The sequence below is a fragment of the Sciurus vulgaris genome (genome assembly GCF_902686455.1).
Source record: "Sciurus vulgaris genome assembly, chromosome: 11".
Lineage (NCBI taxonomy): Eukaryota > Metazoa > Chordata > Mammalia > Rodentia > Sciuridae > Sciurus > Sciurus vulgaris.
The window spans coordinates 55,404,974-55,477,062 of record NC_136472.1 but is presented as its reverse complement, the minus strand read 5'-3'; the positions used below and the strand labels follow the sequence as shown (position 1 = coordinate 55,477,062).

The 72,089-nt window shown below is 36.9% G+C and overlaps 3 protein-coding genes and 1 pseudogene across 7 annotated transcripts; 2 read left to right on the top strand and 2 right to left on the bottom strand.

Moving 5' to 3' along the window:
- Positions 1 to 3,305: 3,305 nt before the first annotated feature.
- Positions 3,306 to 3,997, bottom strand: LOC306641012 (dolichyl-diphosphooligosaccharide--protein glycosyltransferase subunit DAD1-like). Its single transcript, XM_079105780.1, has one exon. The coding sequence runs from the start codon at positions 3,921 to 3,923 to the stop codon at positions 3,582 to 3,584; it is 342 nt and encodes a 113-aa protein (XP_078961906.1). The 5' UTR covers positions 3,924 to 3,997; the 3' UTR covers positions 3,306 to 3,581.
- A 13,415-nt stretch (positions 3,998 to 17,412) lies between these two features.
- NUCB2 (nucleobindin 2) lies at positions 17,413 to 71,345 on the top strand (the record flags this gene model as incomplete). 4 transcript variants are annotated; one of them, XM_079103971.1, is made up of 16 exons in its annotated part: positions 17,535 to 17,549; positions 18,640 to 18,748; positions 21,752 to 21,899; positions 47,014 to 47,157; positions 47,945 to 48,052; positions 49,388 to 49,514; positions 52,705 to 52,808; positions 53,830 to 54,015; positions 54,388 to 54,478; positions 55,060 to 55,118; positions 55,212 to 55,304; positions 59,593 to 59,682; positions 60,919 to 61,089; positions 61,940 to 62,015; positions 65,029 to 65,315; positions 68,363 to 71,345. In XM_079103971.1, 13 exons carry the CDS (start codon positions 21,894 to 21,896, stop codon positions 65,040 to 65,042), a joined length of 1,269 nt encoding a protein of 422 aa, XP_078960097.1. In that variant the 3' UTR covers positions 65,043 to 65,315; positions 68,363 to 71,345. The 4 variants fall into 4 exon arrangements, with proteins under 4 accessions (XP_078960096.1, XP_078960098.1, XP_078960097.1 ...); XM_079103970.1 differs by lacking the exon at positions 18,640 to 18,748 and having other exon boundaries at positions 17,413 to 17,549; XM_079103972.1 differs by lacking the exons at positions 18,640 to 18,748; positions 21,752 to 21,899 and having other exon boundaries at positions 17,415 to 17,549.
- Positions 24,591 to 26,219, top strand: LOC306640084 (nuclear ubiquitous casein and cyclin-dependent kinase substrate 1). Its single transcript, XM_079103973.1, has one exon. The coding sequence runs from the start codon at positions 24,656 to 24,658 to the stop codon at positions 25,385 to 25,387; it is 732 nt and encodes a 243-aa protein (XP_078960099.1). The 5' UTR covers positions 24,591 to 24,655; the 3' UTR covers positions 25,388 to 26,219.
- On the bottom strand, positions 42,207 to 46,524 carry LOC306639347 (axin interactor, dorsalization-associated protein-like; annotated as a pseudogene). Its single transcript has one exon. The product of its transcript is annotated as an axin interactor, dorsalization-associated protein-like (transcript).
- Positions 71,346 to 72,089: the final 744 nt, after the last annotated feature.

The following is a 72,089-nucleotide window of genomic DNA, read 5'->3' as shown; positions in this document are numbered from 1 at the left end:
TAGCATATTATAAATCTTTTTTAGGTAGAGATAGTATAACTTTTTTTTTTTTTTTTTTTTTTTAGTACCAGGGATTGAACCCAGAGGCACTTAACCACTGAGCCACAGCCCTTTTATATTTTCAGACAGGTCTTGCTAAATTGCCTAGGGTCTCACTAAGTTAATGAGGTTGGCTTTGAACTTGCTATCCTCCTGCCTCCTGAGCTGCTGGGATTACAGATGTGTGCCACAGTGTCTAGTGAGATAATATGATTTTTTAGAGTAAGGAATTCTTGAAATTATGGACATTGTAACATAGATCTAGGTATGATTTACTGTTATTAATATTTATGTCCTATATGTTAGTTACTGTAATAGCAGGTAGAGGATACAATTTCTATTTTCTTTTTAAAGAAAAAAAAAGTCAACATAGTCAAATCCCTTTACCAAAATATTATGAAAAGAAAAAAGAACTCTAATAATATGAGGACCTAAGATAATTAGGTACCTTTCTTTTATTCACTCATTCATTTAGCAAATGTGTTTCGATTGCCTATTATATGTATCAGACACTGTGCTAGGCCCTAGTGATAAACTAAATATTCTCTATACCTTCATAGATCTTATGGTCTAGTGAGATAGACAAGCAATTAAGGAAAAAAGTGTGCATAAGCACACACACACACACACACACACACACACACACACACAATTAGAGCAATGAGAGGGAGGAGAGGGAAATTAGATTGAGTGGTTGGAGTGGGTTTTTTGAGGGAGTGGCATTTGAGTTCTAATGAATGAGAAGAAGTTACCAATGCAAAGTGTAGGGGAACAATGTTCTACTGAAATTGGCACAGCTTAGGTATGTGCCAATGTTTTCTAAGAACAGAAAAACAGTATGGCTAAAGTAGAGTGATTGAGAGGAAGGGTAGTAAGAAATGAGGCTGGATAGAAAGGTGACGTACCAGGAGCCATGACAGACATAGCAAGGAGTTTAAATTAGAAACTACTGTTTTTCAGTAGCACAGTGCCATATTTTAAAGGGTTGCCCCAACTGTTGTGTGGAAAATGGATTATAGGGGGCCAAAATTGTAGTTAGATATGAATTATAGGCTATCAGCAATATTCCATTAAGAAATAATGATGACTTGGTCTGAGGGGAGGGAGAGAGAGGGGGAAAGTAAGAGAGAAAAAGAGAGTGAGAGAGAGGTGTAGATAATATATTTTGGAGATAGAATCAGTAGAACCTGCTATGGTTTGAAGAAAAACAGAATCAGAACTAACTTGTAGAATTTCTGTTTGTGCATCCTATTTACTGAAATAAGAAGGACAAATAGGTTATCTGGGCAGCAGATGTTGAAATAGAATTAGCCGTGCAAAAGATTTGCTGGGCAGTAATACCTGTAAAAAGGAAAGGGGCAGAAGCAAAATTGTGCACAGGAAGTTGGTAGATAATGATGCAGACTTGACAAAGTCTCTGCCAGCCCAATGGACAAGCTCCAGAGCAAAAACTGCCAGTTAGAGTTCTGTATTAGACTAGATCCATGTACTATCACCTTGCTCATTTGTAAGTTGGAAGCCAGTCCGAGAAGAGTAGGAATTCAGCTACACCCCAAGAAGAGGATGACTTTGGTTCTAAAACTAAGGTGGACCCTGAAGCTGATAACAGCTGGATGATGTCAGCTAAGCACATTCCTCATAGCTTAGCACTCAGGCCTTTCCTTCCAGGGTTTGTTTTGCAGAGCTGGGGATCAAACCCAGGGCCTCACACTAGCTAAGCAAGGGCTCTACCATTGAGCCAAATCCCCAGGCCCCAGGCCTCCCCTGAGGGGATCCAGAAGCACATATCCATGTATCCTACAGAGAAATTTTCCTTGGTAGGAAAAAGCAAGAATTTAGGTTTATCAAAAGCACAGAGTGGGGGTTTGGGAGGATGATAGTTAATTAGGTCATTCATTCATTAAATGTTTATTGAACTTCCACAAAAGGCCATCCAAATGGAAATGTAGATAGTTGAAGAAGGTCTAAATTTCAGAAGAGATGTTTGTACCCAGGCTGGAAATATTTGATAATTATCATTTATATGGTATTTAAGATCATGGACTGGCTGGCATCACAAAATATAAGATGGTTCTTAACCTAGAGAAGTACCCATTATGGTTTTAATATTAGGTGGCCTCCAAAAACTCGTGTGTAAGACAATGCAAGAACATTGGGTTATGGGAGCCTTAAACCAATCAGTGAGTACAAACCTGAAGAATCTATGGGTGTGATAAGCTGCCGTCTCAGTAACTTTTATCCAAGGGACATCAAAAAGTGAACATTATTTCAGTCTCCTACTCCTAACAGGGGTAATTGAGTGGTAACTGAATGCAGGTAGGGTGTGGCTAGAGGAGGTGGGTCATCGAGGGCATGCCTTTGGGGTATATATTTTGTATCTGGCAAGGGGAGTATCTTTCTGTTTCCTGATCATCACATGAGTGGCTTCCCTCTGCCACACTCTTCCATCATGATGTTCTGCCTTACCTCAAGTACTGAAATGGAGCTGTCTGTGAATTGAGATCTCTGAAACTGTGAGACCCCAAATAAACTTTTCCTCTTCTAAAATTATTCTTGTTGGGTCTCTTAGTCACTGCAATGAAAAAGTTGACTGAAACAGTACCACTTCTCTAAGGATTGTTTGAAGACAATTTGGGTTGTTACATAGACTGGGAGTCCAAAGGGGACACTACTGGCATTTGGTGGGCAGGGTCTACAAAGGTATCCCTCCCAACCAAGAAGCCCCTCACATAAAGTATTAATAGTAACCCTGTGGAAAAAATGGTGATAGATAGACAAGAGGTCCCAGAACCAATCCATCTTTTATAAATAGGGTAATGGGGAAGAAACTGGCAAAGGAGACTATAAAGAAGTATCTAGAAGGGTAGAAAGAAAGTATAAGAGAGTGGTAACAGCTGCTAAAAGAGGAAAATGTTTTAAGGAGAGAGAAGTAAGCAGCAATCAATGCTGCTGAGTAGTTGAGTAAGGTGGACAGAAAATTATTAGTTTAAAGGTAACTTTAATAAGAGCAGTCTCAGAGGAGTGGAAGGCGAATTGGCATAAAATCCAAGATGGGGGAGTGAGTAGAGAAAGGAAAAATTTCAACAAACTTGAGCAACAAGCAGGGAAATAATTTGGAAGGTGATTGGGGTCAAAGAAAGGATTTTATTAACATCATTATGAAAGGATTTTATCAACATCATTATGAAAGTCTTAAGCATACAAAAAGTTGAAATAATTTTGCAGTAGAATCCCTGAGTTTGTTTTTTTTTTTTTTTTTTAAGGAGTAGTATGTAGTTTTTTAATGTGGAAGGTAAAAAGTTACAATTAACGAAAAGCAGAGGTCATGTTAACAAACAGTCATTACAAAGCTGGTCTGACACAAAGAGAAAGAACTTCTCTGGGCTCTCCACCTGCAGACCAAATCAGAGTCAAGAGTGAGTACAAACCTGAAGAATCTATGGGTGTGACAAGCTGCCGTCTCAGTAACTTTTATCCAAGGGACATCAAAAAGTGAACATTATTTCAGTCTCCTACTCCTCAATTAAGTAACTGGGAACAATTCAGTCCACAAAGTTCATGACAAGAAGGTGCAGAATAGTGCTGGCAAAGAGAAAATCAGCAAAGGCTCGCTCTGGGGAGATGCCTTGGAAATCTGCTTTGTTCTGTGGGTTGATCTGTGTTCTCAGGCATACCGCTAGGATGAAGTTCCCCACACAAGAGATGAAGCCCAAGAGAAAAGAGTTGAAGGGAAAAGTCCCCACGAGGAGAGAGTAACCGAACTGCAGAGCTCCGGTCAGCAGTATATACAGAAGATAAGTGACCAGCAACTTCAGCCGTTGTGGAGTGGAGCTTAAGTACTCTTCTGAGAGATGCGAGATGGCCAACACTACTGATACGGACATGACTAAAAGCAGGGAACTCCAGGTTCCTTGTCCTAAACTCCTGGAGAATCCGACGTGCTGAATTCTTTTTTAAAAAAATATTTTCTAGTTATCAATGGACCTTTATTTTATTTATTTATATGCAATGCTGAGAATTGAACCCAGTGCCTCACACATGCTAGGCAAGTGCTCTACCACTGAACCACAACCCCAGCCCAGAATCACTGAATACTATAATTAATATCTTACTGTACTAATTTTATCACTTTTTTTAAATTCATGAGGAAGGAATTTTAAAAGATAGATGATGCTGTATGCCTGGAGAATGATTCTATATCTAGGAAAAGATTAATCTTAAAGGAAATAAAAAAATAGGCAAATGAAATAATGAAGTTCATGAGGCAATGAGGATTGGAATTCAGGTACAGGTAAAGGGACTGCCTTTTGTTGTTACTAAAGGGAAGACAGAGGAAATGAGTTACAGAATCACATGACTTTGTAGATTTTATACTGGGAAGCTGTGACAAACATGGTGCTATTGTGTAACAGCTAGACCTCTTCCTCTCTTTTAATAGTACCCCAAATTTGACATATCCAGACTCAGGGGGTCTGTAGTGATTGGTCTAAGTCAATCATGACTACTTCCTTTCCTTTGCCAGACCCTAACTTCCCCATCACACCCCCATCGTAGTTTTGTAGTTAAGAGAATGGTCATACAACCTATTTCTAGTCACTGGAAGAGTTGTTTAAGCATTGTTTGAAGGACTGATATGGGGAGAGGTCATCAGTGAAAGGTTTTCCTTTGCTGACAAAAGGAAAAGAAACTTTTTTACAAAGAAGTTTTAGTTCTTTTGTGACCTTCTGTCCCTATTCCCTATCAAGTCTGTCTTCTGTTTTTGAATGTAGTCATGAGTCATGATGTCAGCCCTGAGAGGGTAAACTTGAAGATGAAAAGCCAGAGCTGAAGAATGGAAAGAGCTGTGATGAGCCAAAACCAATGCCAACAACTGCTTAACTCCAGGCTTTTTTTTTTTTTTTTTTTTTTTTGGTGGTACTAAAGATTGAACTCAGGGGAGCTCTACCTCTGGATTACATTCCCAGTCCTTTTTATTTATTTTTGAGACAGGAGCTTGTTAATTTGGCTAGGTTGGACTCGAACTCCTGCCTCAGCTTCCCTAATCGCTGGGATTATAGGGTGAGTGCCACCACACCTGGCTCTATACTTATTTTTTATCTTTGAAAAATAAACTCTAATTTATTGAAGCCTCTGTAATTAGGTTTTATGTCACTTTAGCTGAATAGAGAGACAGAATATGGGAGAGGCATGATATGGCTATCCTTTTCTTGTTGAACACCTCTTCCTAACCTGATTCTGGTTATAGATCCTATTCACCAGGCCACACAAGTGAGTTCCTGACCTAAACAAGACTGTCAGTGAATTAACCCATTAGCCTCTCATTAAATTCCCTTCTTCTGATCGGCACTTCCATGCTCAGTCAGTACAGTGTTAGCCATGAGAGCCAACATAGAGACACAACTCAAATGAATACATAAACATAAAATGGAAGATTATTAAGCCTTAAAAAGAAGAAAAACCGAGGGGTTTCAAGATGGCGGCCTAGAGGGTGGCTGCATTTCATGTTGCTCCAGGACTCAGGATTCAAAAGAGGAGATATTGAAATGCTTGGGACCAACTCAAAGCAGCCGGGTGACTCTCACCCACTGGGGAGGCATCCCGGTTGGGACGGTGGTCCCGGAACGCAGGAAACTTTGTGAAGTAGAACTGCCGGCGAGACGCCCCTCCCCCCGCTGGAGCAGTGAACTCGGACAGCTGGGAGCGCCGTAAAGGAGGCCGCTCGGCACAGCGCTGGGACTCAGAGCAACCACTGGGGCTCCGGCGGCTGCCCAGGGGAAGAGTGGCGAGGAGAGCTGTGTGGACTCAGGACACCGGGGCCTGCCCTGAGGAGGAGGAGGAGGAGCGTGGCCACTTGGATTCGGAGTGACTGCACCAGAGCTACAGGCGGTTGCCAGAGGAGAAGCCGCGCGGCGAGCTGTTTGGACTCAGAACGACGCTTCTGAACACCGGGGCTTGCCCTGAGGACGAGGAGGAGGAAGAGGAGCACGGCCGCTTGGATTCGGGTGACTACACCAGAGCTACAGGCGGTTGCCAGAGAAGGGGCTGCGTGGCGAGCTGTTTGGACTCTGACCACTTCTGAACCCCGGGGCCTGCCCGGAGGAGTAGGAGGAGGAGGAGGAGAAGCGCGGCAGGCCGTTTGGACTCGCAGTGACTGCATTAGCGCTCCAGGCGGCTGCTCAGAGGAGAAGGCGAGTGGTGAGTTGTTTGGTCTTAAAGTGACAGCTCCTGAACACAGGGGGGCTGCCTGGAGGAGAAGCGTGGTGGGACGCTTGGTCTTGAGTGGCCACACCAGAGCTCTGGGCGGTTGCCCAGAGGACCCGTGCAGCGGGTCACGTGGATTCAGAGCCACTCAGAGGGACCGCTCCTGAACACCCGGGGGGTTATCTGGAGAAGGAGGAGGAACGGGGAGGGTCACTTCGACTTGGAGTGATTGATTGCCCCGGGCTACGGGTGGTTGGTGGGAGGAGGAGGCACGCAGTGAGTTTCTTGGACTCCTAGTGACCGCACCGGAATACTGGGCGGCTGTCTGGAGGAAGAGGCCTGTGGCGGGTCTCTCGGACTCAGAGCGATTGTTCGGGGCCACAGGTGGCTGCTCAGAGGAGGGGCCACACAGCCAGGCGATTAGGTGCAGAGCAGGGTCCCAGGATCTAGGAGGCTTCTGGGTGGAAGAGCCGCACAGAGACAGGCTTAGAGCGGAGCGAAGGTTCCAGGCCTGTGGGCAAATTCTCTGAGGAGAGGCAGCCTAAGGAGATTCATCTGCGAAGGGTGAGGCTCCCAGGCCCAGGAGGTAGGGCCAGGCCCCTGGGAACTTTGCAGAGGAAGGCAGCCCAGCCCAGGCGGTAGCTGTAAATTGAGGGGAACCTCTAGGAGGGAACTGACCAGCGAGACCTCCCCACCGGGTGAGTCTTCCCTGCTGGGTGAGGTTTCCCCACAAGGACGGTAAAACCAGAGACTCAGGCCCAAACAGGCCTTGCCTCAGCCCACAGCCTAGGTCCCCTTTGGATGACCATTGGTCAACAAGTGGAGGCACCTCTGCCCACTAGCAGGGATTATACCCCACCTGAAGGCCACCACTCCTAGAGAGGCAGCTTCCTTGTGGAGCACCGCATTATCAACTTCCTCCAAGACTTCAGCCTACTGAAGACTAAGGGGGGATATATATAGAAATCTTCAGGGACATTGTAAGTCAATAGAGGAAATCTGCAATATCTCAGCGGTCCTCTGATACCTGAACAATATGAGAAAACAAGGAAAGAAAATGCTGCAAACAAATCTAGATGTTACATCAATAAAACCCAGTGACAGCATGGCAGAAGAAATGACAGAAAAGGAGTTCAGAATGTACATAATTAAAATGATCAGAGAAGCAAACGATGAGATGAAAGAGCAAATGCAAGCATTGAATGATCGCACCAATCGACAGTTAAAAGAGCAAATACAGGAAGCAAAAGATCATTTCAATAAAGAGTTAGAGATATTGAAAAAAAACCAAACAGAAATCCTTGACATGAAGGAAACAATAAACCAAATTAAGAACTCCATAGAAAGCATATCCAGTAGGATAGAACACCTGGAAGACAGAACCTCAGACATTGAAGACAAAATATTTAACCTTGAAAACAAAGTTGAACAAACAGAGAAGATGGTAAGAAATCATGAACAGAATCTCCAAGAACTATGGGATATCATGAAAAGGCCAAATTTAAGAATTATTGGGATTGAGGAAGGCTTAGAGAAACAAGCCAAAGGAATGAACAATTTATTCAATGAAATAATATCAGAAAATTTCCCAAATCTGAAGAATGAAATGGAAAATCAAGTTCAAGAGGCTTATAGGACTCCAAATACACAAAATTACAACAGACCCACACCAAGGCACATTATAATGAAAATACCTAACATACAAAATAAAGACAGAATTTTAAAGGCTGTGAGAGAAAAGAACCAAATTACATTCAGGGGGGAACCAATATGGATATCAGCAGATTTTTCAATCCAGACCCTAAAAGCTAGAAGGGCCTCGAACAACATTTTTCAAGCCCTGAAAGAAAATGGATGCCAACCAAGAATCTTCTACCCAGCAAAACTTACCTTCAAATTTGACAATGAAATAAAATCCTTCCATGATAAACAAAAGCTAAAAGAATTTACAAAAAGAAAGCCAGCATTACAGAATATTCTCAGCAAAATATTCCATGAGGAAGAGATGAAAAACAAAGAAGCAAATCAGCAAAGGGAGGAATTATCCTAAAGGAATCGTCAAATAAAGGAGGAAACAAGTTGTGTCAAACAAATAAATAAACAAAATTTTAAAAATGAACCAAATGACCGGGAAACCAAATCATTTCTCTATAATAACCCTGAATGTTAATGGCCTGAATTCATCAATCAAAAGACACAGACTGGCAGACTGGATTAAAAAGAAAGATCCAACAATATGTTGCCTGCAAGAGACTCACCTCATAGAAAAAGATACCCATAGACTAAAGGTGAAAGGATGAGGAAAAACATACCATGCACATGGACTCAGCAAAAAAGCTGGAGTATCCATCCTCATTTCAGATAATGTGGACTTCAAGCCAAAGTTAGTCAGAAGGGATAAAGAAGGTCATTTCATACTGCTTAAGGGAAGCATAAATCAGCAAGATATAACAATCATAAACATCTATGCCCCAAACAGTGGCTCATCTATGTATGTCAAACAAATCCTTCTCAATTTCAGAAACCAAATAGACCACAACACAATAATACTAGGTGATTTTAACACGCCTCTCTCACCACTGGACAGATCTTCCAGACAAAAATTGAACAAAGAAACTATAGATCTCAATAACACATTCAATAATTTAGACTTAACGGACATTTATAGAATATACCATCCAACCAAGAGTGAATACACTTTCTTCTCAGCAGCACATGGATCCTTCTCTAAAATAGACCATATATTATGCCACAAAGCTAATGTTAGCAAATACAAGAAGATAGAGACACTAGCATGTATTCTATCAGATCATAATGGATTGAAGTTAGAAATAAATGAAAGAGTAAAACACAGAAACTATTCCAACACCTGGAGATTAAACAATATGCTATTATATGATGAATGGATAACAGAAGATATTAGGAAGGAAATTAAAAAATTCTTAGAGGTAAATGAGAACAAAGAAACATCATATCAAAATCTCTGGGACACTATGAAAGCAGTACTTAGAGGGAAATTTATTTCATGGAGCGCATTTAATAAAAGAAGTAAAACTCAACAAATAAACAACCTAACACTACAGCTCAAAGCCCTAGAAAAAGAAGAACAGAACAGCACCAAAAGTAGTAGAAGACAGGAAATAGTTAAACTCAGAGCTGAAATCAATGAAATTGAAACAAAAGAAACAATACAAAAAATTGACAAAATAAATAGTTGGTTCTTTGAAAAAATAAACAAAATTGATAAACCTTTAGCCACACTAACAAAGAGAAGACGAGAGAAAACCCAAATCACTAAAATTCGGAATGAACAAGGAAATATCACAACAGACAGGATTGAAATACAAAACATAATTAGAACCTATTTTGAAAATCTATACTCCAACAAAATAGAAAATTTCGAAGACATCAACAGGTTTCTAGAGACATATGAATTGCCTAAACTGAACGAGGAGGACATAAACAATTTAAATAGACCAATTTCAAGTACTGAAATAGAAGAAGTCATCAAAAGCCTACCAACAAAGAAAAGTCCGGGACCAGATGGGTTCTCAGCCGAGTTCTACAAAACCTTTAAAGAAGAGCTCATTCCAATACTTCTCAAAGTATTCCATAAAATAGAAGAGGAGGGAATCCTCCCAAACTCATTCTATGAAGCCAATATCACACTGATACCTAAACCAGACAGAGACTCATCAAGGAAAGAAAATTTCAGACCAATATCCTTAATGAACATCGACGCAAAAATTCTCAACAAAATTTTAGCAAATCGCATACAAAAACATATTAAAAAGATAGTGCACCATGATCAAGTGGGTTTCATCCCAGGGATGCAAGGTTGGTTCAACATCAGGAAATCAATAAACGTAATTCACCATATTAATAGACTTAAAGTCAAGAATCACATGATTATTTCAATAGATGCAGAAAAAGCATTTGATAAAATACAGCACCCCTTCATGCTCAAAACACTAGAAAAAATAGGGATAGTGGGAACATTCCTTAACATTGTAAAGGCCATTTATGCTAAGCCCGTGGCTAATATCATTCTAAATGGTGAAAAACTGAAAGCATTCCCCCTAAAAACTGGAACAAGGCAGGGATGCCCTCTTTCACCACTTCTATTCAACATCGTTCTTGAGACTCTGGCCAGAGCAATTAGACAAACCAAAGAAATTAAAGGGATACGAATTGGAAAAGAAGAACTCAAACTATCCCTGTTTGCTGATGACATGATTATATATTTAGAGGAACCTGGAAATTCCACCAGAAAACTCTTAGAACTCATAAGTGATTTCAGTAAAGTAGCAGGTTACAAGATCAATGCCCATAAATCCAACGCATTTTTATACATAAGCGATGAATCTTCAGAAAGAGAAATTAGGAAAACCACCCCATTCCCAATAGCCTCGAAAAAAATAAAATACTTGGGAATCAATCTCACAAAAGAGGTGAAAGACCTCTACAATGAGAACTATACAACACTAAAGAAAGAAATTAAAGAACACCTTAGAAGATGGAAAGATCTTCCATGTTCTTGGATAGGAAGAATTAATATTGTCAAAATGGCCATACTACCTAAAGTGCTATACAAATTCAATGCAATTCCAATTAAAATCCCAATTGTGTACCTTACAGAAATAGAGCAAGCAATTATGAAATTCATCTGGAAGAATAAGAAACCCAGAATAGCTAAAGCAATCCTTAGCAGGAAGAGTGAAACAGGGGGTATTGCAATACCAGATCTTCAACTCTACTACAAAGCAATAGTAACAAAAACGGCATGGTATTGGTACCAAAATAGAAAGGTAGATCAATGGTACAGAATAGAGGACACGGACACAAACTCAAATAAATACAATTTTCTCATACTAGACAAAGGGGCCAAAAATATGCAATGGAGAAAAGATAGCCTCTTCAACAAATGGTGCTGGGAGAATTGGAAATCCATATGCAACAGAATGAAACTAAACCCATATCTCTCACCATGCACGAAACTAAACTCAAAATGGATTAAGGACCTCGGAATCAGACCAGAGACCCTGCAGATCATAGAAGAAAAAGTAGGTCCAAATCTTCACCTTGTTGGTCTAGGACCAGACTTCCTTAACAGGACTCCCATAGCACAAGAAATAAAAGCTAGAATCAAGCACTGGGATAGATTCAAACTAAAAAGCTTTCTCTCAGCAAAGGAAACTATCAGCAATGCGAAGAAAGAGCCTACAGAGTGGGAGAATATCTTTGCCAATCATACTTCAGATAGAGCACTAATCTCCAGAATCTATAAAGAACTCAAAAAACTCTACTCCAAGAATTCAAATAATCCAGTCAACAAATGGGCTAAGGAAATGAATAGACACCTCACAGAAGAAGATCTACAAGCAATCAACAAACATATGGAAAAATGTTCAACATCTCTAGTAATAAGAGAAATGCAAATCAAAACCACCCTAAGATTCCATCTCACCCCAATTAGAATGGCGATTATCAAGAATACGAGCAACAACAGGTGTTGGCAAGGATGTGGGGAGAAAAGTACACTCATACACTGCTGGTGGGGCTGCAAATTAGTGCAGCCACTCTGGAAAGCAGTGTGGAGATTCCTTAGAAAACTTGGAATGGACCCTCCATTTGACCCAGCTATCCCACTCCTTGGCCTATACCCAAAGGACTTAAAATCTGCATACTACAGAGATACAGCCACATCAATGTTCATAGCTGCTCAATTCACAATAGCCAGACTGTGGAACCAACCTAGATGCCCTTCAATTGATGAGTGGATAAAGAAACTATGGTATATATATACAATGGAATATTACTCAGCCATAAAGAATGATAAAATTATGGCATTTGCAGGCAAATGGATGAAATTGGAGAATATCATGCTAAGTGAGATAAGCCAATCTCAAAAAGCCAAAGGACGAATGATATCGCTAATAAGTGGAGGATGACACATAATGGGGGGGAGGGAAGGGTTAGTGTTAGGGTTAGAGTTAGGGTTAGGGAGGGGGGCAAGTATGGAGGAAGGAACTACTGTATAGAGGGTAAAGAGGGGTGGGAGGGGTGGGGGGAAGGGAAGAAATAACAGAGTGAATCAAACAACATTACTCTATGTAAATTGATGATTACACAAATGGTATGCCTTTACACCATGTACAAACAGAGAAACAACATGTATCCCATTTGTTTACAATAAAAAAAAAAAAATTCCCTTCTTCTACAAGCTTAAAATGGTTTCTGTTGCCTGAACTCAGTGGTTCTCAAATAGGGGAGATTTTACCCCTCAATGTCTGCAAATATTTTTTGTTGACACAGTTGGTGGTGGGTGTTAGAGGCATTTAGTGGGCAGAGACCAGGGATGCTGGTAGCATCTTAAAATGCTCAGGACCCCCAGTCCCCTTCACCCCAATAAAGACTTACTGGACCAAAATTGTCAAGAGTACTGCTATTTGAAAACCTGCTTTTAAAACAAGAGCGATTTAATTGGTAGATGGACGTTCTCAAACAAAGAGGACTTGTATCACCTGCTGAAAATGAGTGGGAAGGAAGGATGGGTAGTTTGAAGAGGTGTGAAAGAGTCATGGAGCATGTGGGAGAGGAAGGTGAGATAGAAAAGTTGGAAGATTGGTAGGCAGTGGTTAAGCCCTGTCTGAGGTCAGTAACCAAAAATTTAGAGATACAGGTTGAATGAGTTTTCTCGTGCGATACAGAGTAGCATTGGTACACATAAAGGGAAAGTGTGTGCTGGATTCTTCCAAGGCTGAATTTTTGTCAGATGAGAGCAACAGAGAGAAAGAAAGGCAAGGAAGTTGATATTTGTATGGGAATGATTTTATTAATGAATTAGAGAAATTAAGCTAGATAATGAGGGAATCAATGATAGGTGATAATTGATAATAAAACCTGAAGGGATTAAGTTGATTCAGGAACCAGCAGTATTGGTGTACTCTAGAACTGGTGAGAAATAGAATCACATCTTCCTAATGGGTTTACTAAATCCGAATTTGTACTTTAACAAGATCTTCAAGTGACTTGTATGTACATTAAAGACTTAGAAGTGGATTAGAGGATTTGATGAAAGTTAAGAATTTTTGCTCTGAAAATATAATTCTGGGTGAATTACCCAGACCAGAGGTTACTATTTTTTTTTTTTTTTCTGTAAAGGGTCAAGGAGTAAATAATTTGGGTTTTGAAAGCCATACAGAATTTTTCATAACTACTCAAATCTGCCATTGTAATATAAAAGTAGCCAGATATATAAACAAATACATAATGTGTGCAGCTCTTGAGCATGGCTGTGTTCCAATAAAATGATCTACAAAAACAGTCAGTGGGTTATCTTAATCCCAGGGCCATAGTTTGCTGACCTCTGTTTCCATATAGAATTTACCATTAAATTTTCTGGTTTCTTTCTTTTTTATTTGGTACTGGGAAATGAATGCAAGGGTGCTTTACCACTAAGCTACATCCTCAGTCCTTTTAATTTTATTTTGAGACAGGGTCTTGCTAAGTTGCTTAGGTCCTCATTAAGTTGCGGAGGCTGGCCTTGAAATTGCAGTCCTCCTTCTGTAGGCTCCAGAGTCTCTGGAATTACAATGTGCCCAATTGTGCATGTGATTTTTGTTTTTTGACCACTTATTGTCTCTTGGGAGTAAGTACTCTTCTGAACACAAACAACTTACCTTTGTAATGAATTAGCCAATTGATGTTCTGTGAGGTCCTAGACGAGGAATTGAGATGTGGACAAACTGAAGTATTAAAAAGCAGACTCTCCTTAACACCATTTTTTCTCCCTGGAATACCAAAAGAAGGCAGGATTTGCATTCACTGGTTCTCTGGGGTTGTTTCCCTTTTGTTTTCTCCTCGCCTCCGGCAAACTCATTTTTGAGTTTCTCAGCTAGCCAAAGGAAATCAAGGTATTCCTTGGACATCAAAGAATCAGTTGTTTAAATTGAGTTGAATAATATTTCCTTGAAGGCAGTGGCAGCAATAATCAGGGTTTCCAAGGTAACAGGGCGCAGGTGGGTGGGGGAGGGAAATATAATCTGTTCAGCATCTTCTTTCTAGCATCTTACAAACATCATTTGAGTCCTTACAGTTGGTTATTATGATCCTTAGGATATAGATGGAGAAATAGTCTTTCAGGCATTGTAGCACTTTATGCCAGGTACCCTCTGTTTTACAAATATAAATTCATTTAATCTTCAACATCTCTGGGCAGTGGAAACTATTACAACCTCTGTTTTCCTCTGTTTTATAGATGGGAAAGTTTTTCTATGAAAAGATTTTAAGTACCTTTATTAGAGGACATTAGCTAATATGAGTGGAACAGAATTTTAAATCTTGGAACACTGGCTTCATTTTTCACGTTACCTGTTGGTTCAAAGGTTCACTCATTTGATAATTGTTGAACAAATACTCTGCCAGAAAATGTACCAGGTCTAGAGTTAGGTAACTAACTCAAGACCAGGCATATGTGATAAGCAGTAGAGTCAGTATTAAGGTCTAATTCTGACTCCAAAACCTGTGTTCTTTTCCTTGTACTGTATAGTAAGTTTTTCAGTTCCTCCCAATAGGAGATTCTCCATTAGTGCTAAATCCTCAAGTTTTGGGTTTTACTTATTAAGTAGAGTGACATTTCTTTTTAAGTTCTTCGGATGATAGGTTGTTTCAGGGATCCCTATCAACACTCATATTTTTCTTTTTTTAAAAAATCTTTTTATTAGTTGTTGAACCTTTATTTATTTATTTGTATGCGGTGCTGAAAATCGAACTCAGTGCCTCACACGTGCTTGGCAAGCACTCTACCCCTGAGCCACAATCCTAGCCCCGTATTTTTCTTTAACTCATAATGATCTTTATTGGTATAAGAACTGTTGTTCTGGGCTGGGGCTGTAGCTCAGTGGTAGAACACCTTCCTCGTGGGTGTGAGGCACTGAGTTCGATCCTCAGCACCACATAAAAATGAAGATATTGTGTCCATCTGCAACTTAAGAGAAAAAAAGAACTGTTGTTCTCTGCTTTATATGCACATGGAATTCTGCAACATTTTCCTCAATTTTCTTTTAATCCTACATTTTGTTATTTAGTCATTATGTGTACGTTATTCCTCATCTTTTATTTTTCCTTTACTTCAGGACATTACTGAGAATAATGCCTTCATCTCAGTCACCAAGCTTGTGTTCATTATCCATTTCATTATATTATTGGATTAATCTAATCTTCCAATTTTCTAGGTTTTATTCATCTCCATTGGATTACTTTGAGTAATCCAGACAGATTATTATGGGTCTTTTAAAGCCTACTTTTAAAGGGTCTATTCCAAATTTTAATGCCTGAGTCAGGCACTTTGTGTATGTCCCTATACAAGATAACAGGTGATAAAAATATGTAAGATGTTTCCTGCTCTCAATATATTTAGTATTTTCAACAGTGTTGGGATGTGTTATCATCCCCTGATCTGATGCTAAAAATGATTAATAGTGATAAATAACCAATATGTAGGTAGTATTTCCCATGTTTTTCAAGCTTAAATTTAGTGCTCCTATACCATAACCTCCTGAATATTCTTTCTCAAGTGCCTTCTTTAATCTATCCATCAAAGTAGAATATAATTATTTTCCTTATATGTGCCTCTGCTGTTAACCCTTCAGCAGAGGCACAGACACAGAATTCTTGGACTTTCATAAGGTAGATAAAAGGTTGAGGTCTTGCTTTAAAAAAATGGACAAGTGTCCTATTCGCCTAAGTATGTGGTACTAAGTACTAAGTATGTGGGTGAGAGACGTTTGAAAGTCATGGAATCCAGAGACCTGAGTTATAGTCTTAGGTTAGCCATTAACTCTTGAATGGCTAACATTTATTGAACTTACATTGTGTACCAATCACTTTTCTATTCACTTGTTCTGCTTTTATTATCACCACTTTATAGACAAGGAAATGGAAGCACAGAACACCTAAATAACTTACCCCAGCTCACTGCTATTAGGGGCAAAATTTTGCAACAAAGGCAGTCTGGTCCCATGGTGATGCACCTAACCACTATCCTACATTACATTTTGATAACAGAAGCTTCCATTACAGAGTTGGCTTTCCTCTGTATCTGGTTCCACATCTATGAATTCAAAACTAACTGCAGATGAACAATATTAGGGAAAATATTATTGAACACATACATTTTTCTTGTTATTATTCCCTAAACAATACAATATAACAACTATTTACATAGCATTTATATCCTATTAGGTATTCTAAGTAATCAAGAGATGATTTAAAGTATGTGGGAGGATGTACATAGGTTATATGCAAATTCTACACCATTTTGGATAAAAGGTTTGAGTATCTGTGCATTTTGATATGGGGGTGGGTTTTAGAAAAAAATCCCTTGTAGATCCTGAGGCACGATTGTAGTAACTACTATGCCAAAGATTCTTTGCTTTTGGTGTTGTTATCTAATCATTTAAGCCCTAAGGTAGATGTAAAAGAACAGATGAAAAGAACAGAGGCTTAGAAAGGTGTTACCAATTGGCAAACTCAAGCTTCGAAAGTAGCCAGGTGGCTCTAAAAGCTTCTCTAACCCTCCAGTCACATACATTTTTGATACTCAGTTTCTCCATCTTTAAAATGAGAGATTTGTAGATTGCCTCTGTTCTACGGTGGAGGATGTAAAAAAAGACATTTCTACAGATGGACGTGAGAGAAGTTGGGGTAAAGGCAGTGAGGCCACAGTGACCTATGGCTCAGCAGAACGGGAGTGGTGAGCGGTTACAAATCTGAGGATTCTTGCTAAAAGGACGTTCGGAAGCCCCCCTTTCCCTACCCTGCCAGGTCTGTGGGTAAGAAAGGGCTTGACAGCCCTCCTACCAGTATGGGCACTGCAGGCTCAGGCCAGTGGCCAAGAAGGAGTCTATCCCTGGGGTTCTGTTGGGTTTCCCGGACAGGACCTCACCCGCCCGAGTCCTGCTCCGCAGGATTCTCCAGGAAAGCTAGGAAGGAAGGGGCGCGGCCTCCCTGCCCAGCGTAGCAGAGCGCCACGTCCCTCTTGGCTCAGCCTAGCTCAGGCTCCTTCGCCTAGGCTCTCCACACCGCCCGCCTCCCGCCTCGCTGGCGCGGCCTTGTCCCAACCCCAGCCAGTCGGCGTCCTCCGCGATCCCGAGCCGGACCAATCAGCGGTGGTGAGGGCGGGAGCTGTCGCCATGGCAGTGAGGAGGCGGGCGCGCGCGGTTGGTGGAGGGACATAGCAAAGCAGTGGGCCAGGGGCTAGACAGGCTGTTCAGCAAGCGGAGCCTTCCTGGCCGACACCCTGCAAGGTAAGGCCGGTGGCTGGAAGTGTATGCAGATTAGTACGTCTGGAGGCTGGGGCAGATCCCGAGATAAGACTCAGGTCTTTTGCCCTGCCAAAGCAGTGAGCATGGCGGGGCCCGCACAGTGGGCGGGCACAGGTGGGGAGGTAGCCCCCAACTTGATCTTGAAACTCTGGATCCCCTCCTCTGCTCCGCTCTCTGCAGAGCACCGAAGCTTTCTTTGGGGCCAATGTGGGAGGCCGACTGTCCAGGAGAGCAAGCGGGGGTAGGTGCAGGAGACTCGGGCGGGGTCCGGCGCAGTCTTGGCCCTTCAGTGGGCAAGGGAGATGCCCACTGGTGAGGAAGGGTATATCCACCAATTCCAACTGAGGCTCACCACCCGATTCACCGTGGAGCAAAGCTAGGCCTGTGAACCCTGCTCTTCTGCCGCTTCTATTAAGCCGGCATCCTTTTACACTCAGGAGAAAGTTCGTGCCAGTCGTACTATCAGCCCCCCCCCCCCCCCCCCCCCCCCCATTTTAAGAGACAAATGTAGGTGCGAGGTGATCCCTTTCAGTTTTAGGGGATGAGAAAGATGGTACTTTCTTGTTGCACCTGCTAAATGTTAACTTGGTGAGCAAATGTGGTTATTGTGGTTGGTGCTGGCAGCGGTCTTGGCAATTACTTTACAATATCAAAGAGAAAGAGGTGGAGGTGGAGAAAATGAGAATGAATATGAATTTTTATTCTGATTTTTGGGAGACAGACCTCTTGAAATGCTGTGTTCACTAAACTGCATTAGATAATGTATCTTTTGACAATCGAATTAGTAAGTGTTACCACCTAAGTCTTTTATTATGACTCTGTTAAATACATGGATGAATATGAACACTAAACCAAATTTTACCTTGCTTAAAGAAAGACGGGGGTAGGGGTCGGTTAAATGCAAATATTTCTGATATTTTTGTTTGAAGGAGACTGGGCTTTCTCTATAGGAAAGTTAAAAAAAAATTGACATAGTTGCTTGAAAGAATTGGCTAAAAGCCATATAAGATTAGTGGTATTTTGCTCAGATAACCTATCTTTTACTACCTACTTAAATTATTTGTTCCTTAAGGTATTCCCTGATGGATTCTGTTAAATAGCTGAACTCTTGTAATATCCAAATTCCTGTATCTTGTCTGTAATAGAAACTGCCTCAGGATTCATCCTGATTTAAGCCAAATGTGAGTTCTTGTTTTATAAAATTTGAACAAGTTTAACAAACATTAGACAAATAAATGTTTCAACAGATGCTCCGCAGTTAACAGGGTCAGAATTAAATCATGGAAATTTAGAATTAGAAGTGAAACCTCAAATAATAATATTCTTTTTATTAGGGTGAACATGGAAACAACTTTTTCTCATCTTGATCTTCAGACTCTCCCTGATCTGGTCCAAATTCTTAATGTGAATCATTTGTCTCCTTGTGGTTACTTGTGCTGTTCTTCTGCTATCCTGATTTTACCCATCTTCTAAGGGTGTGTTTACCTTTCTCTGCTTTCCCAAGATACTTATTGTTTACACAAAACATTTTATATATTTTTTCAGCATGCCTATTGTCCGTTGGTTTTTGCTCAGTAAATACCATTTGTGAAATGAAATCACAAGGCAATTAGGTAATTTGAAAAATACTAGCTTTTAATTATGGGCATTAATATAAGATATTTGGAACATGAGAAATTCCAGTTTATCTTTTTGTTTTAGGATATGTTGTCTATCTCTATACACATACTACACTAATTTTGTATTATTTTGAATAATACATATTAAGTGCATATTAAACTCTTCTAGTTTCTGAGGACCCTTTTGATGGTTGGGGTATACAAAATACCCTTTTGAGTTATTAGGTAGTTAGAAGAATCAAGTGTAAGATTTTGGAATATATTGAAAATAATCTTTAAAGTGGATAATTTTTTAAGTATTGTGAATAACTGAGTTGATTATATTTGGCATGATAGACAAATAGCTTTTTCAATACAGTTTATGTTTCAGAAAAAGAAAAAAAAATTTTTTAATATGTGAAATTAGTTTATAGACTTAAAAAAGAGACTCCAAGTAATTTAAAATAGCTTATTCAAGGAAAAACCTCAATAACTGTGATAATTTTCAATCTAAAAGTTTTTAAAAACCACAATATGGTGAAAAGTCTACTTAATTAGAATTTCTTGGCGAGAATCCAGTTCTTATTCTGCCAGATTATCTTAGGCAAGTCAGTTAACTTCCTCGTGCTTTTATAACCTTTTAAAAAATTATGTATTTTTTGGTTGTAGGTGGACACAATACCTTTATTTTATTTTTTTTATGTGGTGCTGAGGACTGAACCCAGGACCTCATGCTACATGAGTGCTCTACCACTGAGCCACAACCCCCAGGCCCTATAACCTTTTATAAAGGTAAAGAGGATTACCTCTAAAAACATTTCTGGACTCAGAAGTCTCTTATTCTAAAATTTGCAAGCAACCTAATGGAAATTAAGATAACAGTTCCATGCTTTTATTTTTGGCAGAATTTTTTGATGTATTTTAGTTGTCAGAAGTACAGTATATGTAAATATTGAGGACATTGTAATTTAAAAAATATGTTTATTGAGTGATACAAATGAGCAGCAGTATATATTCATAAGTTTATTTCTAATAATACTGCAACCCATTGCTAAGATTGGAAAAAAGGGAGATATATAATGGTTTCCTTGATTGATGTCCTTTTAATAGATATGGACATCAGAAACACTATCACTGCTGCCATGGAGAAACTCAGAAGCCATTTAGTTTTCCTCACGCCACCCCTTTTTACTGTCAGAATTGACACTGACATTAAGAAGCAGCAACCTAGGTTTCCTGACTAAGGGCAGTGCCTTTGAAAAAAAAACCTGGTTCTCTCATTCCAGCTTGGTTTTCATGGCAGGGTGGAAGAGACTATATTCCATTCCTGTTGGATGTGTTCCTTTTATTGGCTTTGTAGTGGCACTGGAGCTTTGGTTATAGTAGTGCTCAGAAAAAGCTCTAACGCAGCATTTCAAAAATGTTTTATAATTGTCAAGTTGGTCTTGCCTTTTAAATTCTACAATTTAGGTATTTACAGAACAGATTTTCATATATATGTATATTAATATTACAGGTATTAATATTTATTGAGCATTTATTTGTTATATACTATACTAGTTGCTTCATATTCTTTCTTATTTCCACCTCATAAACAAACCTATGAAGAAGTATCAGTTCAGTTTCATAGACAGGAATATCGAGACTCAGAAGACCAAGTGGAGGGCTGGAGATGTAGTTCAGTTGTAGAGCTCATGTGTAAGGCCTGCTTCCTTTCCCAGGCCTCATCCCAGGGCAGCACAACCTAGGCAGGCAGCTAACCACAATGGCGAGGATGAGAGCTCCTCCTATCCATTTTGTTTTCAGGACCACTGTTTGGACCACTCGGACCAGCACTTAAAGAAAAAAAAAGCAAGTAGCTCACAAATAAATGGGAGAGATTAGGATTTAGTCTGTTTCTTTGTTTATTTTTTGCCATGCTGTATTAAAAAAGGTCACATACCTTTATAAAATACAGCATACATTTTATCATAGATGGTTTTATATTAATTACCATTTAATGTATTTTTTAAAAAAGAAATATATGTGTTGAAACTATTTTTATTTGCTTGTTTTCTCTATAGACCACTTAGAAATAATTGATCATGTTCACCAATGAGTTTGCACATGAACTGACTTGTATTATATAGTAGGATTTCAAAAAAGAATTTGAATTTATTATTATTATTGTGGCAGATTGGGATCAAGGCTAGTTATTTAAAAGTATTGTAAAAGTAAAGAAAGATTTCAGTTAAGAATTTAACAGAAGTTACCTTATATCTTAAAACCTTACTGCTGAGAAAAATAAACTTTAAAATGAATTCCTCTTAGTTATTTTAAAGAGGAGCAATGTAATAAAACTTGAGCACAGCAAATCAATGTTTGTTTATTTTGGTCTTTGATTCTGTTTATTTCACATATCTCCCTTCCCCACTGGAATATGATATAACTTTGTCTCCTTCCACATCATGAAAATTTGGTACTTTTTCTTTCCATGCTGTGACAAATTCATACGTTGTCATGTGCCTTACTGCCACTATAATATGACTAAATTTATGATTATATTTAATGTGTCTTTTTTTTTTTTCTTTTTTCTTTTTCATTTAGTACCTAAAAGTCTTTCATGAAAGACATTTGGGGACAGGAGCCAAGACCCACCTCTTTACTAACTTGATATTATACAAGTCATCTTACTTCTCTGGATCTCAGTTGCCTCATCTGTAAAAAGGAGATAAAATTTTTTAGCTATATGAAGGTAAGTGCTCAGTTAAGACTCGCCTTTGGTGGCAAACAAAAACCACCACCACTACCAACAATAATAAAACACAGATAGGAAAAACTCCAAATAGGCTTACTGGTAGTTTAAGCACACAATGTTTTTTTTCTCATCTGAAATAATTCTTGAAGTAGACAGTCTAGGACAGGCACAGTGACTTTATTAAGTCATAAGAGACCTAATCTCTCACCAGTTCTTTGATCTGCTGTCCCCAAGGTGTGACCCTGTTTCTCATAGTCCAAGAGAGCTACCAGACCTCTATCCATAACAGTCAAGATATAGGTAGCAAGGCAAAGGCAAAGAAGGATGCCTCCTTTCTCTTTCAGGAGACTTCTTAATAAAAAGACTTCAAGAAAGCTTATGAAGGGAGACAAATATATATGAGGGAGGAACAGAGATTTTACAACAAAAGAGAGATTAGTTTCAGCTTTTCTATTTTTTTGTTTGTTTTTGGTGTTGCAAGGGATTGAACCCAGGGCCCTGTCCATGCTAGGCAAGTGCCCTACCATTGAGCTATGGTCCTCCACTCTTTTGTTCTCTTTTCACTTTCTATCCATTCTTTTAAACCCCTTCCAGGATATCTTGTCCCACAATCAAAATAGGGATTTCCCTCACCCCCACCTCCTGCAAATAAACTTAATCTGGTTAACTACTGGAGTGAATCTATAGCTAAGAAATCTGCCTCTGTTTATGTTACGAATGGGAATTTTGACTTGTCCTTCTAGGACCTGGATAGGTAGGGAAATTGTTTTGTATCTACTGCAGGATAAGATTAGGAACTCAGGTTACTTTGTAATTATGCCTGAGGCTCTGATGCCTTTGGGTCACTGCTTTCCATGCTATCTTGAGATGATCTCTGGATTTAGAATTTCACATCATTCTACTTCAGAAAGTAAATGATCAGCCTATTCATGTTGGGATCAGTCAGTATACTGTTTCAATGTCTCCTCTTGAAGTCTGAGTCTTATGGAAACATGAGGTGATAAAATAAAGGAGAAGAAGGCCAGCCTTACAGACTTGAAAATAGAAGAAAAGTAGATTAATTCCCACTCTTCCCATTGCTTCTCCTTATTACTCATTTCTTCTTTTTGTATGGATATTTTAATTTTTTCCAGTTCATAAAAACATGTAAAACTGTTTCTCATACCTTTGTCATTATGTTGATATTTAAAGAGATTTTTGTGTCATTACTTTTCTTCCTAATGTACTTCAACACTTTCCATTTCTTTTATTATGATAGCAGGTAACATTTATTGAGACTTTATTAAGGAACAGAGTAAATGTTTAAGTTAATTATCCTTATTATGTCTAGAATAAACACTGAAAGATTAAAAACTAGTAGAAAGGAAAAATATATTTAAAAATTTCTTCATTAATCAAAAAAAAAAGAGAGAGAGATGAGAAGAAATAAATAGCAAAGAGGTAGGATAAATAGAAAGCCCTAAAGAAGATGGTAGATTTACAATTCAAGATAGCATACCTATATTTCATTGATTCTAAGACTCCATTGATATTAAGATATACCATTGGATGCTGTATAGGAAAAAACGCTGCCAATCAAACTATGACTTTGTGCTTTATCACTTACAATATGCTTACTGAAAAAGTTTTCATCTTCTTTTTTTTTTTTTCCCCCTTAGCCCTAGGGATTGAACCCTGGGGTGCTTTACCATTAAGCTACATCCCCAGTTTTAAATTTTTATTTTATTTCGAGACAGAGTCTTGCTAAATTATTGAGCCTGGCCTTGAGTTTGAGATCTTTCTGTGTCAGCCTCCAGAGTAGCTGGAGTTACTGGTGTGTGCTACTATACCTGGTTTTTAAATTTTTAAAAATGCATTCAGTAACATTGTTGGGAAATTATTTTGCAGTTTAAAATTTAACACAGCGGCAACTTTTGGTCATAGGTAATTATGATAGTATTACAGTGATATGCTGTTTTATAACCCATTCCCTTATATTAATCTCTTTTGTAGCTGTAGCATTAGTGTATTATTTTGAAGTATTCTAAAACAGCATCAGAATTTTGTTGAATTTCTTATTGACTAAACTGAGAACCCCCTGCCCCACCCTTAAATTACATGTTGTTGGAAGTTCTGAGCTTCTTCTTAGCACCATAAGGAAGTTTCTGACAATTTGACATTTGCCTTAATGGTGTATTAATTGGTCAAATCTGGCTTGTGTTCCTTGAAATTTTTTTGGAGGCAGTGTCATTTTCTGTTGGCTTCCTTTGCTTAGTTTGGCTGCTAATAGGTAATTCTGTTGCTCTCATTAACAAAATGTAACATGCTGTCATCTATGTTGGGTATCTTTCTGTCTAGAGTCTGGTAAACTACTTACTTATTCCTTTATAAGAAAAAATAAAGTTGTTATTCTAACATCAAACATTTGCTTCACCAGTATGAGTTTTTAATTTCTGTACTTACAAAATAATTTTTCATTTTAATGTCAAGTTATAGCTTAATCTTCTTGTGATGATATTTAAAATGACAATAAGGAACTACTAATGCAGAAATTCTGAAATTAGGACAGTAAGAATAAATATGATAAAAAAATTCAGGGTCTGATCCAGGGGCCCTGAACCAAGGAGCGGCGGAGTTTGAGAAGCCAGCATCTCGGGGTTCGGCGGCAGCGGCCCCATCGGCCGAAGTTCGGGGGGGGGTGGGGCGCCGAGCGCGCGGGGTGGGGGGGGTCCTGGTCTTTGGCTTCTCGACTCGGTCCTGTTTCGACAGCGAACATGTCTCGGCCTGTCAGAAACAGGAAGGTTGTTGATTATTCACAGTTTCAGGAATCTGATGATGCAGATGAAGATTATGGAAGGGATTCAGGTCCTCCTGCTAAGAAAATTCGATCATCTCCTCGAGAAGCTAAAAATAAGAGGCGATCTGGAAAGAATTCACAGGAAGATAGTGAGGACTCAGAAGAAAAAGATGTGAAAACCAAGAAGGACGATTCTCACTCTGCAGAGGACAGTGAAGATGAAAAAGATGATCATAAAAATGTACGCCAACAAAGGCAGGCAGCATCTAAAGCAGCTTCTAAACAGAGAGAGATGCTTATGGAAGATGTGGGCAGTGAGGAAGAACAAGAAGAAGAGGATGAGGCACCATTCCAAGAGAAAGATTCAGGCAGTGACGAAGATTTCCTAATGGAAGACGATGATGATAGTGACTATGGCAGTTCAAAAAAGAAAAACAAAAAGATGGTTAAGAAGTCCAAACCTGAGAGAAAAGAAAAGAAAATGCCCAAACCCAGACTAAAGGCTACAGTGACGCCAAGTCCAGTGAAAGGCAAAGGGAAAGTGGGTCGCCCCACGGCTTCAAAGGCCTCAAAGGAAAAGACTCCTTCTCCCAAAGAAGAAGATGAGGAACCGGAGAGCCCTCCTGAAAAGAAGACGTCTGCAAGCCCCCCACCTGAGAAATCTGGGGATGAAGGGTCTGAAGATGAAGCCCAGTCTGGGGAGGATTAAAAGTGATGATGGTTTGGGGAGAGATTTTATTAAAAAAAGAAAAAAGAAAAAAAGAGGGGGAAAAAAGAGAACCTACTTAAGATAGAACATGGTTTTGGCTATGGCTTGACTCATGGGCTTTCAGTGCTTTTTTCCCTTTGTTGAAAATAACATTCTCTCTCTCTCTCTCTCTTTTTTAAGAAAACCATTGTATGTTGAAGTGTTTAAGTTTCCTTTTTGTCTTTTGGGCTTCTCTTTGCCACCACCCCCCTTTCCCAATGAAAGCCATGTCAACTTAATCACTGGATTGACTGCTTCATCTTTTTATTTTTAATGGAAGGTAGACCCCAGTTGTAAAGCAATAAGATTTGAGATGAACACTATGGAAATCTTGCTTTTTGCTAAACAACAGCAGGTTGAACAGTAATCAAAAACAGAGAGGTTTTAGTTTAAAATGATTGCTTATTTCTCTGCCTGGACTTTTAAAAAAATCAGTTGTCATCTAATATGAGTTTATATGTTTATATGCATAAGTGTAAATGTCTAAATCATGACTCTAAACTTCCACTGATGAGGCAGGTAGGAGATAAAGATGAATTCTGAATTGTTACTAAAAGTACTCATATTTTTTACCTGGGTGGGGGTTGGGAAATGGGTTTACCTGACCTTGTTTGCGGGGTGTGGGTTTTCTTTTTTTATCTCATCACTTATTATCTCAAAGAGACTCGGAGCCAGTGATCCTTTTATCCTGCTACAGTCTTTAAGGAACTGAAAAAAAAAAAAAAAAGAGCCGCCAAAACTGAAATCACTCTCGATTTCATATTTCATTCTCTAATGGTTCATGTTTTAAAAATATATATGTATCCTGTTTTTTGGATAAAATTTTACCAAGGATCAAAAAAATAAAAAAGATACCCTAGAATTTAAATGGAAAGATGAATCTACACATCACAGTGGGTTTCTTCTCAAACTGACAGTGTTTAGGTTTTAAGCAAATAAAATTCCAGTTAATGTGAAACTCAAAAAAAAAAAAAAAAAAATTCAGGACTGGATTGTAGCTCAGTAGTAGAGTGCTTGCTTTGCAGGTGTGAGGCACTGGGTTTGATCCTCAGCACCACTTAAAACACACACAAACACCCCCCCCAACACACACATATACACAAATAAATAAAATAAAGACCTAAAAATTCATGCATCTATAGGCAGTAAAGACTATATTGCTATTGATATTTGATCAAATACAATTTTATTTATTGTTGTTGTTTGAAGTACTGGAGACGGAACTCAGGGCTTAGTGTGTACAAGGCAAGTCTCAATGACTGAGCTATATCCCCAGAGCTTTTTATATTTTATTTTGAGACAGGTCTTACTCAATTGTCTGGGCTGACTTTGAACTTGTAATCCTCCTGACTCAGCCTCCCAAATACCTGTGGTTATAAGCATGTGCCACTGTACCAGCTTCAATCACAATTTTATTGTATTTTATTTTATTATTTGTTCTGTTTAGTTCTGCATGACAGCAGAATGCATTCTGATTCATTGTACACAAATGGAGTACAACTTTTTATTTCTTGTTGTACATTATGTAGAGTTATACCATTCGTACAATCTCACAAGTGCACAGGGTAATGACATCTATCTCATTCCACCGTCTTTCTGACCTCCCCGTCCCCTCCCCTCTCCTCCCCTCATTCCCCTCTGCTCAATTCAAATTCCTCTATTCTTCCTGTACACCTCTCCACCCCCCGTTATGTATCAGCATCCATTTATCAGAGAAAAATTTGGCCTTTTGTTTTTCGGAATTGGCTTATCTTGCTTAGCATGATATTCTTCTACTCTGTCCATTTACCTGCAAATGCCATAATTTTATCCTTCTTGAAGGCTGAGTAATATTCCATTGTGTATATATATGTATACACCACAGTTTATTTATCCATTCATCTATTATAGGACATCTGCGTTGGTTCCACAATTTAGCTATTGTGAATTGAGCTGCTATAAACATTGATGTGGCTGTATCTCTGTAGTATGCTGATTTTAAGTCCTTTGGGTATAGGCTGAGGAATGGGATAGCAGGGTCAAATGGTGGTTCCATTCCGAGTTTTTTAAATTTTTTTAGTTGTAGATGAACACAATACCTTTATTTATTTTTTTGTGGTGCTGAGAATTGAACCCAGTGCCTCACGTGTGCTAGGCAAGCGCTCTACCACTGAGCTACAATCCCCACCCCGTTCCAAGTTTGTAAGGAATATCCATATTGCTTTCCAGAGTGGCTGCACCAATTTGCAATCCCACCAGCAATGCATGAGTATACCTTGTTCCCCACGTCCTCACCAACACTTTCTGTTGCTTATATTCTCGATAATTGCCATTCTAATTTGAGTGTGATGAAATCTTAGAGTAGTTTTGACTTGCATTTCTCTAATTACTAGAGATGGTGAACATTTTTTTCATATATTTGTTGATCAATTATATATCTTCTGTGAAGTATCTGCTCATATCGTTAGCCCATTCATTGCTTGGGTTATTTGTATTTTTGGTGTTAAGTTTTTTGAGTTCCTTATAAATCCTGGAGGTCAGTGCTCTATCTGAGGTATGTGTGGTAAAGATGTTTTCCCATTCTGTAGGCGCTCTCTTCATGTTATTGATTGTTTCCTTTGCTGAGAAAAAAAACTTTTCAGTTTGAATCCATCCCGTTTATTGATTCTTAATTTTACTTCTTACGGTTTAGGGGTCTTGTTAAAGAAGTCAGGTCCTAAGCCCACATGATGAAGATTTGGGCCCAGGTTTTCAGGGTCTCTGGTCTAATTCCTAGGCCCTTGATCATTTTGAGTTGAGTTTTGTACAGGGTGAGAGATAGGGCTTTAATTTCATTTTTCTACATGTAGATTTCCAGTTTTCCCAGCACCATTTGTTGAAGAGGCTGTCTTTTCTCTATTATATGTTTTTGGCCTCTTTGTCTAGCATGAGACAACTGTATTTATGTGGATATTTCTCTGTGCCTTCTATTACATACCATTGGTCTACCTGTCTATTTTGGTGCCAATGCCATGCCATTTTTGTTATTATAGCTCTATAGTATATAGTCTGGTATTGCGATGCTTCCTGTTTCATTCTTCTTGCTAAATATTGCTTTGGCTATTCTGGGTCTCTTATTTTTCCAGATGAATTTCATGATTGCTTTCTCTATTTCTATGAGGAAAGACATTGGATTTTAATTGGAATTGCATTGAATCTGTATAACGCTTTTGGTAGTATGGCTATTTTGACAATATTAATTCTGCCTATCCAAGAACATGGGAGATCTTTCCATCTTCTAAGGTCTTCTTTAATTTCTTTTAATTTCTTTAGTGTTCTGTGGTTTGCACTGAAGAGTTCTTTCACCTCTTTTGTTAGATTGATTCCCAAGGTTTTTTTTTTTTTTTTTTTTTTTTTTTTGAGGCTATTTTGAATGAGGCAATTTTCCTAATTTCTTTTTCAGAGGATTCATCACTTACGAATAGAAATGCATTAGATTTATGCATGTCGATTTTATATCCTGCTACTTTGCTTAATTCATTTATTAGTTCTAGAAGTTTTCTGATGGAATTTTTTTGATCCTCTAAATATAGAATCATGTCATCAGCAAATAGTGATAGTTTGAGTTCCTCTTTTCCTATTCATAGCGCTTTAATTTCTAAGAAGGCATCTCTGTCTTGTTCCAGTTTTTAGAGGGAATGCTTCTGTTTAGAATGATGGCTGTGCACTTAGCAGATAGCCTTTACAATATTGAGGTATGTTCCTACTAGTCCTATTTTTTCTAGTGTTTTGAACATGAAGGGGTGCTGTATTTTTTCAAATGCTTTTTCTGCATTATTGAAATGATCATATGATTCTTAACTTTTAAATTTTTTTAATTTTTTAATTTTTTTGAATTTTTAATTAAAATATTTTTATTTTTACAGACACATTTTGATTCATTGTGCACTAATGGGGTACAACTTTTCATTTCTATGGTTGTATACAATGTATATTCACGCCATTCATGTAATCATACATATATATAGGATAACACTGTCTGTTTCATTCTACTGTTTTTCCATCCCTACCTCCTCCCACCTCTTTTTCCTCTACACCATCCAAAGTTCCTTCATTCTTCTCTTCTCCCCACCACCCCCCATCGTTATATATTGTCATGCACTTATCAGAGAAAACATTCAGCCTTTGGTTTTTTGGGCTTGGCCTATTTCACTTAGCATGATATTTTCCAACCTCATCCATTTACCAGCAAATGCCATAAGTTTATTCTTCTTTTTGACTGAGTAATATTCCATTGTGTATATACACCACAGTTTCTTTATCCATTTGTCAATTGAAGGGCATCTAGGTTGGTTCCACAATCTAGGTATTGTGAATTGAGCTGCTATGATTCTTAACTTTTAAGTCTATTGATGTGATGAATTACATTTATTGTTTTCTGGATATTGAACCAACCTTGCATCCCTGGGATGAACACCACTTGATCATGGTACACTATCTTTTATTATGTTTTTGTATATGATTTTCCAGAATTTTGTTAATAATTTTTGTATCAGTGTTCATCAGGGATATTGATCTGAAGTTTTCTTTCCTTGATGTGTCTGGTTTTGGTATCAGGGTGATACTACCTTCATAGAATTTTGTGGAATACTTTGAGGAGTATTGGTATTAGTTCTTCTTTGAAGGTCTTGTAGAATTTGGCTGAGAATCCATCTGGTCGCAGGCTTTTCTGGGTTGGAAGGCTTTTGATGTTGTCTTCTATTTCATTGATGGAATTGATTGGTTTAGATTTTTTTTTTTTAATATTTTTTAGTTGGCAATGGACCTTTATTTTTTATTTATTTATATGTGGTGCTGAGATTGAACCCAGTGCCTTGCATGTGCTAGGCAAGGGCTCTGCCACTGAGCCACAACCCCAGCCCCTGATTGGTTTAGATTAATGTATGTTCTTCTGATTCAGTTTGGGTAGATCATATGTCTTTAGAATCTGTGGATATCTTCAAGATTTTCTATTTTGTAGGAGTATAGATTTGCAAAATAGCTTCTAATAATCTTAAATTTCAATAGTGTCCATTGCGATATTTCCCTTTTCATCATGAATTTTAGTAATTTGAGTTTTCTCCTTTTCTATGTTAGTGTGGCTAAGGGTTTATCAATTTTGTTTATTTTTCAAAGAACCAATTTTTTGTTTTTTCAAGTTTTTGAATTGTTTCTTTTGTTTCAATTTCACTGATTTCAGCTCTGATTTTAATTATTTCCTGTCTTCTACTAATTTTGGTGTTGTTCTGTTCTTCTTTTTGTAGGGCTTTGAGATGTAATGTTAGGTCATTTAGTTGTTGACTTTTTATTCTTTTCTTGAATGCACTCCATGCAATGAATTTTCCTCTTAGTACTGCTTTCATAGTGTCCTAGAGAGTTTGATATGATGTATCATTATTCTCATTTACCTGTAAGAATTTTTTTATCTCCTTCCTGATGTTGTTATCCATGCTTCATTCAATAGCATATTTAGTCTACAGGTGTTGGAGTAATTTCTGTTTTTTATTTTGTCATTGATTTCTCTCTTTTTTTTACATTTTAATTAAAAATCATAAATTTACATAGGGCAATGTTGTTTGATTCATTCTGTTTTTTTTTTCCCTTCCCCCCTCCCCTCCCACCCCTCTTTTCCCTCTATACATTCCTTTCTTCCTCCATTCATACCACCCTCCTTATCCCTAACCCTAAACCTAACCCTAACCCTAACCCTAACCCCTCCTACCCGCCCCCCCATATGTCCTCATCCGCTTATCAGTGAGATCATTCGTCCTTTAGTTTTTTGAGATTGGCTTATCTCACTTAGCGTGATATCCTCCAATTTCATCCATTTGCCTGCGAATGCCACAATTTTGTCATTCCTCATGGCGGAGTAATATTCCATTGTATATATATGCCACAGTTTCTTTATCCATTCATCAACTGAAGGGCATCTAGGTTGGTTCCACAATCTGGCTATAGTGAATTGAGCAGCTATGAACATTGATGTGGCTGTATCTCTGTAGTATGCTGATTTTAAGTCCTTTGGGTATAGGCCAAGGAGTGGGATAGCTGGGTCAAATGGTGGTTCCATTCCAAGCTTTCGAGGAATCTCCATACTGCTTTTCAGAGTGGCTGCACTAGTTTGCAACCCCACCAGCAATGTATGAGTGTACCTTTTTCCCCACATCCTCGCCAACACCTATTGTTGCTTATGTTCTTGATAATCGCCATTCTAATTGGGGTGAGATGAAATCTTAGGGTAGTTTTGATTTGCATTTCTCTTATTACTAGAGATGTTGAACATTTTTTCATATATCTGTTGATTGCTTATACATCTTCTGTGAAGTGTCTGTTCATTTCCTTAGCCCATTTGTTGATTGGATTATTTGTATTCTTGGTGTAGAGTTTTTTGAGTTCTTTATAGATTCAGGATATTAGCGCTCTATCTGAAGTATGAGTGGCAAAGATATTCTCCCCCTCTGTAGGCTCTTTCTTCACATTACTGATAGTTTCCTTTGCTGAGAGAAAGCTGTTTAGTTAGAATCTATCCCAGTTGTTGATTCTTGCTTTTATTTCTTGTGCTATGGGAGTCCTGTTAAGGAAGTCTGATCCTAAGCCAACAAGTTGAAGGTTTGGACCTACTTTTTCTTCTATAAGATGCAGGGTCTCTGGTCTGATTCCGAGGTCCTTGATCCATTGTGAGTTGAGTTTTGTGCAGGGTGAGAGATAGGGGTTTAATTTCATTCTGTTGCATATGGTTTTCCAGTTTTCCCAGCACCATTTGTTGAAGAGGCTATCTTTTCTCCATTGCATATTTTTGGCCCCTTTGTCTAGTATGAGAAAATTGTATTTATTTGGGTTTGTGTCCATGTCCTCTATTCTCTACCATTGATCTACCGGTCTATTTTGGTACCAATACCATGCCGTTTTTGTTACTATTGCTTTGTAATAGAGTTGAAGATCTGGTATTGTGATATCCCCTGCTTCACTCTTTCTACTGAGGATTGCTTTAGCTATTCTGGGTTTCTTATTCTTCCAGATGAATTTCATAATTGCTTGCTCTATTTCTGTAAGGTACATCATTGGGATTTTAATTGGAATTGCATTGAATCTATATAGCACTTTTGGTAGTATGGCCATTTTGACAATATTAATTCTTCCTATCCATGAACATGAAGATCTTTCCATCTTCTAAGGTTTTCTTTAATTTCTTTCTTTAGTGTTCTGTAGTTCTCATTGTAGAGGTCTTTCACCTCTTTTGTGAGATTGATTCCCAAATATTTTATTTTTTTTGATGCTATTGTGAATGGGGTAGTTTTCCTAATTTTTCTTTCTGAAGATTCATCACTTATGTATAAAAATGCATTGGATTTATGAGCATTGATCTTGTAACCTGCTACCTTACTGAATTCACTTATGAGTTCTAAGAGTTTTCTGGTGGAATTTCCAGGTTCCTCTAAATATATAATCATGTCATCAGCGAACAGGGATAGTTTGAGTTCCTCTTTTCCAATTCGTATCCCTTTAATTTCTTTGGTTTATCTAATTGCTCTGGCTAGAGTCTCAAGAACAATGTTGAATAGAAGTGGTGAAAGAGGGCATCCCTGCCTTGTTCCAGATTTTAGGGGGAATGCTTTCAGTTTTTCACCATTTAGAATGATATTGGCCATGGGCTTAGCATAGATGGACTTCACAATGTTAAGGAATGATCCCACTACCCCAATTTTTTCTAGTGTTTTGAGCATGAAGGGATGCTGTATTTTATCGAATGCTTTTTCTGCATCTATTGAAATAATCATGTGATTCTTAACTTTTAGTCTGTTGATATGGTGAATGACATTTATTGATTTCCGGATGTTGAACCAACCTTGCATCCCTGGGATAAAACCCACTTGATCGTGGTGCACTATCTTTTTAATATATTTTTGTATGCGATTTGCTAAAATTTTGTTGAGAATTTTTGCCTTGATGTTCATTAAGAATATTGGTCTGAAATTTTCTTTCCTCGATGTATCTCTGTCTGGTTTAGGTATCAGGGTGATATTGGCTTCATAGGATGAGTTTGGGAGGGTTCCCTTCTCTTCTATTTTATGGAATACTTTGAGAAGTATTGGAATGAGCTCTTCTTTAAAGGTTTTGTAGAACTCGGCTGAGAACCCATCTGGTCCCAGACTTTTCTTTGTTGGTAGGCTTTTGATGACCTCTTCCATTTCATTGCTTGAAATTGATTTATTTAAGTTGTATGTCTTCCTCGTTCAGTTTAGGTAATTCATATGTCTCTAGAAACTTGTTGATATCTTCGAGGTTTTCTGTTTTGTTGGAGTATAGATTTTCAAAATAGCTTCTAATTATGTTTTGTATTTCACTCATGTCTGTTGTGATATTTCCTTGTTCATTCCGAATTTTAGTAATTTGAGTTTTCTCCCTCTTTCTCTTTGTTAGCGTGGCTAAGGGTTTATCAATTTTGTTTATTTTTTCAAAGAACCAACTATTTATTTTGTTAATTTTCCCAATTGTTTCTTTTGTTTCAATTTTGTTGATTTCGGCTCTGATTTTAACTATTTCCTGTCTTCTACTACTTTTGGTGTTGGTGTGCTCTTCCTTTTCTAGGGCTTTGAGCTGTAGTGTTAAGTCGTTTATTTGTTGATTTCTACTTCTTTTGTTGAATGTGCCCCATGAAATAAATCTTCCTTTCAGTACTGCTTTCATAGTGTCCCAGAGATTTTGATATGATGTGTCTTTGTTCTCATTTATTTCTAAGAATTTTTTAATTTCCCTCCTGATGTCTTCTGTTATCCATTCATCGTATAATAGTGTATTATTTAATCTCCAAGTATTGGAGAAGTTTCTGTTTTTTATTCTGTCATTTATTTCTAATTTCAGTCCATTATGATCTGATAGAGTACAAGGTAGTATCTCTGTCTTCTTGTATTTGCTAACAGTAGCTTTGTGGCATAAAACATGGTCTATTTTAGAGAAGGATCCATGTGCTGCTGAGAAGAAAGTGTATTCGTTCTTTGTTGGATGGTATATTCTATATAAGTCGGTCAAGTCTAAATTGTTGATTGTGTTATTGAGATCTATGGTTTCTTTATTCAATTTTTGTTTGGACGATCTATCCAGCAGTGAGAGAGGTGTGTTAAAATCACCTAGTATTATTGTGTTGTGGTCTATTTGATTTCTGGAATTGAGAAGGATTTGTTTGACGTACATGGATGAGCCAATGTTCGGGGCATAGATATTTATGATTTTTATGTCTTGCCTATTTATGCTTCCCTTAAGCAGTATGTAATGTCCTTCTTTATCCCTTCTGACTAGTTTTGGCTTGAAGTCCACATTATCTGAAATGAGAATGGATACTCCAGCTTTTTTGCTGTGTCCGTGTGCATGGTATGTTTTTTCCCATCCTTTTACCTTTAGTCTATGGGTATCTCTTTCTATGAGATGGGTCTCTTGCAGGCAGCATATTGTTGGATTTTTCTTTTTAATCCAATCTGCCAGTCTATGGTTTTTGATTGATGAGTTCAGGCCATTAACATTCACAGTTATTATTGTGATATGATTTGTATTCCTAGTCATTGGACTCATTTTTGTTTCTTGACGTGATTTGGTTTCTCCTTTATTTGGCTATTCCTTTAGGCTAGTTCCTCCCATTGCTGATTTACATCGTTGTTTTTCATCTCTTCCTCATGGAATATTTTGCTGAGAATGTTCTGTAATGCCGGCTTTCTTTTAGTAAATTCCTTTAGCTTTTGTTTATCATGGAAGGATTTTATCTCATCGTCAAATCTGAAAGTAAGTTTTGCTGCGTATAAAATTCTTGGTTGGCATCCATTTTCTTTCAGGGCTTGAAAAATGTTGTTCCAGGCCCTTCTAGCTTTTAGGGTCTGGATTGAAAAATCTGCTGATATTCTTATTGGTTTCCCCCTGAATATAATCTGATTCTTTTCTCTCGCGGCCTTTAAAATTCTGTCTTTATTTTGAATGTTAGGTATTTTCATAAAAATGTGCCTTGGTGTAGGTCTGTTGTAATTTTGCATATTTGGAGTCCTATAAGCCTCTTGTACTTGGTTTTCCATTTCATTCTTCAGATTTGGAAAATTTTCTGATATTATTTCATTGAATAGATTGTTCATTCCTTTGGTTTGTTTCTCTAAGCCTTCCTCATTCCCAATAATTCTTAAATTTGGCCTCTTCATGATATCCCATAATTCTTGTAAATTCTGATCATGATTTCTTACCATCTTCTCTGTTTGGTCAACCTTGTTTTCAAGATTAAATATTTTGTCTTCAATATCTGAGGTTCTGTCTTCCAGGTGATCTATCCTATTATATATGCTTTCTATGGCATTTTTAACTTGGTTTATTGTTTCCTTCATTTCAAGGATTTCCGTTTGTTTTTCTTTTCAGTATCTCTAACTCTTTATTGAAATGCTCTTTTGCTTCCCTTATTTGCTCTTTTAACTGTTGATTAGTGCGTTCATTTAATGCCTGCATTTGTTCTTTCATCTCCTCGTTTGCTTCCCTGATTGTTTTAATTATGTACATTCTGAACTCCCTTTCGGACATTTCTTCTGCTGTGCTGTCATTGGGTTTTATTGATATAGTATCTAGGTTTGTTAAGGACATTTTCTTCCCTTGTTTTCTCATATTGGTCAGATGTCAATGGGACTCTGTGATAGTGTAGATTTCCTCTATTGGCTTATAGTGACCCTGTAGATTTCCAGTGTATCACCTACCAGCCTTCAGTAGCAGAAGTCTTGGATTAATTTGATAATGCAGTGCTTCTGAAGAACGCTGCCCCTAGCCCACTACTGGTTCCAGGGAGAAAGACCTGGAGAGGTCTCTTGTTGCCCAGCCCTGGTCCCAGAGGCTGGTTGTAGGTTGGAGGTCTCCACTGGCATGGGGACTTGTGGCTGGCTCTGTGTAGACAGGCTCTCACTGGGCGGTTTGCCCCGAGAAGCTAGCCTAGAGAGGCGCTTCCCGCCGGAGGGGGCTGGGCTGCTTGGGGGAGTCCCTGGCGCCCTGTGCTGGTCTCTGAAGCAACCTGTGGGCGGGCCGGAGCTGGCAGCCTTGTCATTGATTTCTAATTTCATTCCATTATGATCTGATTGAACACAAGGTAGTATCTCTATTTTTTTTGCATTTCCTAAGGGCTGCTTTGTGGCATAACTCTATTTTAGAGAAGGATCCATGTACTGCTGAGAAGAAAGTGTATTTGCTCGTATGGATGGAACATCTATATACATCTGTTAAGTCTAAGTTATGATTTGTGTTACTGAGTTCTATGGTTTCTTAGTTTAGTTTTTGGAAGATCTACCCAGTGGTGACAGCAGTGTATTGAAGTCACCCAGAATTGTTGTGTTGTGGTCTATTTGATTCCTGCCATTGAGAAGGATTTGTTTGATGTACATGGATGCACCACCGTTGTTTGGGGTATAAATATTTACAATCATTATGTCTTCCTGATTTATGGTTCCCTTAAGCAGTATGAAATGTCTTTCCTTAGCCCTTCTGACTAACTTTGTCTTGAAGTCCACTTTATTTGAAATAAGGATGGAAACTCCCACTTTTTTACTGAGTCCAGTGTGTGTGTATGTGGTAAGTTTTTTCCCATTCTTTCACCTTTAGTCTGTGGATGTCTTTTTCTATGAGATGAGTCTCTTGAAGGTAGCATATTGTTGGGTCTTTCTTTTTAACCAAATCTGCCAGTCTGCCTTTTGAGTTTAGATCATTAACAGTCAGGGTTATTATTGAGATATGATTTATATTCCCAATCATTTTGATTTATGTTTGGTTTTTAACTTGACTTGGTTTCTTCTTTAATTGGTTTTGCCTTTAAGGTAGTTCCTCCCTTTGCTGACCTACATTGTTGTTTTTCATTTCCTCCTCATGGAATATTTTGCTGAGAATGTTATGTAGCACAGGCTTTCTGTATGTAAATTCTTTTAACTTTTGTTTATCATGGAAGGATTTTATTTCATCTTCAAATCTGAAAGTTATTCTTTCTGGGTATAGGATTCTTGGTTGGCATCCATGTTCTTTCAGAGCTTGAAAAATGTTGTTCCAGGCCCTTCTAGCTTTTAGGGTCTGGGTGAGAAATCTGCTGATATCTGTATTGATTTCTCATATATGTAATCTGATGCTTTTCTCTCACAGCCTTCAAAATCCTATCTTTATTTTGTGTGTTAGGCATTTTCATTATAATGTGCCTTGGTGTGGATCTGTTGTGATTTTGTGCATTTGGTGTTCTATAAGCCTCTTGTATTTGGTTTTCCATTTCATTCTTCAAGTTTGGGAAATTTTCTATTATTTCATTGAATAGGTTGTTCATTCCTTTGGTTTTTATCTCTGTGCCTTCCTCAATCCCAATAATTCTTAAATTTGGTCTTTTCATGATCTCACATAGTTCTTGGAGATTCTGTTCATGATTTCTTACCATCTTCTCTGTTTGGTTAATTTTATTTTCAAGATTAAGTATTTTGTCTTCATTGTCTGAGGTTCTGTCTTCCAAGTAGTCTAATCTGTTGGTGATGCTTTCCATTGAGTTTTTTATTTGGTTTATTGTTTCCTTCATTTCAAGCATTTCTGTTTTCTTTTTTTTTTTGAGAATCTCTATCTATTTGTTGAAAAGATCTTTTCTTCCTGCAGTTTCTCTTTCAACTGCTTATTGGTATGATCATTCATTGCCTGCATTTGCTCTCTTATCTCATCCTTTGCTTCATGAATCATTTTAATTATATATATTCTGAACTTTTTTTTCTGACATTTCTTCTCCCATGCTGTCACTGGATTCTATTAATATAGATTCCAGGTTTGTTCGGAACATTTTCTTCCCTTGTTTTTATATGTTGTTCATGTATCTTCCCTTCTAGCGGTGCAAATCTGGGGGATTGCAGTTCCTCCCTATAGGCTTATAGTGACCCTATAAGTTTCCAAAACCTCTTCTTTAAGGGGGAGATCAATATTAGCAGTGCCCAGTACAGACAATATGCAACCATAAACCAAGTACTACTATGAAGATGTTAACAATATTATAATAAACAGAGAGGATGAGTTCACTTATTATCTACTGTATAATAAATAGATTTGCAATAAGGGCTGCAACTGCTAATGGAGGACAAAAAGGATGGGGAGGGGTGTAGGATATAACTGTTAATGGGTTAAGAAAAGAGGATATAGAAGTTCTAGATTATAGAAAGAGTGAAAGTGTAATCAAAAGCAGTTGGTTGTTAGCATGAGAAAAGGGAGAAAGAGACTCTGAGGAAATAGGTAAACAAAAGGAAAATAGAGCAAGAAAAGTAAAGAAATAAAAACTTAAAATTTTTCAAAAAGGATAAAAAAATCCAAAAAATAATCTATACTAAAACAGTCATATAATATTCAAACCACCCAGTTTTCAGTAGCCTGATGCATGAGAGGTAACTGACATTGAGCTTCCAGTCTCCAGCAGGCATCTCAAGATAGGATCTGCCCCACCTAAAGATAGGAGCTTCCACTTCCAGGATAATCCAGGATGGCTGCAGTGGCTTCCAAATGTGTTGGCAAATGGGGCGATGCAGCTCAGGGCATGGGTGTGGTTGGCCAGGGGTCCTGGAGGTGAAGTGTGTCAGTCGACTAGGGTCAGTTCTGCAGGTCCTGGCTGTTGGTGCAGGCTTTTTATTTGTAAATTCTTTTAGTTTTTGTTTATCATGGGATGCTTTTATTTCATCATCAAATCTGAAACTTGGGTTTGCGGGATATACGATTCTTGGTTGACATCCATTTTCTTTCAGAGTTTGTTATATGTTGTTCCAGAATCTTCTAACTTTTAGGGTCTGGGTTGAGAAATCTGCTGATATCTGAATTGGTTTCCTCCTATATGTAATCTGATACTTCTCTTTTGCAGTCTTTAAAATTCTGTCCTTATTATGTATGCTGGGCATTTTAATTATAATGTGCCTTGTTGTGGGTCTGTTGTAATTTTGCACATTTGGTGTCCTGTAAGCTTCTTGTATTGATTTTCCATTTCATTCTTCAAGTTTGGGAAATTTTCTGCTATTATTTCATTGAATAGGTTGTTCATTCCTTTGGTTTATATCTCTGCGTCCTCCTCTATCCAAATTATTCTTAAATTTGATCTTTTCATGTTATCCCATAATTCTTGGAGGTTTTGTTCATTAGCACTTATTTCTTGTTTCTCCCTTCCCTACCAATAATCCTAAGCAACCAGTAATCTAATTTCTTCCTCTATGAACTTACCTAGTTTGGGCATTTCATATTAGTTGAGTCATACAACATGTGTCTTTTTGCTCTTGACTATATTTGTTATTTTTTAGTTCTATCATATTTGACTTTAAAACAAGCAATTTTCTCCCTTAAAATCAGTCTTTTCTTCTTTAAAATTATCAAAAAACAAAATAGCTTTTAGGTTTGAAATAGCAGTACCAACTTATTGTCTCTTGACAATGAAATTGAATGAAATGCAGGTTTGACAACTTCTAAACCAAACTTTGTTTCAATTTCACAGTAGGTCTAAGTTTGATCAGATGGTATAATGCTTCACAACTTATTTCCAGAGTATGAAACTTTCTTGGCTTTATTTCTTTTTGTCATTGTATCTTGATAGGAACTTTCCTTGGATGTTGATTTTTGTTACTGTTACAATTAATGTTCTAGCTCAACTCCCACATCTGTTTCTTCCTTTGCCAATGTAATTTTTTTTCTTTTCTTTTTTTTTTTTTTTTTTGTGGTACTGGGTATCGAACTCAGGGCCTTGTGCTTGTGAAGCAAGCACTCTACCAGCTGAGCTATCTCCCCAGCTCTGCCAATGTAATTTTAAACTTACCAAATGTGTAATGTTTAGTTTAAAGGCCCTTACTGATCTTATAAATTAATCATTTTTAATCATTGGAGTGAATGCAAGCAACTTTATTAGTACTTTATTAGTATTCCTGAATAGGTTATAGAAAATATTTGTCTTAAAGAATAGATACTAGAATTTAAGCACTTAACATATGCTGATGTTAAGTGAAGTTCTCTTATCTAAAAAAATTCTTTGTTTTTAAAATGAGAAAACTGAAGTAGAGAAAGTTAATTGACTCACCCATGATCACATCGTGTGTAATGTAACTAGAATTAGATAGTACAGACTAAAATTTAATCTGCCTTACTTTTACGTATAAAAGTCATTTTCTGTTGGCTGTAGTGGTACATACCTGTGCTCCCAGCTACTCTGGAGGCTGAGACAAGAGGATCATAAATTTGAGGCTACCCTGGATAACTTAGACCCTGTATCAAAATAAAAAGGGCTGGGGATGTAGCTCAGTGGTGGAGCACTTAACTACCATGCCTAGAGTCCCTGGGTTCAATCACCAGCATACACACACACACACACACACACACACACACACACACACACATTCACACACACTAAATGAGGTCTATACATGTTAGAACAAGGGAAGGCAGTATGTCCCAGGGTAGTTCTTTTGAAACTTTAGCATGTATTACAATCACTCACAGGGCTTGTTAAAAGACGATTATGGGTGCCCACAACCCCAAAGTCTCTGATTTGGGTCTGGAGTAAGTGTTGAGAGTTTGCATTTCTAACAAATTTCCAGGCGATGATGCTGATGGTTCTGGCCTGGGAACCCCACTCTTTGAGAAACCCTGCTTAAAGCAGACTCAGGCTTTTGCATCAGTCACTCCCAAGTTTAAACTTTGACTCTGTGACTTGCTGCTCTGTGACCTAGATTAAGCTTTTTTTTTTTTTTTTTTTTGGGTGCTGGGGATCGAACCCAGGACCTTGTGCTTACAAGGCAAGCACTCTACTGACTGAGCTACTCCCCAGCCCCTAGATTAAGCTTTTTAAAGAGTAGGGTTATTTGTACTTAAAATGGGGGTGATAATATTTGTTTTACAGGGTTGTCATAAGATTTAAATAAGTTAATGTAAAAAAATGTTTATTGTACTGCTTGAGGCATAGGAAACACTAAATAGATGATTTTTACTGTTACAGTAAGCATGAGGATCAATCAGTGTTTATGAATCATAAATTCTGTCAATGTTTTAGAGAGACTATTTGTTTTGTCACTTTGAGATATTGCCAGAAGACATTCACATACACAGTTATATATACAAGCACATTTCTCTCTTGACTTGCTTTCTTATTTATGATAGATGTGACAGAAGAGCGAGAAACAGCAAAAGGAACAAGAACAGATGGGAGGATATGGAAAAATGAGAACCCTCTTATATTACTGATGGGAATATAAAATGGTACAGCCACTTTGGGAAACAGTTTGGCAGTTCCTTAAAAAGTTAAACACACAGAATTAGGAAATTTATCCAGCAATTTTACTCCAAAATGTATATAATCAAAAGAATTGAAAACATACTAATATAATAGCTTGAACACTAATGTTCACTGTATCATTATTTAAAACATCCTGAAAGTAGATACAACCTAAATGTCCACCAACTGATAAATGGATAAACAAATGTGGTATATCCATATAATGGAATATCTGTTCAGTTCTAAAAAGGGATGAAGTCCTGATATATGTTACAGCATGGCTGAACCCTAAAAACACACTGCTAGTGACAAATGCCAGGCACAAAAGGCTATGTATTGTATAATTCCATTTATATGAAATGTCCAGAATAGGCAAATCTATACAGACAAAAAGTAGAGTAGTAGCTACCAGGGGGTTGGGGGAAAGGGGAATTGAGAGTAACTCTTATTGAGTATAGGGTTTCTTTTCTGGGGTGATGAAGTGTTTGAAATTATTAACAATGGTTGCGTATCCTTGTAAATTGCTGAAGAAAGCCTGAGTTGTATCACTTAAAAGGGTAAATTTCATGGCCTGTATGCATTACATCTCAAAAGTGCCAAAACCAAAACACATTCCTCTGTGTGTGGGCATAAAGCATGAATGAGAAATGAACCTCTGTTGTCATAAAAAATAATTGTGGGGAAGAGGAGGTGGTTCATAGTGGTTAGTCTATGACACAAATAAACCATCTTATTGGAGATTCAGGATGTGTGGTAGGTGCCTTATCACGGGCTCGGAAAGTCTTACAAAAATGAGAACCTATTTAGCATCATGGAGCTAATTATTCATCATGAAAAGCATTTACTCACAACAATCAAGCTTGAGGAACCAGTGTCCTAGAGAAGATGAATCCTAGGCTTCAGTGTCCATAGGAATCACCTGGAAAGTGTGTTGGACGATTTCTGAGCCCCACCGCTGAGGCCTTGGGTAGAGCCTGAGAACTGGTATTCTTCACAGTCAGTCCAGAGGGTTCAGATCTGAAAGGCTGGAGAACTAAACTCTGAGCTCTCTTCATAGATTAGACAAATCATGTGAATTTTATGGACATTTATCTCAATAAAGATTGTAAAAATTGCTGTAGAAATTGCTGAAATGTCTTAATGGTTTTGTTAATGAAAAGACAATCAGTTTGATTATTGATTTCTTCATTTGTAAAATGAGTCACTTTCTGTCAGTGTATTCAGTGAGTACCATCTAAGGTATGGTATGAAAATGAGGTTATGTATGTTTTTTCTTTTTCTTCTTTTTGTTGCTGGGGATTGAACCCAGGGGTGCTTTACCATTGAGCTACACCCCCATTTTTTATTTATTTATTTATTTGTTTTTTAGTTTTAAGATAGGGTCTTACTAAGTTGCTGGGGCCTTAATAACTTGCTTTGGGGTGGGGGTAGCCTTGAACTTGTAATCCTCTTGCCTTTGCCTCCCAGATGGCTGGGATTACAGGTGTGTCCCACTATGACTGACGGGGGTTTTGTATTCTTTTCCAAATTTTGTGACCTGTGTAATAACATGTTACCTTAAAAAAAATAAGTAAATAAGTAAAGTTCATGACTAGCTAAATTTGGAAAACTCTAAGTTAAATAATGCATATTCCAGATTGGTGATTAGACCTTTTTATTTTTGCTGGGAGGACTTACACATGCTAGGAGTGTTCTACCACTAAACTACACCACTAGGATATTGTTATTGACTTGAACCCTATCATAAGTTTATATGTATAAAAATCAATTGAATAGGAGGTATTTATTCTAATTTTTGTAGTAGACCTTCTGGAGTTACTAAGATCCTTGTGGAATAGAAACTGAATAAATAAAATTTGAATATTGTGAGACTGATTAATATTTTATTGACCTATGTATTTGAAAACTTATTGACCAAAAAGATATTTACCAAATGATTATTGGTTGTGACAGAATAATTTAATATGGTTAAAAGAATATTTGTAGTTAGTTATTTATTTCTCTTAATCAACTGATGTTCATAGAGCAATTTATTTTCAAAATTAGGTTGAAACTAAATTAAGCATATACAGAAATAATTTGACCCCCTATGTTTTTATTGGGGAAAAAGAGTTTTTATTCCTTTTTTTCTCATCTTGAGCTCTTTTTTTGTTTTGTTTTGTTTTTAAATTGGGTTCCTCATTACCATCTTTCTTTGGAGTTTTTATAAGTCAAAAAATTTTTTTCCAGTTTTGCTACATTTTAATAGTAGGTTTTAAGGGAGTATTTTGTAGGTCTCCGCAGAAACATCAAACAAAAAGGTACTGAGTACTCCATAGGGTACAGAGTGCTGCCAAGCACCTTAGAAAGTTTACATGACATGAAGAAGATGAGGTTCTTGCCCCTTGAGAAGTTTATAGTCTGGAGATTTGACAACTCGAGAGTTTCAGTTGAATGAACATTTTATTAAGGCAAATTCGTCATTTCCTAGAACTATTGTAGACGGAATTATTTTAGCATTTGAAGTTAACCCAATCAAGATGAAAGACAAGACTAATTTGTTGAGCATTCTTTCAGGCTCATGTAGGTTTTTTTTTTTAACATTCATCTAGTAAACAGAACTGATCTAATAGACAACTGAAAATAAAGACTAGATCTCTTGAAGTGCAAGGGCTAAAACAACTGTTACTTGTTTTAAAAAGCAAACATTGGATGGTATGACTAGGGTTTACACTAGTTGAAAAATAGGCAAAATATTGACACTGCATTCCCCTCATGTATTGTTCATCTAAAATAGTGAATATTAAAATATGTGGGTGCTACATCTAACCCACAAAAGACCCTCACAAATCTTGATGTACTGTGTATCAAATAGCCATCTCGTGTACTATGAAAGTTTTATTTATGTCTCATCGTTAAGTCAAAAGTAATATAGTCAAATTATAATAGGCTAATGACCTGCATAATTTCATATGAATGAATGTCAATATATCTAAATAGGAAATAAATGGCAATCCTATCTACCTATATTAAAAAAAATAGAATATCTTTCCAGATTTTGCATACTCATCACTTTAAAGATGAGGTATGCAGGTTTTAAGGTTTCACAATCTGTCAGAAAAACAGCAGTTATTCCAGCAGTATCTCATTAGCATCTGGCCCACTCATTTTTAGATTACATGATTTAGAAGACATATAAACTCATGAAAAAATTTGCAATTATTCTGAGATGGTTTCAGTGTGAACTCTAGAATCATTATTGGAAAGAATAGCAATGTGACATAGAAGAACAACTAATCAACATGACTAAAAATATGTTCACTTTCAGAAAAACAATATGGTTATCTGGAAAAAAATCACCGCTACAACCTGGGGAACACTCCCATATGGGATACTGATCTGGCTAAGGCACACTATTTCTAAGCAGAACTATCAGATCAGGGTGAATTTAGGCCACCTCTAAGGAACAACAGCCTATAAGATCATAACTGGTCCAATTCCCTTCAAAGCATTATCTGGTACTATCCTACCCACTTCAAAGTTTGAAGCTAATTCAAACTAAAAGAGCATATTGGAGCACAAGTGAGCAAATGTGTAAACTCTAGCATTCTTATTGCTATATTAAGTTTGAAGATGAGTATACCTACCACAGCAGTATTGTTCCAGGAAGCAGGGTAGGAACAGTGGTAAATTGGAAAACACTATTAATTGCACAAGTAATAGAAAAGTAAAAACATGTTTCAAAATCTACAATAAACCTATATACAAAGGAGTCTTATACAACAGTGAGGTGCTGGACTTCAGTTCTGTGGTACAGCTTTGCAATGGACTCACTGGCCTATGGGTATGTCTCACTTCCTGCCTCCTGAAGGGTGAATGTGCTACACAGAGCTATGATGTTTCTACTGAGTGGTAAAATTCACAGAAGTTCCAGGTTATTTATGCCAGAATCATTCCTTGTGCAAACTTCAACGTAGATGAAGATAAAGTGGTTTCTTGGTCAATAACTGCTATTTCTTTCTTTTAAAGTCAGTGGGTTTCTTGTATAGTTCTATTACAATTGGCCCAGGCTTAATCTCATCCATCTCCATGAAAGCAAAACACTTGGTGCTGGTAAACCTTTTTTTTAGGCTTGTAGTGTTTGAATTCAAAGAAGATAGCTGCACCTTTGGTTAATTTTTCAATATGCTTCTGGAGCTCAATGTCCACATTAAAATGAACATATGTATCTTCTTTTTTTGAAGCCACAGAAGTATCTTGCACAGGAGTTAAATCTATGCCATTCATATCTTTTACACTAACTGTGATATAGGGATTGATGCACTGTCCAGCGTCTTTCAGACCAATTTTCTCAATCCTGATAGTGGGCAATGGCATTCTGGGTTCCGATGGCAACCTTGGTAATAGAGTGCCAGGAACTCTAGCAGGAAGAATCAGGAGACCCTACTCCAGCACCACCTTCTTCATCTTCTTCAAATTTCAAATGCTCTTCCTCACCAGGTGTTAAAATTCTTCTTAATGGGACAGGCTGAACATCAAATGGAAATTCTTTATTATACGTGAGAATATTCTTTAGGATTGGTGCTAGCTTCTTCAGGTCCTCCAGTTTAAATTCTTCCTGGGACTGTGTGGACTGTAAAGCTGCACTTTGCAATTCCAAGCATGTTGCAATTTTGCCTATGGTTTTCTTTTGCTCTTCTGTGAATTCAGAATTACTGTGTTGAGCTTGGGCCTTTTTTTGTAGATGTCTTGCCAATATCTGATACTGATCTATCGCCTCCACCCGCTGGCCTTAAGAGTCGAAGTCGGCGCCTCTCCTGAAACTGGCGCCCCAGCGCTGCAGCAGACTCTGAGTCACCTCGGACATGGCCGGTCCCCACCCCCGCCCCTCCCGCCCCTACCCCAGCAAGGCTGGGCTCTAGGGCGCCATCCTCCCTGGGCCTGACCCCGACATTAACAGGGCCAGGAGGAACTGCTAAGGCCACCACCGCCACCCACTGAGGAGCCTCCGAAACCCATTTGCCGCCAAAGCCAAACTTTGCGGCTCCGAAGCGGCTGCCCCGCCCCTGAGGCCCTGCCCCTTTCAAATGTTTTCTTATAGTTTGAACTTTAAAATTTTTGTCCTGTCTTTAATTTTGTCTGAAAATCTCTCTCCCCAGATTTTCTTTAGTAATATATTTTATTAAGCATTATTTTCGACAAGTTATAATCTATTTCAACCCCTTTCCTAGAATTTTTTTGTTATGTCAATAAACCTTTCAGATTGAATGATATTAATGTGACGTTGGGAATCCCGTATATAGTTTTAAAACACCTTTCATAACCTGACTATAACTATTTTTTTCTTGTATTTCAGATGCGGTGGAGGACCAGCCTACTACAGTATTATTTTCTCTCAGCTACATGTCTACTAATCACTTTTGAAGCTGTACCTATAGACATCGACAAGACAAAAGTACAAAACACTCAACCTGTGGAAAGTGCAAAGATAGAACCACCAGTAAGTGAAGTGGGTGGAATTATAACTGAATGAAATGAATTCTAATTATAACTAAATGAAATGAAATTTTAGCTAACAAATAAAATGGGAAGATTATTACTAAAATATTGCAAATATTATTACTTGTAAAATCAGACTGTTAGGCTGTATTTCTGAAATAGCAGTAAAAAAAGTTTGTGACAGGCATATACTATTCAACATTAGCCAATGTTTATTTAATATAATTAGTACATAGAAGAATTAATCAATACATTTCCATTGTAGAGCTAGCTAGCCAAGAAAATACTGGTTTTTCAAAGGAGAGACAGATGACAATGGGAAGAAACCAATCCATATTACTGGTTAAATCTTCCTTGTTTAAACCATATAAAAAATATATGTATAAGTTATAGTAACAAGATATTGGTTCAGATACAAAACTCTAAGAAATACAGCTTTTTAATCTTGATAGTTGAAACTATCAAAGTAGATATTTCTTAGTGCCAAAAAGCAAGATATTTCTTGCTTTTTAAAGGTTGATATCTTTAAGATGGACATACTGGTACATGCCTGGAATCCCAGGAGGATTGCAAGTTCAAGTACAGCCTGATCAATTTAAGGAGGGTTTAAGCAACTTAGTGAGACCCTGTCTCAAAATTGAAAATAAAAAAAGGCCAGGGGATGTAGCTTTGTGTTAGTGCATTCCTGGGTTAAATCCCCAGCACAAAAAAAAAAAAAAAAAAAAAAAAAAAGTGATTCATACTTGGAAAAACTTTCAGAGTATTACCATTTATTTTTTAATTTGAAGGATACTGGACTTTATTATGATGAATATCTTAAGCAAGTGATTGATGTGCTGGAAACAGATAAACATTTCAGAGAAAAGCTCCAGAAAGCAGACATAGAGGAAATAAAGGTAAATGTAACTAAATACTTATTTAACAAACATTTGAGCATGTTGGACTCTGAGCTAAATACTGGACATACAAAGATGAGGCTTATTCCTAACCCTTAAGGAACACTTAGGGGAAAATCACATTTAGAAATGGATTATCTGGATGGATAGATGGATGGGATGGATGTTGAGTTATACAGATGTAAAGGACAGATGTGTAATTCAATATGAAGCAGTGGGGAAAGGTGGGAAGTCATTCTTCTTGGTAGAGAGTATGCCAGAAATTAAAGAAGTACCTGGAGAGAAGACAGACTGGATGATATCCTAGGCAAAGGCACAAGGTACAGAGACAAGAAGTACCTAGAAAACTGGAGGTAGCACCTGTTCCTGATTTCCAGAGTGGGAAGGAAGTCATGAATGGCCAAAATATTAGATTGGAAAGAGTCATGCGTCAGATCTTGTCCATCAGGTGAAGGGGTTTAGCTCATGATTTGAGGACAGCAGGAAGCTATTCAAAGTTGTAAGATAGGACCACCCCCGTTCCCTGGGGGTGGGGGCATGGTCCATGGTCGCCTGCAGAAAGCCCTTCTTCCTGGGAAATGGGGTGTAAATGGATCGCCAGATGCTCGATCATTCTTTCATTTGTGGGTAACCTGGCGCTAAACAATTCATTGAGGACTTGCTTCTGAGTTGGGGTTTTCTACACTTCCATCTATTGAAAGTCAAGCTTTTAACAGAAGGATTTGAAAAATAAAAGAATGCAACCCCATATGCAAATCTTATGCTATTTTGAATAAGGGATTTAAACATCTGAGGATTTTGGTATCCATTCAGGGTCCTGGAATCAATCCCCTATGGACACTAAGGAGGAACTACCTTATGTTTTGTTTAACCATCAGTTGATGAACATTTGAGTTGTTTATATTTCTTCTGGTTCACATGAATAATGCTGCTGTGAACATTTATGTTCAAGTTATTGTGTTAATGTGTTTTCAGTTCTCTTAGGTGTACCTAGGAATGGAATTGATGGCTCATATGATAACTTTGCTTTTAATTTTTTGAGAACCTTCCAGACTTATTTTTCAAAGTGACTGCACCATTTTACTGTTCAACTTTTTGAGTACCTATTTTTTGCTTTAAATATACTTTTCTAAATTATTTGATTTTTTTTAGACATTGGGTTTTAGAATTACATACTGAGTTTTTTCTGAGATGCTTTTTAATTATAATTAGATAAATTTATCTAAACTAGTCAAAGTATTTATCACTAATTATTATAACCCTTTTTAAAATATGTGCATATGATCTAAAAATTGAATGTAATAGATAAAGCTAATTTATTCATTTTGTTGATAGAGTGGGAGGCTAAGCAAAGAGCTGGATTTAGTAAGTCACCATGTGAGGACAAAACTTGATGAACTGAAAAGGCAAGAAGTTGGAAGGTTAAGAATGCTGATTAAAGCTAAATTGGATTCCCTTCAAAGTAAGTGTTAGAAGGTAGGAAATTTTCAGTAAATGGTTGTTGAGGTCAGTTTAATGAGACATATCATATTCTTCTTGCCAAAATTGTATGTATTAATTTGACATCTCATAATTTTTAAGATTTCATTTACTTTTTTGAATAGACAGCATATTCTTCAGAAAATCCAAATGAAGACCCGTGCAGTGCAGCCTCCCAAGTTGCTAAGATTACAGGTGTGTGTCACCACACCTGGCTTGGTATAGTGGTTTATAAACTTCAAATTGTATAAGGATCACTTGGCAAGCTTGTTAAAAATGTAGAGATTCTGATGTGACTTAGGAAATTTATGAATATTTTCTCATCGATTTGTAATTTATGAACTAAAATTACTGATAATTTAAAGAAGAACTTATAGGATTTTGGGGGGATAATTTTTGAAGTAGGTATTGCATTCACATGGTTTAAAATTAGAAAGCATAAGAAAGTATAGAGTACAGAGCAAAAATCTACTTTGTATTTTTGTTCCCTATTAGTTCCCAGTGTCTTCTAATACTGTTCTTCTTGAGGTTCTTTATTCTTATATAAGCAAACATAAATAAAAGTAAGTTTATTTATTTATTGGTACTGGGGATTAAACCCAGAGCACTGTGCACACCAGGCAAGTGCTCTACTGCTGTGTTACATCCCAAGCCTTTTTTTTATATTTTATTTTTGAGCCAGTGTCTTGCTAAATTGCTTAGTTTGTCCTTAAACTTGTGATTTTACTGTCTCAATCTTCTGGGTATCTGGGCTTACAGGCATGCCCATTGCACCTGGCTAAAAGCTCTTTTTTTAAAAAAATATTTTTTAGTTGTCAATGGACCTTTATTTTATTTATTTATATGCACTGCTAAGGATCAAACCCAGTGCCTCATACATGCTAGGCAAGTGCTCTTCCACTGAGCCACAACTCCAACCCTAAAAGCTCTTTTTATATAAAAGGTAGCAGACAGGGATTTGGAGCTCAGTGGTAGAGTCCTTGCCAAGCATGCATGAGGCCCTGTGTTTGATCCCCAGCACCACAAAAACAAACAAACCAAAAATGCCCAAAAGGAAGCATATAGCACACTTTTTGTGCACTGTTTTTTTCCTTTTATGAAACATTTTGAAGATAATTCTGTATTAGTACATGGAGACCATCTTCACCTTTTTTTTTTTTTTTAACAGCTGTGTTATATGGTATATTTGACCAGGCCTGTTATTTTTTAATTTTTAATTCCTTTTGTAGCACTGAGGATTGAACCTAGGGTCTCATGCATGCTGGGCAAGCACTCTACCACTGAGTTACATCCTCAACCTACCTTTTATTTTATTTTGAGAAAGAGTTTCACTGAGTTGCTCAGGTTGAACTTCAACTTATGCTCCTTCTGCCTCAGCCTCCTGAGTGGCTGGGATTACAGGTGTGGACCACCACACCTGGCATCAGGCCCCCGTTGATGGACATATGGGTTATTTCTAGTGAACAATCTTGTATGTGTATCACTATGTTCCATATAAGATATCTGTAGGATAATTTTTCCACAGTGAAATAGCTAAATCAAAAGCTATTTATGTTTATAATTTTGATAGCTATTCCCACTTTTACCTCCATGGAAGTTGAACAGTACATATACTCACTAGCAATATTTCTGAATTTTGCAGTTTCTGTTAGATGGTTTAATAGTGCAGTTTTAAATGTGTATTTTTCTTATTTTAAGTAAGGTTAGGCATCTTTTCATGTTTCACTGTCTGGCTATATTTTTTAGGGTTAAGTCCTATAACAAATTTTTTCTTTGTAAGTAAAACTCCTAATTCTGTGCCATACTAGGAATTCAGTAAAGGCTTGACTGAATTACATTTAGCAGTTCTTTACTTTTCTGACATAGCAATATATTTCAGGTTTATCTTGTACTTAGCCTTTCCTAATCCCTGGAATCAGCCATTTCTCTGAGGAGCCCTGTTCTCCCTGTCCCCACTACTGGAATTGAATCCAGGGGCACTCTACCTCTGAACTGCATCCTGCCCCTTTTGTTTTTTTTTTATTTTGAGACATGGTCTTGCTAAATTGCCTAAGCTGGCCTCTAACTTGTGATCCTCATGCCTCAGCTTCCCAAATTGCTGGGGTTACAGGAGCGTGCTGCTGTGTCTGGTGCCCTGGTTCTTTTTAATGGAGAATGGTATTATAGCTCAAAGACCAGCAGTATGTATTCTCCTTGTTACTGGAATATATTTTCTTCTTGCACTTTCATCAGATGTAAGAAATATATATATGTCTACACACACACGCATATACATGTGAAACAAATGCAGTATACATGTTGCATGTACATATTTTAGAAATCCTGAGTTCATACATAGTTCTAATTCCCATCCATTTTCGCAGAATTTGTTCATGTCTTCCATCTTTCCGTATTTGTATATTCCTTCTTATGTGAAAACCCTGATTTCCAACATTAATACATAACCCCAATCAGTTCTATAATACAATTGAAATAATATGTCACTTTACCAATTCATTTTGTATTTAAAAATTTCTTTCAAAGAATAATATTTGTTGTTTCTTTAAAGAAATCATAATTCAAGAGGGCTGGGCTTGTGGCTCAGGAACAGAGCACTTACCTAGCTTGTGAGCCACTAGGTTCAATTCTCAGCACCACATATAAATAAATAAAATAAAGGTCCACTGACAACTAAAAAAAATTTTTTTAAAGATATTATAATTCAAATGAACTTATCTGAATTAAATTTTTAATGCTCCACACAGGACTCATTGGAGCAGCAAAGAATACCTTTATATAAATTTTAGAACAGTTCTTTTCAGAAATGCTACTTAGATATTTGAGGGTACTATATTAGAGTTTATCTAATTTTAAATAAGTATATCTGGTAGTTTTAAAATAATGTAAAAGGTTTTTACTGTTAATTATGCTCATAGCCAACTAGGTTTTCTACATATAACATTAAAATATGCATATTAAACTGTATCCTACTTTAGATTCAAGGACATTACCTTTGTCTAGAATAGCAATATGTTTAATATTCTAAAAGTGTATGAGTCCTTATTCTAAAAATTTAAAATTTTCTTATAAAATCCTATCAGAATAAATATGAATTTTTTTCTCGTATATCATTTATATTAATGTTTCTAGCATCTGGTAATTGATCATTTACAGTTTTCTCATTTTTTTTTCAGATATAGGCATGGACCACCAAGCTCTTCTAAAACAATTTGATCACCTAAACCATCTGAATCCTGACAAGTTTGAGTCTACAGATTTAGATATGCTAATCAAAGCGGTAAGAATAATTCCAAAAAGCATTGTTCTTATTTTGCCTTTGAGGTTTTGTAATTTGGTAAGTAAACCCAATGAAGCGAAATAAAACTTTCTTATTTTTGGTATTGGAGATGGAACCTGGGGGCGCTTTACCATTGAGCTACATTCCCAGCCCTTTTTATTTTTTGAGACAGGGTCTCACTAAGTTGCTTAGGGCCTCAATAATTTGCTAAGGTTGACTTTGAACTTGCAATCTCCTACCTCAGCCTCCTGAGTCACTGTGATTACAGGCAAGCACCACTGTGCCTGTGAAATAAAACTTTTATACACTTACTAGAATATGTATCATTAAAGAGAGGTAACAGCATTGATCATTGTAGATATTAATGCACACATGCAGGTCTATAATCCATTATCCACAATTTCAAAATCTAAAAAACAAAACTGTCTTGAATTAACCAATTATAGTAATGCTATTTGAGGTTTTTAAAAATTTAGTCCAGTCTATTTATAGATTTTCATTAAAGAAATACTAATATTTTTGATTATAGACTTTGTAGGATGCCTCATAATATGGTATATGTACCATATTCCCTGTGGAAAATCTGGAAAATTATAAAACACATCTGGCCTCAGGGATTTTAGATGAAAATTTATGGACCTCTTGTATAAAAGAGTTAACCAAACTAGATGTCCTAGTCTGACAGTTATTAGATTTAGAGAAATGGTTAGAAACCATTCTAGTTCTCTATCCTGTACAGATTGATATAGTCCCTTCCTTCTTTTTAAAATTAACTTGTATGTTTCTTATGAGAGTTTTCTAAAATTGAAGCTAGCTTTGAATTCTTAGTTTTCTTTGAACAGTTACGTTCCCTGGTAATCATAATGACTCCAATAAAATGGTAGAATTTAAAAAGAGTAGTCTAGTCATTTTTTTGCTCTCCTGTACCACCTTTGGTTAGTGTGCTATATTCAAGAATGGTTTTGTTTATACTTTCCAAATACATTTCTTTTTTTAATTTAAATGCATTGTTACATCCTAGGCAACAAGTGACCTGGAACACTATGACAAGACTCGACATGAAGAATTTAAAAAATATGAAATGATGAAGGAACATGAACGGAGAGAATATTTGAAAACACTGAATGAGGAAAAGAGAAAAGAGGAAGAATCTAAATTTGAAGAAATGAAGAAAAAGCATGAAAATCATCCCAAAGTTAATCATCCAGTAAGAATTGTGACTTTATTAAACCATATTTATTTATTTATTTATTTATTTATTCATTTTTAATATTTTAATTTTAGTTGTAGATGGACACAATACCTTTATTTTATTTGTGTAACTTTATGTGGTGCTGAGGATCAAACCTAGTGCTTCACACGTGCTAGGCAGGCACTCTATCACTGAGCTACAACCCCAGTCTATGACACCATATTTAGATGAAGATTATTCTTTATATCAGATGGCAAAATTTTATCATAAATTGTTAGTACTTAAATCTTGATTCTTAATTCTGCAAAGTTCCTCAAATTTTTATTTTGAATCTGTACACATAGATTACATTTTTGATTCAAGCAATTTCTTTAAATTGGTTCACAGGGAAGCAAAGATCAACTAAAAGAGGTTTGGGAAGAGACTGATGGATTGGATCCTAATGACTTTGACCCCAAGACATTTTTCAAGTTACATGGTAACAGATTTGATACAAATATTGCTATTTATATCTATTATTTGAAAACATTATATTTGCTTTACTATTCATTGGTTTCTGCTAAGGTCTGCTATTGATTCAATTGATAGTAATGCTTAGTATTTCTCTAGGTTAATATAATGGTCTTTATTACTGATAAGCAGAATAAAATATTTTAGATAAGAAACCATCTTTCTACCTGTTTTTACTATTGAGTCACACAATTTACTATTGAGTTACACGATTCTCTGTAAACTGAAGGTAATTTTGTGACTAGTTAGGTTATATCTAACAGGCTTTATACTATAATACTAAACTTTACTTTTATAGCATATTGCTTTACTTTATCTTGTTGGAGAAAATGGTTACGTTTTTATGAAAATAATGAATTATAAATATTGAATTGTTATTACTTGGACTGATCTGAAAATGCATGGAAAAGAAGAAGCCCTTTTCTGCAGCATGTTGTTGTTTCATGTTTCTACTGCTTTTGCAAGCCATTTGTTAAGTAATTGTATTTTAATTATTTATTTTCTAAGGGATTAAAATCCATTTTTGCATCTGTAACTTTTAAACTTTAGATGTCAATAATGATGGGTTCCTGGATGAACAAGAATTAGAAGCCCTATTTACTAAAGAGGTAAATTAGTTTATTAATTATTCAGTGTTCTTGCTTTTTTTTTCTTTTTTTATCTTCTCTTCTTTCATGTTGGCTTTTAAATTTCATTTCTAGTTGGAGAAAGTGTATGATGCCCAAAATGAAGAGGATGATATGGTAGAAATGGAGGAAGAAAGACTTAGAATGAGGGAACATGTAATGAGTGAGGTATGTTTTAAAAGTTTAATATTTTATGTTCTTTGAATTATTCAAGTTTTTGCAATATAGCTTCCCACAAAATGGATAAATAAATATAGAGAATAGGTATTTAATTGGATTTTGCATTTTTTTAAAAATATCATGCTGGATTCCCTAAGTATAAATAACAATTTGAAACTATTTTAAAAGATTAAGATGCTACTGTATATGAACTATAAAATCTTTTTTTTAAAAAAAATAATATAAAACAATGAAGCTCAATACTTGGCATTTTAAAAAACTATGTTAGCTTTTACAGGTTGAGCATTCTTAATTCAAAAATCCAAAATCTAAAATGCTTCAGAATTCAAAAATTTGGGGCACTGATCCGATGCCATAAATGGGAATTTCATATCATAAAACTTTATTTTTTGCACCAAATTATTTGTGAAATTGTATAAAATTATCTCCAGATTGTATATAAGGTGTATATGCAACATAAGGGTTAATGTCAGCTAGGTGTGGCAGGGTTAGACTGACTTAGCCAAGCCTGACCCAACTACGCTTGACTCTATATGTCTTATCATTTCTAGGCTTCAGGAACAGTCTCTTATCTGTGACCTAAGAAACTCCAAGTCAAACCCTGTATTATTTAAAATTTATGTTCAGCTAGGATAAACCTCACATTCACTTACAGCCCCTTGACTGAAGCATGTCCATGTCAAGTCCCCGTCAGTGAGAAGGGGAAGTATATCTCCCACAGGTTCAGCAAGTCATGTGACACTGGGCAATAATAACCCAAACCACCCAGGGCCTTAACATTTTAAATTTCTGTCCTTTCAAAGCAACTGGACATATTTTTAAATTGGCCTTGTCCAATGAGTTTCTTACCCCTCTAAATTAGGTGTCCAGACAGTGATGCATGTTACTCGTTAAATAGATGATGGATGAGGCCCTTGCAAATATGATTACCTAAGTATATTACTTGTAATAACTACTAAGTGCATAAAATTTTATCCTACTATATTGGCATAGTGAACAGTGGCTGGAGATTAACATGGAAACATGCTAACTAGTCTTACTCCAATCTTCCAAGCACAGATTGCTAGCAGGCCCTCTGCCTACCAGTTCTGTATTCCCCCTGTCCATACACTTCCCCACTCTGAGTCTGACAGTTTTGCATATTCTTCCCTCTCCTTAAACCTTCAAAGACACTTCCCTTTCCTTCTTCTCTTCTGCCCCTCCTCTCATTTTACTGAGAAAATAAAAGCAATCAAGAGAATTTCTTCATCTTCTCTTTACAAAATCTATCATCCGGTCTGCATCTGTATCATTTTTTTTGCCTTGTCTTCTTTAATTGTGGACAAACTTTTTCTTTTCTTTTCTTTTTTGATACTGGGAAACCAAGGGGTGCTTTACCACTGAGCTACATCCCTAGTCCTTTTTATTTATTTTGAGACAGGGTCTCACTAAATTGCTGAGGCTGGCCTTGAACTTTTGATTTTCCTGCCTCAGCCTCCCTAGTTGATAGGATTATAGACATGCACCACCATGCTCAGCTATAGATAAACCCTTGCTATTCCTATGGAAGGCCTTCTCTTCTACCTGTGTATGAGGTCCCATTCACTATCTCCTCTTCAAGGACTCTGTTCTTGCTGTTATCATCCTTTCTCTCTTGCATATTTTTTTTCTACTCTACTGGATCATTCCCATTAGGAGACAAACATTACCTAGTGTCTTCCACCTTAAAAACACAACCAAACTTGAACTTCTTCATTTCTGTTCTTCCCTTCACAGCAAAATTGTTCTATGGAGTTGTTTACTCTTCCTCTTCCTGTTATTCCTCACCATTTGTTTTCTTCATAGTCTGTGCTTAACATGCTGTAGCCTTCACTTTCCAATGAAATTCCTGTTGTCAGATGACCAATTCAGTGGTCTCATCTTATTTGACTCTTGTTATTTAATACAGTTGATGCTTCACTCTTTCTTGAAATGCTTTCTTCACCCTGTGTTTTAGTCAGCTTTGTGTCACTGTGACCAAAATACCTGACAAGAACAACTTAGAGGAGGAAAAGTTTATTTGGGTTTTGACTGGTTCCATTGCTCTGGGCCCAAGGTGAGGCAGCACATTATGGGGGAAGGGACCAGTGGGGGTCAGGAAGCAGAAAGGAGGGAAAAGGGACCACAGGGAAGATGCATTTTTTCTGGGGAATCCTCCAGTGACCTACTTCCTTCAGCCATGCCCCACCTGCCTATAGTTACCACCCAGTCAGTCCATTCAAGCTAGGATGGACTGATTAAATTACAGTTTTCATAATCAAATCATTTTACCTCTGAGTATTACTGCATTAACAGGAGCTTTTGGGGGGACACCTCATATCCAAACCATAACACTTTGCCTTTGAGAAACCACACCTCCTCATACTCATTTGCTCTTTCTTCTCAGTGTTCCTTGTTGCCTATCCCTCTTCTTCCCAAGTTCTAAATGTCACAGTGCCTTGGGCTGTGTTGTTCTTTCTGTCTTCTCTTTCCTCAGTGATACATGGAGTCCTATGTCTCTGTGTATGCTCCCTATGCTGGCAAATTCAAAACTGTTAATCACGTTTCTCCTTCCCCTGATCTCTAGGCTTGTCTCTTGTACTTCTTCACCACACCCAGGCCTGTTCCTCCCTCAGCCTTCTTCATTTCAGTGAATGAATTATGATTTATCTCATTGCTCAAGCTAAGTCATTCTTAATTTCTCTTTCTTCATATCCTACAGCTAATCTTCATTTGATTTCCCTTTTGAATAAATCCAGAAGTTGACCACTTTTCCCCACTTCTACTTCCAAGTCCAAGCTAGTCTCCTGACTGGTGCTGGGATGTAGCCCAGTTGGTAGAGCACTTTGTCAGATCCTGGGTTCAGTCCCAAGGACTCCCCCCTACTCCCCCCAAAAAAGGGTACTTTTCTGGCTGGTATCTCAGCTTCTGCATCTTACCTGTAATCACTTATCCACACAGCAGTACAGATGGCAGAGTAATCGCTTAAAAGCATAAGTTAGGGCTTGGAATGTAGCTCAGTGGTAGAGCACTACACCAGGCCCTGGTTGCATCCCCTATATCACAAAGTAGCAGAGGGGAAGAAAGCATGTCAGGTCATAGTGTTCTCTTGCTCAGAATATTTCAGTGGCATACCATTTCATGTAGAAGATGAGTCCCATATCATGTCTTAAAAGATCATGGCATGATTTCACTCACCTTTGCCTTGCTTTCTGACCCCAAGTCTTGTGGCTTTGTCTCACTCTACTCTATCTACATTGGTCTTCTTGGTGTTTACCTCTCACCAAACTTATTCTCATTTTAGGGCATATAAACTTCAAGTTTCTTCTTCCTGGAACATTCCCTCCAGATCATCTCATGGCTTCACTTTTACCATATCTATTCTCAACTATGCTCAAATGTTCATTCTTTAGAAAGACCTCCCTGACCACCCTAATGAAATATTTGCCCTTTTTTGCAGTGCTTGTCCTGTCCCTCCTCCCTCCAAGCAAAATATTCTGATATGGACATCATATGCAAGATTACTGAAGCCCACTGTTTGACTTCAGTGATTGTCACCTGAATACATGAGTTGTTAATGATGAATTGGGATCTTTGTTGCCTGGTGGCACCCCAAGTATCAAGTGAATTTCCTTGACTATTATAAAGTTAACCTTTGTAACTGAATTTGCCAGTCTATATTAGCCATTGAAGAGGATTTGGAGAAGTTGTCAACTTTAGTTTTAATTTAGTTAGTTATTTCTTTTTAAGAAAAACTGTTGGGAGTACTTTTCCCCATATTTAAAAAAATTTGTTCCTTATAGTTGTACATAATGATGGGATTTGCTGTTATATAGTCATACATGCACAAAACACACAGTAGAGAATATTTTAATTAAAGTCCTTTACATATGCCTAAAACAGTACACATTCTAGAATGGTGATTTTTCTTGATCAAGCACTTGAGTACTAGAATAATTATAGATATTCTGGTGACAGAAGATGGTAGCAGTTAACCAATCAGATTAACTGACTCAAATGTTTTGATCTTTGGAATATCAATTAAATAGATAATCTTGTATTTTGCAGTTTCAATTATATAGGATTGAAAGGTATTTATTTTCTGATTCTAGTATAATTTTTTTTTTTTTTTGGCTCTGTTTTCTGTGGACATTAGGGCAGTTCTAATTTTATTATGTAGTAGCCTCCATTAGAAGACAGTTGCTTCTAATAATAGAAGAAAGATGAAATAATGTAGAAATATTTATTTTATATTATACATATGTTTTCCTTTAATCAGGTTGATACCAACAAAGACCGACTGGTGACTCTGGAAGAATTTTTGAAAGCTACAGAAAAAAAAGAATTCTTGGAACCAGATAGCTGGGAGGTAATAGAACCTACTTCAAATAGGAAGTATGGTTCAAGAATATCTGTATTAGTTTATTCAACTTTTTTTTTTTTTCAACTTTAACTTTTGTTCCCTGTTATGTTTGCATATATAGTCTTGCTGTCTTGGTTTTTTACATAACATGTCACTATAAAATAATGAACCTGTTCTTGTAAAGCTTGTTAGTAATTGAGCGCTTATTTGTAAGCACACTGAATATAATTAGAAGTCTTTATAAACATACTTCTTACTAAATATAAAATTATATGGATTATTAAAAAATTAAAAATATAGATACATTTAAAGATTAGAAGTCACTAGTAATTCTAACTATTTAAATTTAGACATTTAAATTATGCATTATATTATGCCAATTTTGAATAGTATGTAGCTCATGTATACATAGCATATATATAGTGTATTATGCTGTTTTTAATTTATAGATACACATATTCACATTTATGTATTTTTAAAAATGTTTTTTGTTATATAAATGACTGTATGTTCATGAAGTACTGTTTTTTATTTAACAATACTTCCTGAACATTGTTTGTTATGATTCCCCCCAAACATGATTAAGAAACAACAACTTAACACATGGTTGTACAGTTACAGAATAATTTATATAACCATTCCTCCAGTTTTATATGTTTTAGGTAAATTTTAATATTTTACTATAATAAATAATAGTATCATAATTATCCATTTAATGAAACATTTGTGGGCAAACTGTGATTATTTCCTTGGGATTAATTCCCATGAATAGAACTATTCTCAAGGTTTCTGAACATTTTTAGATTCTCAATATATCTTACCACATTGATTGAGAAAAGTATACCTATTTATAACATAGCCAACTGTATATAAATGAGTATATATACAACTTCAAAAGAATAGTTGAGAGATACTAACCAAAATAAAAGAAAGAACATTGTGTTTTTTACATAAAAATAAAAAATTGTCATTTAAATTATGTTTTTAATTGTCCTGAAAACAGAGATAGGGTGACTAATTGTTCCAGTTTACTCAGGACCAAGGGGTTTCCCACAATATGGAACTCTTTGTTGATAAAACCATGTAGCTCCAGACAAATTGGAGCTCAAATGAGGACATAAATATATTTTTTCTTATTTCCTGTTCTTTTTTCCCAAAATATATAATATTATAAATACTCTTTTGAACTAATCATAGAATTTTAGAGCTGAATCAGACCTTGTTATTTTATTTTTCTTTTAGACATTGGATCAGCAGCAGTTATTCACAGAGGAAGAACTAAAAGAGTATGAAAAAATTATTGCTTTACAAGAAGATGCACTTAAGAAGAGGGCTGATGAACTTCAGAAACAAAAAGAAGAGCTGCGGTATCAGCATGATCAGCTTGAGGCCCGGAAGCAGGAATATCATCAGGTGGTATTTTGTGAAAGGATTATGACATTTGAATGAATGCTGGGGGCTGGGAGTGTGGTGCAGTGGTAGAGAGCATGCCTGGATTTACTCCCCACCCAGCACAGCAAAAGCAAAAACAAAAACAAAAATATGCCAGGCATGGTGACACATGCCTGTAATCCCAGAAGATCGGGAGGCTGAGGCAGGAGGATTGCAAGTTCAAAGCCAGCCTGAGCAATTTATCTAGGCCCTAAGCAAAATATCTAGGCTGTGTCTCAAAATAAAAAGAATAAAAAGGGTTGGGGACGTGACTTAGTAGTTAAGTGCCCCTGGGTTCAAATCCTGGAACCAAAAAATAAAACAAAACAAACATAGATGTTAAGTGCTTTTTTAAAAGCCTGTGTTTTTGTAATATCATTTTTCTTTCTTTTTTTTTTTTTTAATTTGAGGAACTCACCCCAATTTAACCATTTATTTAGAATTTGGGATGTTTTACTATTATTTGATTTTGCATTGTTGAAATTCCACTTCAAAAATATAAGTAACCTGTCAATTCTGTGGACACCATTTGCTAAACAAGAAATAAAGTACCCTTAAACAATAGAAAAAGTACTGATTATAAAATCACTAATTTTCCTAGAGAATTCACTAATTTTCCTAGAGAATTATCATTTTCAATGTACTACTATTATATTTTAAATGTTAGTATTTTTAAAAAAACTTTGTACAATATTAATCTAAATTTTATAGTTTGAATATCTTGGTTTTGGAAAACAATTTTCAGTTAGTTTTTGGTGCTTTGTCAAAGGTCAACATATGTAGAAAAATCAAATAATATTTATTTTAAGTGTTTTCTTTTTCCATTCAACAGGCCATACAGCAGATGGAACAGAAAAAATTACAACAAGGAACTGCTCCATCAGGGACAACTGGAGAATTGAAACCACGTATGTAATTTTGTTTATTTGTTTAGGAAAATAAACAATTATAAATTGCAATCCACATTTATTATAAGTAGAATATAATTTTAGATCTTTAAGATTTATGTTTTTCTATATTTGTAGAAATAGAGAAATTTGCATCACAGAAAAATGAAAAGTCCTTCAAAAATTTTATGTATCAGCATTTTTCAAATGCTGTATAATTTGATAACCATATTCATGCTGAAATGATTTATTTCAACATTATTCATGATTCTTTCTAATCAATTTATATTGATCTTACCTGAGTATGTGTTTTTAAATTGTAATCTATGATTAGCGCTACACATATTTGAAAAATACTTGTTAAATCTGTAAGTAAAAGAATATTCAGAATAAAGGAAGATATTTTTAAAATGAGAGCATATTTCTTTTGAACAGACATTTAAAGTTCCGAAGTCCACCAGAACTTGGAAGAAAACTGTTAACATCTGTTTCATCTTTTTACCTCCTTTCCTTTTTCTCTGCTCAATAAATATTTCAAAGCATATTTGGAATAATGGAAGATACCTTTAAAACAGGAACACGTTTTTGGACACAGACATTTAAGAATAAATCTACCAGAACTAGGAAGAAAGCACACCCATCATACCTCCCTTGTTTTTCCCTTGTTCTCCTTTAGTTTTTAAGTGACCTTCTTCCAGAATTTAATGAAATTATTATAAAGTGAGAAAGGTCTACTGCTTTGAAAATAAATGGCTCTCACTTACTCATAAAGATAGATATTCTTTTATGGGTGCTTATTATCCCTTCTTTCAATAAATGTCTTTTTGATATTATAAATTATTCTGAAAAGCCCATAGTATTCCCCAGAGTTTCCTGATAACTTTTGCCTATTTTTATCAATAACTGCTAGAAATTCTTCAAATGAATAGCTTTTTCTACCAATTCAGGTTGGTTTTCATTTGTATTTTTTCTGTGTACATTATCATTTAAGATTAGATTCTGTTCCATATAACAGAAAACCAAAGATAACAGTGTTTTAAACTAAGTAGGATTCTCCCCCTTACACAGAAGAAACCTAGAAGTAGGTGGTGCTGAAGTTTCTTTCTTCCTCAGTGTGTGATTTTTATCCTTAAGTTCCTCCACTCTCACTGATTGCTGTTAGAGGCTCTGGGGAAGGGCAAGGAAAAACTTTCTTTAGCTGAATCAGCTTGAGGCAATTTTCTAGAACCAGCAGCACTTAAATTTAGGTCTCATTGTCTAGAACTAAGTTACATAGCCAAACCTAGCTGGGGAGACCGAGGAATCCACACAGCAATGTGACTAGCTAAAGGTTGGCAGTTGCCTAAGAAGAAGGAAGGAGGAAGTGTTTGGTAGACAACGTACAGTTTTAACCTTAATCAGTCTGGCTACTGAAATCTCTATGAATATTCTCCTAAGACAGAAAACACTCCTCCCATCCCAGAGAGAAACCCCTGGAAACCCAATCCATAATTACATATGGGTTCTAAGACCATTGTACCTGGGTGTTGTCCTTCCCTTCAGGGTAGAGCATGGTTCCTTGTGTTATGACCACCTACTAACTGAAAGGCAAGTTCACTGCCCCAAAGCACTGCATACATAATGTATAGGCATAGGAAAATAGCAAAATAAATAAATAAATAAACTTTTAGAAAAAGAAAGAATCGGAAACATAGTGGACATGATCTCTAGCAATTAAAAAGTATTGCTTGGCAAAATAGTAATGTCTGTTATAATCATGGATATATTCCTTGATTCACCTTTCTGAGAGAAAGTCCCTTATCTAATGTCCTCAGGCCCTATAGGGAGGCTTTTGTTGTCCATTAATTTTCAGGGACATATCTGCCTGGGAATTGGATACTGGACAGTCTTAGAAATTCACTTCCTATTATTGTGGGCTTGGAGGTGCCAGGATTGTTTTAGATAGTTAATAGCTATAGGCTGTTGTGAGCTAGGTTTGGGTTGTTATTTGTTATTGTTTTGACTTTTTGGCCAAATAGTTCCCCCCAGATTTAAGAAGTTTCTAGGTTTTTTTCCCCTTTGGTTATTTCCACGAGCAACCAGAGTCAAAGATAGTTTTAACATAATTAAAAGACATAGTTTTTAAGAAAGAACCTCTTCATTTACTTGCTGGTCTCTGTGCTCTTTCCATCTGTTGGGCCTTAAACGAATGGTACCTACTTGAGACCCTTTCAGACTGTAGTCTTGGATGGGATGGCAACAATCTTAATCTGATTTTTTTCTCTGAGAATAGCTTCTATTCTAGTATTTCTGCCTAGTAAGGCAGAAAAAAAATTTTTTTTTTTTTGATTCTTGAGGGTCAAACATTCTACCACTGAGTCAACCTTGGCCCTTTTTATTTTTGATTTTGAGACAGGGTCTCGCTAGGTTGCCCTGGCAGGCCTCAAACTTGTGATCCTTCTGCCTCAGCCTCCTGAATAGCTGGGATTATAGGCTTGTATCTGGCTGGCAGAAATTGTTAAGGGAAGATTCTTGAAAAAGGTTAGCAACTTCCTCAGAGCCTTTACTAATATAATGGTTTCAGTTGAAGGGCGATAGTCGTTGACTTTTTCAATTCAAAAGAGACCTAGGTTTAGGGCTTTCTCAATTGATATTGTAGGTAGAGAGCAGTTTCCCCAGCAAAGCTGTCTTGTCTTGCACCTGCAGTCTTGTTAACCTTAACCTAAGTTGTATTTATCTTGTGTGCTTGTCAACACATGCTAGCCTTCTGAAGTCCTACCACCACTTTGTCAGATACCTTAACCTTGGTTGGCAGGAGGTCTCATTGCCCAAAGTCCTGTTTCCTCAACTGTGCCATTCCCTACCCACTGACTTTTTTTTTTTTTTTGTGCTGGGGATCAAACCCACTGAGCTATGCCCTCAGTGCCAACCCCATATTTTAGGTGCTTTTACTTGCTGCACCTTACTTTTAACTACCAAATCCTGTCTTTGTCAAGATTCTTGGTTATAGTTAGTGGGATCTTCTTTCAGAAGATTATTCTGTTTCTTTAAACAGAGGGGATTGATTAAGGAGTGTAGGTAGCTCACAGAATCTTTGGGAGATTCTCAGATATCTTCTGAAGACACAGACCTAGGCTGGGCTTCTAGACTACGTCATGAGCGCACCTTCAAAGGAGATGCTGCCTTTGGAACAGTCAAGACGCTGCTTGCCAGATCAGGAAGCCACTTGCTGAGTTAGAACATTGTGAACAGTTACCAGATCCAGAACCACATGACCTCTGCCATGCCCTGTCCCAGGAAAATGGATACCTCCTGTCTTGCTTCTGTCTCCATGTAACTCAAGTGAGTATACCCGATTGATTGTACTAATTGTATCTGGAACCCTCACTGTAAGGGTTAACAGTGTTTAACCTTCCTACCTCTGTGTTATGAGAATGCATGTTAAAAGCCAGTTGAGCCAATTAATCTACTCTAGCACCTTATGATTTTACATTGTTTCTCTAAACATTAATAATTTTAAAAAATTCTTAGTTATTACAGATCTTGAAATAATCATTCATAGCTGGGCATGGTGGCACACCCCTGTAATTCCAGCAGTTTGGGGGGCTAAGGTAGGAGGATCATGAGTTCAAAGCCAGCCTCAGCAAAAGCAAGGTGCTGAGCAACTCAGTGATACCCTGTCTCTAAATAAAAATAAAAAATAGGGCTAGGGATGCAGCTCAGTGGTCGAGTGTCCCTGAGTTCATCCCTAGTACCCCCCAAAATAAATAAAATAAAATAATCATTCATTCTTCTCTAAACATACCATAGATTTTTTTCCCCTTAAATCATGAATCTTGAAATTAAATATAGCGATTTTAGAAAAGTTTTTACATACCCCTTACAAGCCCACATACATACAGAAACCACATAGCAGTAGCCTCTGTTTCTTTAAAGATGGAGTAGAATTTCTACCTCTGTTGTTTAAATTGTGGGCAATGTAGAAAGATGGTTTGAAATCGTCTTTTGTAGATGACTTCTGTGACTAGACACTGATAGGATAGGATTGTCTTGGTAAACTTCTTTAGATGGTGAACTGGGTTTAAAATAGAAAGTAATTGAAGGAGAACTTAGAGAAATTTCTTGGGTTTTTTTTTTTTTTTTTTACATGAGAGTAATGAATGGATATTAATTCATACATATCATTAGCATAGGTAGTTAGCTAAAGATGAGCAGGAATGGGAGAAACAAGAGAGGCCCCTAATTGACAAATGACCCAGAGGACTTAATACCCATCATGTGATGCCATAAGGACATAAATCACACCTGTTCACCCCTCTTTTGTAAGGGGGCTATAGAGGAAATCCTTTGAAGGAAGTGGGCAGACTATTCAGAGCCACTGAATAGTACCATTGATTGTGCCCTGTCCCCATATTCCACAAAAGTGCCCATGACACTCTTCCGTAGATTGATGAGTACATGTCATATTCTTAAGATTGGGCATGCACCCATAAGGTGCTCCAAGAATCAGCCCACCTTTATAAAAACTTCACCTGTGACACTAGGCCAGAGAGAGGGACTCCAGTACGTAGGCCCTTGCCCTCAATTTTTACACAGTGCAATATATGACTTCCCCCTAATGGGCAGTGGCTGCACAAGTGGCTCCAAAGAGGGGTGGTCACTGCCACTCCAAGGTTTCACACCACTGCATCCTACTCGAACAAAAGCCTAACGCCTAACCACTGCTGTGCATTTCTGCCCCATGCCAGTCTGCCCACCCCTCCTTCTAGGTGTATCTCACTTTCTCTTGCCTTTCCCTCACCTTGCAATAAACTCACTCTAATTACCATCCCTGCCTTGCTGTACTTCTGTTTCTGCACCAGGGTAATTGTCCTAATCTTAGGCATTACAGGCCCAGGACCACTCCACAGTTGACTTCAACCTCTGGTACAACGTCTCACAATTTCCAGCAAATTATGATAATTAATATTATTCAAAAAAGAATTGTGAAAACTAAAATTACCAATGGACTTAAGGAATTCCAGTTCTGGGCATTTATGAGTGAACATTACTTCTGAGAAAATTGCAAATATTATTCTTTCCAGTTATTAGAAAGTATTGCAAAAAAGTATTGGGGCTATATTTAATTTATGTCAGTCTTCATATTTCTTTAGATGTTAAATAGCCTTTGGCTTAGATAAATAAGTGGTATATATTAGTAATTTCAAGTTTTGTTTTATATATGAATTTTCATGAAACGTAAATTTTATAGTGCTGTTAGGTATATATAATTAAAATTAGATTTTAGAGCCAGGTGCAGTGGCTCTATTTGTTCTAGTCATTTGGAACAGAAGGTGAGGCAGGAGGACTCTTTGAGTTCAAGAGTTTGAGGTCAGACTGGGCAACATACTGAGAGTCTATCTCAAAAAAGACCTGGGTGCAGCAAAGCATACCTGTAATCCCAGTGACTTGGGAGGTTGAGGTAGGAGATTCACAAGTTGAAGACCAGCCTCAGCAACTGAATGAGACCCTATTTCAAAAATAAATAAATAAATAAAAAAGGACTGAAATGTAGCTCAGTGGTAAAGTGCCCCTGGGTTCTGGCTACAGGGCCTCATGCATGCTAGGCAAATACTCTATCACTGAGTCACATCCCCAGCTAGAATATTTAATTCTTACTAAGTGAAATAAGCCAGTCTCCCAAAAAACAAAGGCCAGGGCTGGGGATATAACTCAGTTGGTAGAGTGCTTGCCTTGCAAGCACAAAGCCCTGGGTTCAATCCCCAGCACTGCAAAAAAAAAAAAAAAAAAAAAAAAAAGCCCCAAAAAAACCAAAAACAAAGGCCAAATGTTCTCTCTGACATGTGGACACTAACCCACAACAAGGGATGATGGGGAAGGGAAGAATAGAAATCCATTGGATTAGACAAAGGGGAATAAAGGGAAGGGAGTGGGGAGGGGATTAAGAAAGACAGTAGAAAAAATGGGACATAACTTTCCTGTCCTTGTATTTGAATACACAACCAGGGTAACTCTGCATTGTGTACAACCATAAGAATAGAATCCTAATTAGAATATGTTACAGTCTGTTTATGTATAATATGCTAAAATACATTCTACTGTCATGTATATCTAAAAAGAACAATTTAAAAATTTTAAAAAAGTAATGTTAAAAAATCCTTTGAGACATGGCCATATATTTTTTAACCAAGATTTACTTAGAACAGCATTATTTTTATGCTAATTGAATAGATTTATATAACCATAAGCCTAAGTACAAATCTTTTTTCACATATAAGAGAATGTAAGTGTTTTATGATAATGTAATTTTAAGAAATCTGGGTTTTTTAGGGCAAAATTTTGAGGAGCCCAGTCTGGTTAGTACATAAATTTTAATCTTTGTCTTATAGCTGTGAGGTACAATCAAGAAGAAATTTAAAAAGAGCCAGAATTAGATGATGAATTTCATCAAGTTCATGCAAGATTTTTATCCCCTGAAGAATCTGCTGGAGAAATCCACCTTCATCCTTTAACCACTGGTGCCTCAACTAAATACTTTTTAAATTTGTAAATTTTGTTGAACTTGGTAACTGAGGTATTAAGTAAAATGTAAAGTTTGCTTTTGTCCTTCCTTGTGGGTGATGCAGAAAGACAGCAATGACAACCTGCTTTCCAAGATGTGATATTTGAAGAAAGTCAGATCTTATCTTTCTTTGCTTTTTCTTTTTTAAAAACACAAAATGTCATAAACAGGATCCATATCTTTCCTTACCCACTTTTAAAGTTATTTTTTAAATGCATGATTAGCTATGAATTCATAACCATTTCTTAGGAATCCAAGTACTGAGCCAGAACAAGCAGCAACAGCAAGTGACAAAGACACCAAGTTGAAAAATCTGGACTTACAGTTCAAGCACTGCCAACCTGATGAGATAGCAAAACAAAACCAATGAAACTTTTGATTTAATTGTAGGAATTTATAGTTATTCAGATATTGCCCAGAGAACTACATAGAAGAACAACTGCATTTCATGTTTACAGGTATTTACATTTTTCACAGAGCTATTAGTAAACATTTTAATTGATGTCAGTCAGGTGTCTGATGAGGATGAATGCTATGTACCAGCTTGGTTGTCAGCCAGCTCTTGACTGTGTACTTCTTACATAATCACCCTTTCGATTGCCCTCAAAGCTCTGCATGCCTGTATAAACACGTTTTGTTTTGTTATAATCTATTGCACACAATGGGTTTGACTTTTGCTGTGCAAATTTGCTTACCTAATTTTATTTTATCTTTAGTACTAAGTATATTTGCCGGGCCTTTCCAGGTTTATGAATATATATATACTCACAATTAAAGTGTTAAAATATTTATTTTCCAATTTGTAAGATTTTGCTACTCAATGGAATTTTTAAATGAGCACCGATTTATTTTCCACATGATTTCAAATTTAGAACATGTCCAAATGATTTTAAAATGATAGAAAAAATTCATCTATTTCTCTTGGCCATCTCCCATGAATCATTGTAGTTAACATGTTATTTTTGTTCAAGTTTAGTACATTGTAAATGTTCAGTTTTAGTGATGTCAAGGTATATGTCATTGTATTAACTTCCTGCCCTTACTTTAGATTCCCTGTAGTGGGACATGATACATACAACCCAGGATATACTGACTGGTTTTCTACCATGTTGCTATACCTATATTGCTGTTAACTATGACTCTTCAATTGTTACAATGACTTGGGCTTGCTTTACTTCTTACCCTTTCTGTTCTTGGTGGTGTTGCTTTCTAAATATTTTCTTATTCGAGTGATGATGTATAGATTATCTCTTTTTTAAAATATTTACTATGTCCTTTAATGTTTACACATTAATGGTAGTATTGAACCAGTTTGCCAAACACAATCATTTAAAACCTCTACCGTCTTTGGGTAGTGATTTCTTCCTTTTCTATAGCATGGAATAGTATATTTTAGAAGTTGTGTCATAATTTATTTCTTTGACTAAATCTCTCCTGTATACCTTTCTTATTTCTCTTGGGGTGTGTGCCTGTGTAGGTGTGTATTTATTCTCTTTGAGACTCGTAGTATGTTTCATTGAGATTCAAGGCTGATTTAGGGAGAAAGAAAAGCACCTTTGCAGATAGGTCAGCTTTTTTTGAGCTGGCTAGGCCAATGGGCATTCCTCCCTAAGTGGGTTCTGCCCACTTTGGAGAGTGCTTCTCACCCTGAAAAAGAATTTGTAACTCATGGCATGTATCCCCTGTTTCTCACTCCTTCTCTTTGACAGAGTGAACAGCTTATGGGTAGATGTGTTGATGAATGGCCCTTGTTCAATTCTTCTTTTTTTTTTTTAGTACTTTCTTTAATAATAGTTTTTAAAATAAGCAAAAGCCCATCCACTGTGATTTATAGATCCCACTAATTGTTCTCTGTAATATCATTAATAAAGAAAAAAATATTGTTTGGTACAGAAAAACCAGGACATGAATTGGGCAATCTCTGATTAGAAAAGAAGTAGCATAGTGTGTTTTTTTCTTTTTCTTTTTTTCATATTTTTATGGGTGCATTATGTTATCCATAACGGTGGAGTTCAGATTCTGTTGCATATTTGTACACAGACACCATAAGTATAGTGTGTTGTTTCTTCATTACGTTTGATGACCTGAGTTTCAATTCATGTTCTTTTCCTTTCTAGGCACTGTCCCATTTTCCCACTTTTTTTTTTTTTTTTCCCATTGTGCTGGGGATTGAACCCAGGGCCATGTGCTTGCGAGGCAATCTCTCTCTACCAACTGAGCTGTATCCCCACCCCCGCTTTTTTTTTTTTTCTCTTTTGAGACAGGTTCTCAGTACATTGTTCAGACAGGCCTTGAACTCAAGATCCTTCTGCTTCAGCCTCTCTAGTAGCTGGCATCATAGGCATGCATCACCACTCCTGGCTTATTTTCCCAGTTTTGTATTAACTTTTCCACTCTTGCATTTCCCATGCACTTCCTTAATTATTTGAGGAAGTTTAAGGGATATAGAATATTATAGCACCATTTTCAGTCTTAAAGTTTCATAGTCAGCTAGATGGGACTTATTGCCAAGGCTTTCGGATAAATTCTCCTCACAGTCCCAAGCTATTCATCTTTTCTCTGAGGGGGTCTGTTGTATTACTAATTAAGATGTGGTAACTTTATTTAAAACAAATTTATTTTCTAAAAGACTTATATAAAAGATAAAACAGGTTAAATATGTTATTCTAACGATAACAAGTTGAAGTCAGTTAATACCCAGAGTGACTGTTTCATTCTTCTGTGGTGACTCTGGTGACTTCCTCATAGTTATATCTGCCCTTCTCCGCCCACTTCACGTCTAAGAATTGAAGAACTCTGGAGGCTGAAGGTGGAAAAAAAGAGTCCCTCTTCAGTGAAGGAAGGTCTTCTGAAATTGTTGGTCCGAGGCCTTTTAGCACATGTGAGAGTCATAAGCCCTTGTAAACCTAAAAAGAGCCTCTGTGTAGTAAATGCTATGTACCAATTTGTATAGCTTCTGATTAAAAGATCATTTTCTGGATAGAATGTGTGTGTATTTGAAAGCTAATAGGTTTGTATAGAAGACCATTCAGTGTCTTCTGAAAAAAACTGTCTTCTGAAAATAAAACAGGGTAAAAAGATTTTTTCATTATTGCTTTTTATTTTAATGATGGAAACTAGAGCTGTATAATCCCTATTTGTTCAATATTATGCTTTAAACTCATTTAATAATGATGGCTTATATATCCCATTTTAAAGTTAGGCTTTTAAATGCCTTTTTAATATTTTATTTTGGTTGTAGATGGACATAGTACCTTTATTTTATTTATTTTTATGTGGTACTAAGGATTGAACCCAGTGCCTCACATGTGCCAGGCAAGTGCTTTACTACTGAGCCACAACCCCAGCCCCTGAATGCCTTTTGTTATTACTAACAGAAAGAGAATTGAATTTTTTTTTCAATTTAAATGTTGAATTAAAAATATAACCTTTTGCTGGCATGGTGGCACATGCCTGTAATCCCAGCAACTCAGGAGGCTGAGAATGGAGGATTCCAAGTTCAAGGCCAGCCTCACAACTTAACGAGGTCCTCAGCAACTTAGTGAGACCCTGTC

Coding starts and splice junctions, on each gene's coding strand:
- LOC306641012 (XM_079105780.1), bottom strand. CDS start 3,923: ATGTCCGTATCAGTAGTGTTGGCCATCTCGCATCTCTCAGAAGAGTAC.
- LOC306640084 (XM_079103973.1), top strand. CDS start 24,656: ATGTCTCGGCCTGTCAGAAACAGGAAGGTTGTTGATTATTCACAGTTT.